The following is a 55212-nucleotide window of genomic DNA, read 5'->3' on the forward strand; positions in this document are numbered from 1 at the left end:
GTACTTCAGCATGTAAATGAATAATTAAAAGGACTTACACAATGCACGGTCAATCAGTTGTGTCATTTTGGGATAAAAAAATACCTGCTCACTTGTATACCATTTTCAGCTGTGTATTTATAGTAATATATATGTACACACACGTGCGCGCACACATATAAAAGACTCTTTGAAAATCAAGATACATTAATAAACAGAAGTAGTAAAAGTAACAATAACTTAAGTAGTAGTTAACATTTGCGTGAAATGACTTTGCAGAGTTTGACCAAATGCACTTAGAACATGCTCTTATTTAAAAAAAAAAAAAAAAAAAAAGAAAACAACAAACAAAAAAGAATGAAAACACCACAAGATTCTGTAGAACCAATGCTATGTCACCACCAGGAGAGCACCAAGCAAGGCACCATTGGAAAGACAACATACTTGAATAAGTCTCTATAAATAAATCAAATGTTAATCTGGTCGAAAAATCGGTGTCTTTGGTAAAAATTCTATAAGGATGACCTGTATAAAAAGAAAACAAATATATCAAATTCAATTGGAAAAGTTTGCCTACAATACCTAACACATCTAAACAAACTGAAATAAGCTACTACATAATTATTCTTTAACATATTTAATTTACTTTATTAGGAAGAATTTATGAAAGAGATAAACGTATTAATTTAAAAAAAAACCAGAAGGCACAATTTATGCAAAGTTAATTTTCAATTACACATGCAATTCCTTTTACTTCAAAATTGTTTCCACTTAATATAGGATTCTAAATCATGTTTATAGTTCAAAACTTGTATAGAAAAGTGTATCAACCTTTGCAAAGTTCCCATATCTAACAGATCTGCAAGTACTTAACAAGTAACTTGGCTAATGCTTTTGCATGATTATTCTTATGGTCCCAATTCAAATTTAAACTATGTGTTTCTGAGCTATGTACATGTGGTAGGGTACGCTCCAGAATACAATCCAAGTATTTATCCTACTTTAAATAGAAAGCTGAAAGAAAATTTTCACTTATGCATTTTCTTTCTTCAGAGAGACAGTTATAATACAGCAGCATGATTGCCTTCATAAACAAATAAATGCATCTGGTAACATAACCAAGGATTTTATTTACTTGTAAGGGGAGCTTGCCTTTCTAAGAAGTTAAAAAAGAATTTCTAAGTGTTTTTGATTGTAAAAGAACACAACTTGGCTGCTTAGAGAGTAAACACTTCTATCTCTGATAGCATACTGAACATCAGAAAAGAAGTACGTCTCTGATTTTATTTATAAGGCAAACACTTTTGAAATAATATCAAAATCAGGTGTATAAGTTTATCTTTAGAGATATTCAGAAGTGACTTATTTTCAGAAGTGATGCAAACTGCTCAAAACCCATTGATCACTGACATGCGTCAACCACTGGATGCTTCAGAGATACCAGGGCTTCTGGTATTCAGGCAAGGCTTCAAAAAGGGAGCAAGAAGTAAAGCTGGAACACTGTGTTTATGCCAAAGGTGTAAGACTACTGTGTCTTTATTTAATTTATTTATTTAATTTAGCATCTACAACAGTGGATTTAGAACCTCAAGTTGGCAAAGCACCAAGTTTTGGGTACAAGAGTCTAATTTAAATAATCCATTTTGAAAAAACTGAGGATGTGTTTATTATTTAAAATTAAATCATGAACACATCATTAAGGACAGTTTAAGAGACTGGCAAATCAGTTCACTGAAAACGAGAAAATGGTACAGAGAAGTTTAGTAAAGGACTTTCTCATTAAATATATCCAGAGATAATATATTAGATGTTTCACAAATTGAAAAATAAAATCTTTGATCTTTATCCTGTGAAACCGTATGCCCATGCTTACATATTATTAATGTAAACAGGTTAACTGATTTTAAATTGAATTTAATAGAATTAATGTTCATCTGTAAATGTTGCTGGGCCATACTATTTACGAAGTAGCACTGTGTGTTTTTTTCAATTGAATCTGCAAAACATTGGATGTGACAATGTTTTCCTGTGGAAAAACAAATTTTTCAGTGAAATAAAAAACCCCTTCATTTAGGTAAAGCTCAAATCTACTTTCTGAAATTTGTTTTATTCCATTTTCAGTCACATCTCATACATCTAAACCAAAAGATTTTGTAGAATACTTCTAAACCAATAGATTTTGTAGAAGTCTACTTATTCAGTGAACTGAATAGAGCCATTCTGTAAAAAACGCATTTTAAAGATCTTATGTTTCAGGCTAGAAATAAGATCTACTGTAGAAACAGGAAAAAAAGGAAGACAAAGATTCTTTTAATATAATTTCCAACTATTTAATCCCTTTTAAAATTTTTATATGCATGATAGCTTTGTTGTTTCAAAGAACAAAGTACCATGTACTGAAAGAGCACAGATAAGTTAGAACTAATACAGTACATATTTCTCAAAGGCTAATCTTTATTTTTAAAAAGGTAACATTTCCTATTGCCAACTTCCTAGAGAATTAAAAGAAATTATGCAAATTCTAATGTTTCTTACATTTTAGCAGCTTAATTTCACCCTATTCTATGTACCTCCAAGATATTTTGAAAATGGAAATAAAAACAGTACCAAAAAAGAGCAAGAAGGTTGCAAGCTAAACAAACTGAAATCCCACATTGGACATCATTAATTTTAAACCTCATATAACTTCTCACTGTATATTTCCAAGAAGGGCCTATGGAGTCTCAGCCAAAGCCTGAAGTTAGTTAAAACTCCAGAGACTGTCTTAAAAATATTTTAGTGACACCAATTGGAGTTAAAGATACTTTCAAGACAGTTGAGGTAAGGGGCAGTTAAAATCTAAAAAGGCTAAAGGTTTCTTAAGCTCCAACAGCTTAGTTGAAAGGTCTTCCATACTTTTAGACTTGATTAGCATTATATAAAAAAGCCATATCTGACTTGCTGCGTAACCAAAGTTGTGGTTATTCTTTATACAGCATCTAAAATTTCACACTCCATCAGCACATGTTCAAGCTATTTTATCTTGGCAATTAATTTATTATTTTTCAGAACACAGTGAAGCCTTGTTTTCAAGTCATTCATAACTTTATAAATCAGTCCTGCACATGAAACCATGCATCTGTGAACCGTAGAAAATCCTTGCGCTCAGGCGATTAAGCTCCTGACACCTTTACTGATTAATAATCATGAAAAGAATAAGATCAGAAGCAAAATAAATGATCATTTAATAGAGAAACTCACAAAACAGCCCTTTAACTTACATATTCCATCATGTTATTCGTTTCACATTTCCTTTTGCTTAGTCTCCAATGCAAGCACAGCTAGACAAGGAGGAAAGAAAAAGAAGAAAAATGAGCTGTATTTTATTGCAGCACACAGACTAGCCCATTTGTCCACCTTTCATATTTTTCGTTCAACAAAAGCATCTGTTTCCATACTGTGCAATTCAAACTCCAACAGTACGAAGCTGCTCCCTGCGGCACTCACCTTGTGGTATAACCTATTGTTTTCCCATTCTAATAACTTCTCAATCGATCTTCGTGTCTGGAAGACAAATGAGAAAGAATTTTACTCTTGACTGGTTTTAGAAAAACTTTGTTTTGCAGCTGCTTTTGTGTGAAAAGGAGAGGTACAGGACAGTGACTGAGTACAGGGTGGTCTGCAGTACTATCAAAATTTCTCTGGTATTAAATAGTAACTAGAACAGAAACAACTTTTTATGACAGCCAAATAACTATCTTCAACCATTTTGGAACAAAAACCATTCATATATATATGCTTTCTGGTTCTTATAGGAGTTATAACTTTAAAACCACAGAAATTTTGAAGTGATCTAAGTATAAAAGCAGGAACACTGCTCCCCCAGTATCAGTGGTCTAAATGCACTGCTTCTAAGAAGGTCAGCATCTAAACTGACAAATGTTGCAAACTATTTTGCAATGCTCTAGGTCAAGTACAAATATGCAATACTCTAAACAAAAGATAATTTTTTGTTACTTTTATATCCAGATTTTAGAGACTGAAAAAATGCAGAAAGTTACAGTAAATTGCACAAATATTACTAAATCTGTAATTTGTATAAACAGCAAACCCAATATTTAGGATTCTAAAGCAAAGTTTTACTGCCTATGTTGTCCACACTTGACACTTCAGATAGAGAATCCTGAAAGCTGTTCTGCACAGCTTTTTAAGATTATGCATGCTAGTATTAAAGGACATTCTGTCCTGTAAAGTTTCACTGCATTTTGAATATAATTATTCAGATATATTTACATTTGAGAAATACATTCTGACATTTATGGTCATTTGACTGCCAGAATATATACTGCTTAGCTCTAAATGGGATTTGCTACTGACTATGAGAGGATAATTCATGGTGCCAGGTGTTAAGATGAGGCCAACAGAGCTGCAGGTGCAAAAGGACGGAGCAATGACAAGGATCAAATACAACTTAGTGCAGCTGCAGCTTCCTTACAAGGCAGAGAGGGGTGAGGGGAAGGGATGAGAAAGCATCTTGCTGTTATTACTACAAAATACAAGTACTGTAAATGAACCTTAACAAATCAAACTAAATGCTGTCATGAGAAACAAGAATGTCTGAGTAAAATAAAAATTAGAAAACAAATTATTAATTTCCCATCAAATATTAACATCTTGGTTTTCAAACATCAGTTTCACTCTAGTTTAATACCGAGGCAGTTGTGGGGAAACACATCTAAGCATGTGCTGTGGTCACATGATTAAAAATTAGATCATTGCTATCTATGAGTAATCATTACACTGAATTTTTATTAAGTTTTATTTTAAATAGCACAAGTCAAGGAATTATCAGAAGGTGGATGTGCCAGTGACTAATTTATCACATCAGTTGGGAATTGAGTATTTTGGGGGTTATTGTTATTATTATGTTTTTAAAGACAGTGCCCTTTAACAATAATCAGTAGACCTCACTTGTTTCTTTGTAAAGATAGCCTTTTAGAGTCTGCTCTCCTTTTAAATGAAAATAGGGCAGCAGTTATGGTCACACTTTTGTTAATTTAGTTGCCAGTCAGCTCCAAATCAAAAGAAAATAAGGCTGCAGAGTGTAATTAACATTCAGTTCAGTCGTTTTGTCCCTTGTCTAGCCCCCAAGCTTTGTTAAAATTGCCATCTGAATGCTGAAGGCTGTAGGGAAATCGATTTGATTCTAATCGCACCATGAAAAGAACATGATCTAACTGCTTTCAGCCCTCCGTAAATCTGTACTAGGTCTTTAGCACAATGCAACTTCCAATTTAAAAAGCACTGAATGTCTCGTCAATGACTTTGTGAAGAAAAAAGAACAAGGAGCAGACATAAAAATTCCAATAGTTGTTTAAGCATTAAAGTTCATTTGCATCACAGCAAACCTGAAAAGGGCTGACCTCTCAAACCGCCTCTCAGGTCTATGAAGTTGTAGCCTTGACAAGCTCACATTGACAGAGCTCATTGACTCTGAAAGGCTACTCTATCAATGGTGAAAAATGGCAATAGGTTCTACTCTGAGCAGGCATCTGCCTGCCCACCCGCTGCTAAACCAATGGCAAAACTGATTCAAAACCTGAGTCTACCTTGTAATCTTCCTTTCCAGGACCTTTTAATAATAGATTAAGATCACTATACAATTTAATTTCATTGTTTGCCCCAAAGAGTGTGAAAAACATCCAAGCTTTTCAAATTCCAATAAAATTACATCTATATTACAATACATACACATAAATAAGAAATTGATAGGTAGTTATGTACAATTAATTGGTTTATTTAAATAAGAAGCCAGTTTAAAGTCATTTGACTAGTGTGAGATAAAAACACATGCAGCCTCAAGACCACAATTATTTATGTTCCCGGAGCCTTAAATACAATCCTTCCTGTAGTATAATTTCGGATAGTCATAGCTCCCAAATCACGCCATATTATCAGTACAGAAATGTTAATGAAAATTAGACTGTAAAATATTTCTACAAACCTCAGAGCTTGGAATAAAAAGAAATGAATTAAACAGCGTCACACAATTCACTATAGTAAGTTTTCTTCCTACTTGACAGGTGAAAAAAAGCACTTGCACGTGCAGCTTAATTAATCACTGCTCTTGACATCTCAATGATTTACAGTGAGGAGCAGGTGAGGATATACAAAACCAGAAAGGAACACTTGATTTGAGTGTAGCATTTCCAGCACACTAGGATGACAAGCTTATATATTCTATCAATGGTGTACAGAAAAACCCATACAGCAAATTATTTGTTAGCCGCAACAAAAGCACAAATTAAGTGGAAGAGAGACTTGCTTATTAGGAAGATTTAATACTATCCAGCTTTTAAAATTTTTTTCTTAAAAACCCAATCCAATATTTGAGCTAGGCTAAAACTGCAATTCAAGTACACTTTTTAGCATACCAATGATAAGAAAGTATGCTTTGTAACATACTCTGTGGAAAAAGCAGATACTCTTTAATGTTATCCACAGAATTTTGTGAAATAGACCTCTTCAATCAACTATCTAGATGCAATGTTTAATGAAACATTCCTGTAAAATAACTGATTCTTTAAAAAATTCATGTTTGACACTGTCTTTTGAAAAATCAGACTACCAAAAAAAGCCCAACTTAGAATACACTTTCACCAATGCTTATTACTCCCAATTAAGTAAAATAAAGTTTTGCCCTTAAAGATGGAAGTAAAAAAAAAAATAGGAAGACTACGTATGAACTTTTCATGCAGAAACAAGGCAGTATTGAATACAAATAGCTTGTTACCTGTATTACCAACTGCAAGACCTTTCTGTTATGTCTTTGCAGTGTCTACTGAAGTTTGCTTATAATTCCGGATGCAGTTATGATCTGGACTGGGAGGCTGCGCAGCCACAGGGCCCCCTCTTGCAGTGCATGACCTAGAACATGCACGCTATGCTAAACCATACCAGTGAATGGGCCAAAGACCCCTCAACTCCTGCTGTAAATCAGTTAATGACTGGTACAATATTAAACAAAAGGATCTTACATGACTCCCAAAACGGTGCTAATCTGAGTACCTCCCTTTGTCTTTATTTAAGTGGGGAAAAAACATTGACAGTAACACCACAATCCTCCACTATCAATTTTATTTGTAGTTGTCTGGGAACAACAGAAGAATCTCCCACTACATGCATTTGATCTTTGATTTCTCATCTGAAAACTCCAAAACATATGTAAATGTAGTGCAACATTAGTCCGATAAGTAGTACGTGGAGATTTTCAAATTCTTTCATATAAAACTTTACCACAATCAAGTATTAATAATTTCGAATATTGCCCTGAAAAAATACACTTTATGCTCAAATTTCAAAATACAAAGAGACCAATTTAAGCAGATTTTTGTTGATTCTCATATGGTCAGAATTTGTATTATACCCCATGGAAGAAAGGTGAAGGATCCTATCAGAGGTCTGAACTATACCATCTCTGCTCACTCAGAGAGAAATGATGGACGCAGGAATTTCTGTGCATTCTCCAAACAAGGATATACCTGACTACAAAATTTATACCCATGTAATTTAGTTATCAGCACAAACAATGAAATATAAAGTTAGAAGATAACCAAGTTACACAACTACATGCTCAACTTTCAACATGCTAGAACATCCCCCAAGTCAATTTTGAGGCCCATACTGGTGCCACAAAAATGTCAAAACTGTACTCGGAACACGCATAACTGAATTACATATATCTTTACCTGTGCTGAGAAAGTCCCCAGTTTGAACACTGTATCACAAATAAACCCTTGGGAATCTTACCAATTTACAGTTTCTAATCTGACTGAGGAATTCTCTATTTGAGAAGGGCAAAGATGACAAAGGTGAAACCTGAGTTGATTTCAGATCCTGACATCCTGGAATACCTGCTTCAGCACATCCAGTAGTTTGAAAGGGTGTCTGTTCAACCACATAGGTGCGTCTTGCATCATCTTCCCTATTAGTAGCTAGGATATTTCTTACTAGAGACTATTGTAAGGGTGCTCATCCTAGAAGCCACTGCAGCATCCATGCAAGAAAGTGAGTGAAACCCATACTACACAGATTGAAGAATATCTGGAAATAAATGTAGTATTCTGGTGCTTTTTGTACAATCTTGAAAACTGCCTTGTCCAACAGGATTACTCTTGTTGCATCTTGTCTTACCTTACAGATGATTCTGGGCAGAAAGTGAGCCCAGACCAAAGCACAGATCAATGCTCCTGATCAGGCAAAGAGAAATATATTCAGCAGAATTCTGGTGCAGGAGAACTGACAACATCAAGTTGACCTCAGGAAAATTCCCATTCTAAAAGATAGCCCTGAGGATATTGTCCCAAATCCTCACACTATCCATAAACTGACCTAATTTGTACAGGTCTCAACCGTGGGTTGGTACACCACAGAGAAATGAATTTAAAGATTAATTAATCAAATCAGATCAACTACTTTCTGGAAAGGTCTCTTCCACCACATTGTCTGCTGATATAAAGAGGAGAGCAACATTATTTGACATTACTGCATGTAACAGTTTTTAATATCTAAGCCAAGACTATTCCTCAGAGACTCTGGTTACCCTGATTCTCAAACTCCTAGACTGTTTAAGAAAGCACTAAAGCCATGAAATATGTGGAGAATCATGAAATATGTACAGAAACATACACCCCATGTTCATTATCCAGGAGTACAATGGAGAACATCTTGTAGCATTATCACCAACGTATTAACTGATAGATACTGGATGAGTACTTTCCTAAGTAATTTTGGTCTGCAGTAGAAACATGTGGCAGAGAGAAATTATCATGGGAAGTTCCTAAAAGTTGATTACAAAACTATTCTATAAATTTCCTCTCAAATATAGACAATCCAAAAGGCTCAAGATGCCAACTTGACATTTTAACCGCTGGATATTTTAGCAGTTCTGTAAGAGCTAAGTCACCAAGTAAGTGTAGCTAGCTACTTTCTGTAATGACTTGACAGCGACTAGAGCCAACCATTGTGGAAACTCCATACTATGGAGAAGCCTTGTAGAAGAAATGGTTTTGACCCTGGCAAAATTAACACACTTCTCTTGAGAAGGCCTAATTGAGCAGTGGAAAAACACATTTCACAGGCAGACAGATGTTGAACTGATCCATGAACCATCAGGATTACAACTAATGTTGTTACTTGAATTTGTAAATAAAGATTTGTAACTCTTTTATTCTAGGATTAAATTCTAGCTCCGATTCTCCGCCATTATAAGGGAACAAAAACCATGAAGCTCCGTTCCCTCCAAACAAATTATTCAAATCTGGCCATGACAATCTAAAGCATCCACCTCCTGCTGAAGGACATTGTCACAGAAAGGGCCACAGAAAATGAACAGTAAGATGGAATTGACCGTAACAGGGATGAAAATAGGATTGAATCTCCACCAAATAACTCATCTGGTGTCATCCTCTGTGGGAAATTATAAACTGAACGTGGATGAAAATTCCACCTCCATCTTCTCTTTTAAGGTTACAGAGATGTTAGTTTGGGTCTCTATCATTTATTTCCAAACTATCCAGTAGTATGCTATGGAACATAGTTCAAGGCCAGCGCAGGTGGAGAAACTAAAGAATCTTGGGTTACATTTCTATTAGGAAATGAAACTGTGCCCAGAAACATTCCCATTCACTTGAAGCCAGCTGGCAGGGAACAGCTTACATCTATATCAGTAAGTTTTCATAACCTCCGAACCACTCGTAGTGCCTGGAGCATTCTAATAATGCCTAGGAATTGTTACACAATACCGACCCAGAGCCTGCCAGGGACCCCTCTAAGAGTACAAATTATAAAGCATCAACTCCTAGGAACACTCCCAGGTTTAATTTATTAGTATGTAGGAAGCCTTTGTCTCTGGCTGTTGGGAGTGTCTAAGGGCAGGGGCCAAGAATGGAAGAGAAGCTACATGGCCAGAAAGACTGAAAGGCAACACAACTTCATAAAATAACTCTAGAAGGCCCAGTAAAATCTAACACTTCACTAGTGTGCATGCTCAAGGGAAATGATCCCTCTGAAAGGGACAGCCTCTACAGTGCCTTGCCCATCTAGGGCTGAACTGGTAAATTACAGAATCCTAAGTAGGTTGACCTTGTGGCTAGTTAACAATTTCAAAAAAATAAATCTGGCTACTTAATAACGTTTTACCCTGGTTTGTTTAATAAAGTGAAAAAGTGAATAAATCCCAGAGCAAGACTACTTTGAAAAAAAGCAAGAGAAGAGGCACAGAAGTGTCACTACCTCACACTTGCCAGCAGCCCATTCTAGTTTTATGTTTGTTTTACAGTAACACAGTCTAATAAATTATTGTTCAGTGAAGGGCTTTCTACTTATTTTAATTTCATCATATAAATTTCAGATAATTTTGCATTCTAATTCTTTCCTCAACGGTGTTTGCATATGCTCCCTATTTGGCATCATCTACAAGTTGCTAAAGACAGAACCCTAAAAGTGACCCTTCCTAACCTGATTTCCAAATCTGACAACTAGCTAGACCATTTTTAGCACAGCCTTCCAAAACACCTCTGTGAATTTCAGCTAGCTCACATTTGTTTTTTCAGAAACATGTCAAATTGGACATGAAAAGCAATACAAAAAGCAATATTAAAACCAAACCACTGCATGATCTATGGCTCCCTCTAGAAACCTTAGCCATCACAATGTAAAAGGCACTATAACATGGAAATGTTAATCCTACATGTATTATTTTGATTAATATTAGAATGTTCAAAGATATCATTCAAATTACAAATGCAATCAAATTTTAAATAGCATTTAGAATGTTCACTATAGAAACCAAAGATATACGCTGCATTTAAAATTAATATAAAACCTATTACTATGTGAAATTACAAATTTAACTTTAGAATACATATTTTTGAAATACTAAACGATTTGCATTTGACCTATAAAGAAACAAACTAATATTTTGTGATTTACTTATATTTGTAAGTATTCTTCATGCCAATCTTATTGCCCTGCCCCCGCCACAGGCAGGTTTGCAAATTAAAAGACATGGCAGAACTATCTGCTCCCACACCTAGTTATGCACCAACTCACGACTCTACCCTTTAGGAAAGCACATGAAAACTTAACAAACCTTTATAGGGTGCTCTGAAGGAAATAAAAATCTGATTTCAGAGATAGAAAAAAATAATAATCACAGAGCTATACACATGACGATTTCTCATTTATAGTGTTCTACAAGCTTTGCCACTTTAAGTTCAGTATGTGGAGGACTTAGTGACTCTTCTGACCAAAATTATAGTGAACAATTTTTAAAGAAAAATATAGCAGGTCTGAATCTTCTGATTCTTTTAAAGTTTTAATTTCATAGCTAATACTAAAAAAAGAGACGATCTTAAAGACCTCTGAATATATTTGAAGAACATGCTCAAGAATGCATATTTGATACAGACAAGCTCTGAAAAAGTTTTAATAAGCTGACTAGAGCCAGTATAGAGATAACGTGTTCTGGTTAGGATAAACATAATAAATACATTACAATTTTAAAGATTCTTCCAAACTGAATTACAATGTAAATTGTCACAACAGAGACTTCAAAAACGAGGCACCTTCCATCTTATGTAATTGCCTTGAGGAACTTCTTGGAAAAGCATTATGGTATTAGAGTATCTCCAGTGCCAAGTCCCTGGCATAGGCAGAGGAGAAAAATATATATTTTCTTCAGTTTTGAAAATAAATATAATGGATTCGTAGCTTCAATAAACTGAGCTAATGTATTTTAACATCAGTATCATCCACTGACAAGCAAGACTACTGTATTTAAGAAAATTCATTCCAGCTCCTCTACCACATATTTAATTTAATCAATACTTTGGAAGTTGTAATTAGCTTATGTTTATACAGCACTCTGAAGATGTAAATGTAAGTGACAACTAATAATGAGGCTTAAGCAGCATTCATCAGCTTTGTGTGAATTCACAAACAAACAAGTAGCTCTTGAAAGTATTAGTACAGATCGCAATTAAATATCTCATTCTATTCAGAGATTGCCCAGGAACCTTCTGAAACATGCAATTTACGTGTACAATACCAGCTTTTAAGAAATCTAGTGGTACTGCAATTCTATCATAGCTTTCATTGTTACCATTTCTGTTTAAATTATTTATCCTATTTACACATCAGGAACTACAGCATTTAGTTAATACTGAAAATGACTGTCAATTCATTTGAAAAAGTGGCTTTAAATGGGCACCTGAGCCTGTAGTGCTTTTTGAATTATAATTCACTATGCCATTCTTTTTATTTAAAGAACAATAACTTAAAGACTTAATGCTCATTTGTACAATCTGGAACTTGTCCCAGAAGGATGGTACAATCTATGAGTAAAACTGCTGAAGATCATCGACGATCTAGATCTGCAAACGAGGGATTGTATTTCCTGTAATTTTCTTGCAGCTTTTATTCATTAAAATCGAATCAAAACCACATAAAATGAGAGAGGCAATACGATATTGAATCAAATTAAACATTTATTCTACTGGTGAAGAGTAGCAGGCTTTTTCTCAAATACCTCAATGCAAAAGAAGAAAGGAAACAATACTGTACAAAGACTTCCAAAACTAGCACTGAACAAAGCACTGAAAAGAGAAATACAGTGAAGTAAAAGCTTTCATTGCATGGAAATGCATTAAAGTGATATAATTAACAATTAAGCTTACAAATGTCTGTGACTTAATAAATTCCTAGTTTGAAGCACCTGATGATTTAAGGAGACAAACCCATAACTTATTTTTCACTGCACAAAAATAAGCATATATTCCCATTATACACAAACTTTCAATAATTGTCTGTAATTTCAAAAATCATATTTACATTTGTGATAACATTCCCACATTAGAATTTTAAAAGTCAATGAAAGGCAGTAAAATACATAATACAGAGAAAGATTAAGAGAATTATTGTAACTTCACAAACTCTGAAGCTGCAGCTTTCATTTTGTCTACATGAACCTTAAAAAAATGTTTCTCTGAAAAAGAGCTGCAAAGTATAACAGCAATTTAAGAGCATGGTAGATTGATTCCACCTCATTAAAACAGGCATTTCTTAATTGGTCATTCTGACAAAAATTACTCTTCTGTATTAAAAGTAAGCAATTGTATAGTTGAAACTGTTGTTTCATTTAATAAAATCCTTAACTTGAAAAACACTCCCACTTGCTAGCTCACTGTATATGCAATTCAACAAAACAAATTTGTTAATCTTCTGTTTCAGTAGGAAAGGGCAAAGATGAAGGCTGGTTTATTTTTATCATGCGATTAAAACACAAATTTCAGTTCCACATGGGAACACTCCCATCCTGCTTTCAGAAACCAAACTCTCCAATTATATGGTCTTGGGAGTCTTTTGTGATCACTGCAGCAAAGGATGTAACACAGGCCAGTTCCAAGTAACTGTCCTTTCACTAGGAATCACTTAGGACAGGGCTGAATTAGCAAAACTGTCTGGGCAACACTTCTCAGACAAGTGCAGGTACTGTAAAATAACTAACCTTTTATTTATTATTCATTTGTTATAATTGTTTTACATTGTGAGTGTCAGTAGGAAAGAATCCATTGTACCTAAAAGTTGAAAGGAAGAAACAGGCACATTTCATCCTAGATTCCCATTTCCTCAAGAAGTGAATCCTGGCTGTTGTGACTACATCTATGCCTGGAGTCTGACCAGTGAAAGGAGATCTGAAGAAGTCAAAGCATGGAAGATCATTTGATCAACACAACCCTCTTCCGAGACACAGTAGCATCACAGATGAGCATTACAAGAGTTCAAGTGGAAGCAATTACTTCACACTGAATACATTAGCCTGCTATGTATCAGCAAAATTACGGCACTTAGCAGCAAACCAAAACAGTCTATGGATTTAAATTTTTTTTTAGTGGAAGAATATGAAGTTGCTTCTTGTCACAGTTCTACTGGAATCTACTGAGCAAATTACAGATTGGAACCTAGATGAACCAGGTTGTATTTACAACTGCTGTCAATTTGTTGAGCAGCTCCAGGTAATTCACATCATGCACTGTCTCTCACTTTCCCCAATTCTAGGAAAATGCATACGATTAGTTTCCTGCACTTGTCATAGCACTTTGACGTAAACTGATGGAAAGTCCTGCATAAAAGAAAAATCTTACAAGCTTGTGGATGCAATTCAGTACTGAGATCTTCAAGGGTACAAAACCTGTAATTCCAGGTAAAAGGGATTTAAAGGATTTAAATAACTTTGTATTTTCCTGATCTGGGTCTACCAAGAAGTAAAGTTGAATCCACCCATACCTATTCAAGCAACTCAAGTGGCAGTAACTTTTCACCGCTCTTCTGTGAATAGTAGCCCCAACTAGGATCTTTACAAATTCTTCTGCTTGTTTCCTATACCAGAATTTGCAAATACGTCCTTGAAGAAAATATTCCACAGCTTTCCTCCTTACCTTCTCTACCAGAAAAAAAGTCTTTCCCAGCCAGGTCCAGGATTAAGAGTTACAGTTTGGGGAAGTATTCTTGTCCCTTTCGGTTTGTCTTTAAGAACACAAGTTAATTAATTCTTCTCTATATTATACTCTCCAGATACCCAATCGACACCAAGTTTTGGGCTCTCTGTCTGACAGGCAACCCTCTAAGCAGGCATCCATTTGCTGAGCTACTGACATGTACAAATGATGTTGTCACAACAGCTGAGGTCTCCAGATTGACTTAAATTATTTTCATTCTGGAGGAATAATCAAACTGCCTAAACACAGGTATTCAGTGCCATCAGTGTCTAGCACCACTGTGCCATCCACAGTGGCACAAGATACTGTGTTTAGGCAGCTGAGTCCTAACGTCCATTTCACTAATGCTGGATATACAAGCTTGAGCCTGAGTCGTGCAATCTTAAGTGCAGGAAAAGGTATGAAGGTCCTTACATGTCTCCTTTAACAGGAAAAATGCAACATTTACTGACAGTCTGGGCCATACCTCCAGGATGACTTCTGGAATTTCAACCCCACATTTCTGTCCTTGCTCCTGCTGTTCATTCTCTTTGAGACTCTTCTGTCCTTATGCAGTCTGTAGAGTACAGCAATTACACCACTAACCTCTTTCCAGCCTCCTCTGAACAGAGTATCCATGGGGAGGGTTTGTTTGTTTGGGGTTTTTTTTCAGATTTATCCTTTTGGAAGGGAGCTTACCTTAACTCCTATCTCACGCAAACTTCAACGGAAGCGCTTCTCTAACTGTTCCTTCACTAAGTTCCCACACAGAACCTCCTTCCTCAGCTTCAAACTCTGTTTTCTGGCCCCAGATGCTACAAGCCCTTGCCTTTTTTCTGACTTTGTTTAACAATGTATAAAAAGTTGATTATTTGTGACTTCTGGTAATGGATTAAGAGGCCCCAGTTTAGAAGATGAGGGCTTGTGGCATCAGACCCTACCATGTTACATCCTGCTATCATTTCCTGCTACAACAGCACATTATGTAAGAAAAACGGGTCAAACTACAGAGCACCAGAAGCTTTCTCCTTTAGAAGCTAAACATGGACAGCAGCAATGCAAGCTTCCCTTGTGTTTGTAACAAACAGAGCTAGGCCTAGAATGGCAGTCTTCTCTGCAAGCTAGTTAAGTCACTAACTTATCTGTTGAAGCAATCAGCAAATCCTAATTTCTTGTAACAGACTTTCAGGATATGGATATACAATCACACTACAGGAGACTTAGTAGTTTGTGACAGCTTAAAGACAGAAAACCTAGAGTTTCATATAATTCACACTGACGCCAACATTTTTTTTTTCCCCTCCACAGAATGCAATGTTACCAGGAAGCTTTTCTACCTTATTTTGTATACAATTAAAACTACCCTTAAGTAATCTCTCAAAGGGACTAAAGCATTAAGATTTTAACACAGAAAGTTAGATAACATAAAAATGCATACAGGTTTTGTTATGATCAGTGTTCATCCTATACATATTTTTTTTAGAATGCCTTGATTTACTGACCCTGTAAAATGAGGACTTTGATAAAGAAAATCATGATGATGTTCAGTGTACTGAATCGTACACAATTTGTAGCATTAAGAGGTACTACACAAGACAGAATATACACAAGCCTTGCCATGAAATAGAAAGATGAACAGTACTAATAGTGAGGAGAGGATGGGGAGGCACAGAGGCTTCTTGCAAAGTAGTGAAATAGGACTAGCCAAAGAATTTTTACACACATGAATACAGAAGAGATGGGAGGGTAGCCTAATTAACTGCAGTGAGGGAAAGGAAGTGAAAGACAGGCACGTCCAGTGAGCTTCTGTTGTGAACGATACATCAAGTGCCAAGTGTACACAGACAAAACATTACTTTCTAGTTCTTAATGTAAAAAAAAAAATCTTATCTACAGCTTGGAAGGAAAATCCAAAAAGAAAAATCAATTATCTTCTTTAAAATTGCCTTTTAAAACAAAAAATGTATGGCTATTTGGATCACAGTGTAATCAGAAGCTCCTCAAAAACTGCCACTCAATCACTGCCAAATTCTGATAATCCCAAACAGTGTACCACAGAGAAGTTGCAGCTATTTAAAAAGTATGTTGGAAGTTACTTCAATAATAATAAGTGTTGTACGGTACATGGTTCTAGCAAAGACATTCAGCTATACTACCACTCATTGAGTTATAAGCTCAACGTTCTGACTGGTGTCTGTTCTGATACCAAAATACTTAAATCAGTTGGATTTCATATAAGTTCTAGCACATAGTTTTTAAAGGTGGGGGAGAAGAAAAAACCAAAAATGAGAACAAACCCAGTACAATTCTAACTATCAAAAATTATATGAATAGTTCAACTTACTCTTTTACTGAGGCAGATAACTGGCCACATACTACAACCTAAAGTGCAGCAGCAGCAAAGGCATCCACATAGTAGCCATCGTACGTTAACTGGAAGGTTCTTCTTAAGACAACTGTTAACTCTACTGATGCTGGCTTTAAATTCTTCGGGTGCAACCTACAAGGGGGAAAAAAAAACAAAAAAACAACAAACTAGTACTACAGCAGTATGATTTACTACTCTTACAGTGGTCTACACCTGGAACTCTTGTAATAAAATCTTAACTCCAATTTCAAATTCCTATTCACAGACACTCACCTTTCCAGTTAAAGATGAAGGAAATTCTGCTTCAAATTTGTTGCTTAGTCCAAACCTGCAAAAACAAAATGAAGGTCATACCAAAATTATAAATAACCCAAATCCATGCCACAAGTTACAAGCACCTCATAATACTCTCAGGGTTCATATCACAACAGCATTATTTTTAATAACAACTATTTTTTCCTGAAATTAATTCCTAGAATTATCCTAACGGACAAAAGTACACCACTGTACACAGTTTGAAATCCATCTTGCCTATAGTCTCTTCTTAAAAGTTCTGTTGATACTGTTGACTCTTCCCCAAACTCAGCAAAATCTTTATAAGCAATAGCAGCAAGGGTGAAAAGTGAAGTACTTAAGGGGAGAGGGGAAGTCAGTTAAGGCCACAGTTTGAATTACCCCCCTCTTCCACCAGTACAGATGTATCTTGAAGAAAAGCTCATCCAGTGCTATTCCACTCAGGCTGTGCTAAGTAACTGTTCTCAGCATAAAAATGGAATCAATACCAGCTTGTTTATTCAGAAAAAAACCACACTAATAACTTTCAAAGCACAAAATACTACCTAACAAAACATGATTTAAATGATAACTAATCTGAAAGAAACACATCAACTATGAATGTAAAGCTATGAAGCAGTTTGAGATGAGCTGGAGTTACTGACTATTCTGGGTTTCAAAACATCTAAAGATTAGAAGAGTTTCACCTTGTCTATAAATAAAATTGTTTTCTCTCTTACAGTTGGCTGGTTGGGTTCATGAATGGACATACCTCAAAGAAAATTTGAATATTTTCTGGCATCTAGTCTGGGCAATAACTTCTAACAGGGAGTATACAGTCTAACAAAGTCATTAATAAAACTGTATGACTGGCTACTAATTTCGTAAACAGCAATCAGTGTAAAATTTAAGTTGTAATTAATAACCTTTTGCATATAAACCAAAGCAGTCTTACTATCAAATACTAAAAACAACAGAAATCAGAAATTAAAATGCTCAAGACTTGAATATTGGCAGCACAACCTATCACACATTGCTCAGTTGTATGCAGAAAAGCTTACCTGAGCCTTGATAGTTGAAGAATTTAAAGACATCATTTGCTTTGACAATATGTTTATTGAGCAGCTAGGTATTTCTCAGGGTTTGGGGGTTTTTTGGCTTTTTTTTTTTTTTCCCTTATTGAACTGAATGATCTACATGTCAATGGAGAATTTTGTCCAAGTAATCAAATGGGCAGTTAAGTACTGTACCAATGGTGAGCTACTGTGGAAGGGCCTCACAAAGCCCAGTGGACAAAAGGTGACAGGTGAGCTTCTGCGTAGATAAATAAAAGGTGGTGAATCTTGGGAAAGCTAAACTATGCTTATGTGACACTCAACTAAAGTTTAGCAGCTACAGTTCATGAGAGAGATCTTTTATCACTGCTCATGACTCTCTTAAACATCAGCTCAATGCAAGCAGCAGCCACCAGAAATAGCAATAAAATACTGGGTACCACTAGGAAGGTGATCAAGAACAACAACAGAGGGCATCATTTTGACTCTCCATAAAACCCTCGTATACCCACATATTCAGTACTGGGTATGGTTCTGGCATCCACATTTCATGGAGGACTTGGTGGAGTCAAGAGAAAGCAGAGAAGGAAGACTAGCATAATTAAGTGAATAAAGCAGCTGCCCTGGGAGACTAACAAGGCTGACACTAACTTGGAAAAGAGAAAGCTGAGGGGGGTATTTGATCAAAGTGCAAAGATGCAGAAGGCAGTAGATAAGGTGAATAATTAACTGTTAATCACAAAATCCTACAACAGAGGGCACTCACTGAAACTAGATGGAGATTGGTTTAAAACAGATAAAAGGAAGTACTACTTTAAGCTGCAAGTAGCAAACTCCTGGGTTTGTTTCCACTTAAGATTAGTGACACAGACTGTGCCAAGAGATTTGAAGAGAGATTACACAAGTTCCCTTACAAACAAACACTAAAGGAAAGATGATGTTGAAGTATACATCACCTCACACAACTGTGGATGCCAGAGAGTACAAGGAGAATGGACACCAGGAACAGCTAGACTTGCATGCAACCCATAAGTAGCAATGCCTGTTGCCACAGTTTGCAACAGCACGCTGGGCTAGATAGTTTATGAATTTGACGCTGTAGGTGATTTTTATATATGGTCTTAAGGAAAAGTAAACAAGTCATCTCCCTGTCATTGACTGCAGGCAGTAGAATCATAGAAACATAGAATGATTTGGGTTGGAAGGGACCGTCAAAGATCATCTAGTCCAACCCCCTGTCACTAGACCAGGTTGCTCAAAGCCCCATCCAGCTGGACCTTGAACACTTCCAATAATGGGGCATCCACAACTTCTCTGGGCAACCTGTTCCAGTGTCTCACCACCCTTATCGTAAAAAATGTCTTCCTTATATCCAACCTAAATCTACACTCTTTCTGTTTAAAACCATTGCCCCTTGTCCTGTCACTACAGGCCCTGGTAAAAAGTCTGTCTCCACCTTTCTTATAAGCCTCCTTTATATATTGAAAGGCCACAATAAGGCCTCCCCGCAGACCTTACTTACACATAAGTTACCTAGCATATTTGAGTATTTCCAATTAGAATAGTAGCTCTGCAACTCCCACAAATCCCTCAAAACTGGTGAAGTAACAAATGAAAACTGTTACCAGAGAAATATATGGCAAGTTTACCACTTCGACACAGAACAAAGAAAACCCATACTTACTGGAAACATACCTCTACCATTGAAAATCCTGTTGAGTACTCCATGACAGGAGGACCATCCACCCTCTCCCCAAAATCCCGAGTGAAACCAAGTGCTGAGGTAAATGTCAGAAAGAAGTGTCATGCCCTATCAGTTAAGCTATTTAAAATTGCCAGTAGGTTGAAGTGGAAACCAAAGCCTGAAAAAATCCCTTGGATCCGTATACACTTCATAAGCAGCGAAGCCTGGAAAAGGACTCCAAGCTCAAGATACACAGCTGCCATGAGAATTCTCAAAACTAAAAGGTAACACCACTTTACTATATAATTAATTCATCAAATCAGACAGATGTCTAAAGAGATGTCTCTTCAAAGAACGATCTTCATGTACTTGATGCTTCAACATCCAGAAGAGATTTACTATGAATAATGGAATTAAATATAAATTTAAGCAATAAGGGAGTGGCCAACTACAAGGATAATTCAGTCCAAAGCAGCTCTTGTTGCAAGAACTAAAACGAAGCTGAGCCCCTGACCAAGAGATGAGACAGGATTTCAGCTGTCCCTCTACCCAGAATACTAAGGAAAGCTTTACTCTGAAGCATGAGCAGGTAAGTCTAAGGTACAAGGAAGTCTCCCTGCTTTCAGTTAAGCCACAAAAAGATGTAATTGCAGGGAAAGCCCTGCTCAGTCTCATGCTGAAGATTGGCTGGGAAATCAGCAGGACAAAAACAAGACTTTTCTTGTGAATGCATGATCCAGAAGTATTCAAATGTTGACAGCTTCAAACACAAGCAAATATTCATGGAGATCACAAAAGCCGTGCCTGACAAAGACAACCCTACTGGAAAAGCTCTAGAGGTATCTGAATTTAGAAACACGCTGAGGCAGAGTGAGGCACAGAAACTTCTGACCAATACAGTTACACTTTGGTGAAGTTATAAGCAAATGAGACTGAGACTTCATACTCGAGGCTTGTGACAATGTTTAATACATGGTGGGGTAGTGAAACTGAAACATCAAAGCTAACTCAACCAGCTACCAACATCATGCTGAGCTTTCCATATTACAGTTTTGTCACCATACGCAGGTAGTAAAAAAGGCTGAGTCCATACATTAAAAGCTTTGGTAAATAATTATGTGATCTCAGTATTATCACTCTTGACTGCATGTTGCAATTTGGAAATTAAAATATTAGAAACTCCAGAGAATGCTACTACATGTTCACTGTAAAGACATAACAGCTCGGACAAAAAAGCAGCAAAAAGTGTCTTAAAAATCAAACATTAGAAATCAATATTTTGGAGATGCATTTCCTCAGACAGCTGTCCTGATATAGCACTAGATTCCTCTTGTACAGTACTCCATCTTCAGTGACACGTACTCTTCTCTGCTTGCTCCATGCCTTTCCCATTCTACATCATGTCTTCAACAGATCCATGCTCACCTCATGCACGAGTACTTTCTTTAACCCTCCTGGAACCTGAAAAAGTGTTTCTTGAACACGACTCTGTTTGAAAGGTTTAGCTGAGTTCCTGCCTTTGTGTACAGTGGAGAAAGAAATGGTGAGAGGTGGAAACTTCAAAGTACAGAAGTTTACGGTACAGGACACAGCCAACCTGCAACCTTTTCTGAGCTTGCAGCTCAGATCTTCCTAACACATAAAACAGACACACGCTATCCTCTTCCTCTTTGTCCTCTCTTATGGGGACACTAAACCATTTTTTCATTGCTCTCAACCATACTCTTTAGTTCCACATGTTCACAACCCTTACAGATACATATTCCACAAATCTTAACACTCTCCATCCATAATTATCACAAAGCCCTGTTTCACTCATATGGCCTTGACACAGAGTAAGGTTCAGAAATATATAAGCGGACTTAAGTTTAATATTAAAGAAACTGACTTGGGAGAGAATATATTTTGTGAGGTTTTTCCCCCCTCCAAACAGTTATCTTGCATCAACACAAAAACAGCAGACAAAAAGGCATTTTTGTCATAAGATGACAAAGAGCACAGAAAGGTATTCACCAGCACATCACAACGGCTCTCCATCATTCCATCACTGCAAAAGACTAATAAATCCAATATTACTAGCTAATACAGTCTGGTATATATAAGGCACATGTGTCTCAACTGGTTGAGGAACAGCAAAACACAGGAAAGCAGTCACTGAAAAACACAATCGGACACCTATCACAAATATTCTCTTCACGATTTCAAACTCATCATGTACCTCTCTTTCCACCCTAATACGATTTTAAAAACAAGTATGAAATACCTTGGACTTTCAATTCAGTTGTAAGTAAAGTTCTTTATTTTCTCAGCTTTCAAGTTTCTTGCCATTAGAAGAGATCACCTCAAGTTATCGGAAAGCAGGTCAAACATTACTCCTGACTACCGAGCCATCTAAACTCTGCTGGTATGAAAGCAGTTTAACTGAATATTTAAAAAACAATGTTAAAAGGAAAAAAAAGGAGTTTTAGAATCGCGTGCAACATGCTCCAAACAGTGAGTTTAAGAAGAAAACTCTTGGTTTTAGTGTTAACCAAAAGCCCCACACCCTCGAAAGGCAAGGCCTTTGTATGTTTTATTTGGATAATATTTACCTGCTTTCCTTTAATTGCTTTTAACTACTCAGCTTAGAAAGGACTCTCACACACTTCCATTGTCTGTTGGATGAAATCAAGTAATAGTAAATGTCTTTCTGACATTAATCTGTAGTCATGGAAATGACATATTTCAAATTCAACATTATGACTCCAATGTAAGATCAGAGAGGATATGACAATAGACTATGAAAAAGAGCTTCTGTTTAAATACACACATGGCAGAAGCAGTCAGCAACTCTTTAAACTGCAGAGCCAGGGACAGATCAATCCAATATTTGCTTAACTGCTGATAATTTTTGTCAGACCTTCAAAATGCATACATGCTTTTTTATACCACGCAAGACATTCATTATATACATAGGACTTGACCTATTCCTTAAATCCGCCAAGTGAATGTCCTGACAGTGATCCAACTTTTAATAATAAGCTTCTCAATCAATGACAAAAAAAGTTATAGGCTGTACAAAGGTAAAAGTGGCTGATGCTATTCACTGAACTGTTCACACCTGGCGTGATAAAGAAAGTAGATGAAGATCAATTGCCTAATCTTGGAGGTACATGTTCGTATTTCATTCCTCATCCAAAACCTAAAGAACAAATACTTTAAGAGCTTAAAGTAATAATGAGCTAGTGCCCATTAATGAACAATTAATGAGGCAACCATCCTTCTTAACCACAACGCCCTTACTAGTCACAGACACCCTACGCAAGCTTCCTCACGATTCCACTAACGGGCTTTGATCTTGTCTCGCACAACTTACCTTCCAGCATTGGAGAAAACAGTGTTTGCCTCCATTTCAGTTCTTTACACTTTTGCATTTGCTAATATGAAAACTAATTGTGGTTTTGCTCTGTTTACTAGAAACAGGCTAAGGCTAGCAGCTTATTTTCAGGGAAGTAACTGGACACTAACAACTTTTGTTCACAATAGAGTCTCATACACTGAACACTTCAGCTACATGCTTCTGTTCCTTTACAGGGCCTCCTCAGCCTCCTGCCCATCCACATCCTTCTAACCCTCCAAACCTCTCTGTCTATCATGTCTTACTTCCTGTTTTTAACCAGACAGCAAGCTGCACTGCCTGGCTGTTAGTATTACTTAACATCAACCAAATATTACAGCAGTAATGTACCAAAGTGCCACAAAACTACTCTAAATCTAACCCTGGATTTCTGGACAGGTCAGTATCTGAAAATTAGTAGAGTTCATGGGACTCGGAGCAGTAGACCACAATATCTTCAACTTTTATGCTACTATTGCAAACCTAGTCCTGCTGAACAGTGAGTACTAAAAGCAAGTTTGCACTGCTGCATTTTGTCTCCAGGCTGATATTTCAGCCTCTGAAACTGTACATCATAACTGACAGCAACTACACTTCAGTAGGGTGAGACTGACAGAACTGACTGAAGGAAAGATGCCCTCGTCTGTTACATTATTGAGAAGTACTCCACTAACTCATGGTCACTTGCTGCTAGATCGTCAGAGATACCAAACATTCACAAAACAAAACTCCCAGTCACTCCCATGTTAAACGCAGTGAAACAACACGTATCCAGTCACAACTTAACATGACTTTACATGTACCTATCTGGCTCACGGACGGCTTTTCTTTCTTAAAAGTCCTCAGAGCTGCATTAGCGGCCATATGTTAGATGGGAGTGGGTAACAGACACATAAACAACCCTAAGCCATAGCCCAGCCGCTCAGGTGCTGGCACATACCTGTTATACGCAGGAACTCAGGCACCAGGCACCACACTTCCTGACAGCTCATCACTTTGGACAAATACTTCACATTCCTCTGCCAGTCACAGCCCAAGCCAGCCTTGTTTCCTCAGCGCCTCGTTAGAGGTTTGCACCCGCTTGCGAGTCCCAGGCGGCACCCAGCTGCCCGGCGGGGCCGAGGAGAGCCCTCTCGCAGTCCCACGGACGCCGGGGCAAGGCGGGGAGGGAAGCAGTACCGGCCCGGTGCCCCCCCGGCCACCTCCCCGACTCGCCCCAAGTTGTAATCGCCGGCTCGGCGCCACCGGCCGCAGCCGCCCCCAGGCCCGGCACGCAGCCGCCCCCGTCCCGCCGCCCGGGCCTCCACCGCCCGCCCCGGCCGCACAGGCCCCGGCGCGGCCCTTACACGGTGACATGGCCGGAGCCGCGCACCACCACCGGGTCGGGGGAGTACTTGAGGAGCTGCTCCTCCAGCGCCCGCTCCTCGTCCTCCTCCTCCTCGTAGATCTCGTCAAAGTCCGCCATGGCCGGGCCCGGGCGTCCGCTGAGAGAGAGGAGCCGGGGCGACGCGACGGGGCCGGCCGCGGAGGCCAGCGGGAGGTGGCCGGCGGGGACGCCCCGGTGCCGGAGCTGGCAGCTGAGGCGGCGGCGGCGGCTCCGGGCGAGGAAGCGCCCGTCACCCTCCGCGGGGGGAGGGGGCGAGGGGCGGGGCAGGAACAACAACAACAACATCCGGCCGCGGGGCCCGCCCCGCCCACCCGCCGCGCGGGGCGGGGGCGGGGCGCGCGGGCGCCTCAGCGGGAGGCGGGAGGCGGTTGTGTGGCGGTCGGGTGGCGGGGGGAGCGTTGCCTTTTTCGGGGCTCTGCCGCGCTGTGACCCTTAGCGGTGCTTTGCGTGGGGTTTGTTTGGTTCGTCTGAGCCGGGTGTTTTCTTTCCCCTCGTTTTGGCCCCTTTTTGGGCATCCATGGAAACAGCCAAGTGGTTTGGGGGCCTGCTGTTAGCTGAGGGGTTGCCCCTTGGGCCCTCTGGCTTAGCTCAGGGGGGTGTGCGGGAAGCAGCCCCGAACCAAGGCCGGCCTGTTCAGATGAAGGCTGGTGCCAAATGTTCACGTATCCCTTAGTGCTGTTGGTGTCTGGGTCTGCCATCCCTTCGGTAGCCTTTCAGCCCTCCATGGAAAGCACCGCGCCAAGACTGTTGTTTGCATGGATTGCAGAGCAGACAAACAATGAAACTGCAGAGGAACGGCCCCTTTTAGGACTATATATATGAAAGCTAACCAGAAAACCCTAAAAATGAATGGGACTCTTGTTCTCTCTCTGCAGTTTTGATATTTGTCATAACCAAAACCTGAAGCAAAGGATGGAAAATGCCAGTGGGAGCATAACGGCCTTAGCAACAGGTAGGCCGTTGGCTGTTGTGACAACAGGGGAAGGCAGTGCTGACATGGGATTTAGCAGTAGCAGGGTGACATTTTAAAAAGGGAGAGCAGATCTTTTTTATTTCACAGAGTGGACTAGTGGATCATGTGCTTGCAGCAGTATTTGATGTATAGATAATGTCAGTCATGGGGTTCACAGCCCCAAGCAGTCAAGAAACTGGGGCTGAATCTGCTTTTCATGAGCGTGAAGAGAATTCTACATTCCCCTTTTCTTTCCTAGTACCTTACTCCGTATATCTTAATTACAATAGCCCTTTTCTCATATTAGATCGTTTTTCCTCAGAGACCTGCAGTTCTTTTTTCCTGTCTTGTTACGGTATATATACTGATCGGGTTATTTTCTGAAAGACTGCATTGCCGCTTAATCTCCATTACTCATAAAGATGCTCGTGGTGTATTTCTCAGGAATAAAGTGTATACAAAAGTGTGATGGTGCTTACTGCTCTGTGTAAAACCAGGGTAGAAGCAGTGTGGTTGTGAGATAGTCCATGACACTGTCTTTGCCGTAAAGGAAAAAAGCAGCATCTTTTACTGTCACACTGGAAAAGTATGACAGTGTTTCTGTCATGAGCTACTTGTAACAGGTTTCATTTCCCAAATAACAGAATTCTGCAGAATAACACAGAATTCCCCTGAGTAATAGTTTGCTTTCATAGTAGTATGCTTATGCATGTTTTTTTTACCTAGTTACTGTTCTTGTGTATGTGTCTCACACATAGACATTGGATTTAGCAGGACTGATGACTCACTGCTTCTGCCTAACAGTCCTGAAATTGAGAAAATGGACCCAATTTAATACTGGCAAAAGCAAGAGAAAACCCACCAGTTTCGGTGAAGCTACGTCTACTTGTCCTAGCTCGCTCTACAGATTAATTTGGTAACCTGTTTGTTTTCAGGTGACTGACTCACAGTAGCAGCCAGGTAATCAGAGTTAATGCTGTGCAGCACCATGCTGGAAAACTTGGAAATGACGTTGAAGGAGTGGGCTTACCTACATCACACTTGAGCCCTTGTAGCAGTGCTGCAGGGGCCAGCTACCCTGTTTGAGGTCCGAGATCCCTGTGCTGCACGGCGTGACAAGCTTGGTTAGCTCGCTTGGTGGGCTTAAGACAAAGAGAAAGGAAGTCCCAGGACCCTCAGTTAGTTCATTGCATTAGGTATATGTTACTTGCCTGACAAATACCCGTTCCATGGTCTCTTTGCAGCTGTTCAGTATGTGGTAGCCTTTAACAGATGAAGAGCTGTGGCAGTTGTTACGCGGAAGTGCTGAGTTTCTAGGTTGAGACGTCCGTGACGTTTCAGCAGGTGTTCTGTAGCACCTCGTGTGCTCAAAGCGCTGCGACTGACTGCAGTGGTGAGTGCAAGGTACTTCAGCGTATCGGACTTCTGGGACAGGCACTAAAACTGAAGTACACACAGCCAGCAGCCACCTATGAAAAATTCAGTTTAAGTAACATTTTCATCATCCACATGGGCACTGTTAGAATCTTGTTTTTCAGGCAGAAATTAACTGCCTTAATCTCGAGATTGCTGTGTCTCTCTGTCCCATTGGCGCCGACACCTTCAGTACTGGTCTCAGCAGTACTTGACCACCCTTAGAGGCAGTAAGTAGACTGTGGAAAACTGTTTTGTGCAGCTGGCATCCTACCACACGCTGAAGAAGGTCTTACTATGGGCCTCTCCTCTGTTTCAAAGAGTATCGCACGAGTAGTCACTGCTTCTCCGCTGCTGTCACCTCACAGTCGTGCACCAGACCTGCCACCAGCCACGCACTCCCAAGTCCATGCCTTCACATCACAGCTTTTGCTTGTGACTGTGTTGGTGTGTACTCTGACCCGAAATGGTGGGACACCTCTCCTGTTCACAGCGCATTGTCCTTTCTCTGGGAACAGTGAGAGTAATGCCAGGCTCATACTGATTGTATTTTTAAGCCACTTACTCTCTTTTTATCTAAATAAAAGAGGGCAGGCCTAAAGCCCAGCTTGAAGACCACTGTGCTGTTGTTCCAGCTAGGAGTGCCCTCCCCAGTGAATTTGTTTATTGCACCTAGCAGTTCGGTGGGGGAGAACTGGTGCCACGCACAACTCTCTTTGACCGAGGTACTCGCTGTCCTCAGAGTTGCTCTGTAACGACTGTGTATGGTAATCTAAAGTGGACTTTAAATCATTGTCACATTTCTTTTTCTGTAGCTCTTTATTCCAGTTCCCTCTCATTCTCTTTTGCCGCCTGCTTTATTTATTTTGCTCTCCTTTATCATTTGTCCCTCTCCTTTTTGTGCGTTTCTCTCCCAGTTCCCCCTTTGTCATTGCTTCTTCCCTCTGCTTCCCTCTAACATCTTCTCCACTGTCACTCACCCCGTTCCTCCCAGTCTTTGGCTTGTTTCTCCCTGTCTTTTCCTTCGTTAATTAGTACATTGTTGGAGTTCTGAAGGAAACAGGTTCACGCAACTGTGCATCAAAGAACAAGCAGCAGATGCAGGAGTAACCTTGTTCTTTGAACTCCTACCACCACTCTCAACAGCAAAGCAAAGCTGGCAGGAACAGCTTCTCTTTTTCTGTCCTGATTAATTAAGAGAAGAAAAGTAAGAAGAAGGAAAACAAGAGTGGGTGGTGACAGCAAGGGAAGAGGGCAAGCAGGGGAGGATAGGAGGGTACAGAAGCCAGAGAGAGGAAGATAGAAATAATAGACTATATCACACATTCATGGACACCACAGAGGGAGTTTAGCAAACCTCCAGTACTGTAGCAAACCTCCAAGGATACTCACAGCAGGCTGTGCTTTGATTTTTCTGCCCCAAGACCTCCTCTCACATCAGTTCCTTCCTGTGACACAGAGCCTCTCATCTCTGGGTTGCCTCCTCTGTCCTGCTTAAATGTCCCATTGCTCTCGACAAGCCTGGCTAAAGTGCTACTGATATTGTAAACATTCCTGCTAGTGGCATCAGTCACCACCACCCCTTGAGTTTCAACAAAATAAAGCAAAACAAAACAAAACCTAAAAATGAGGTTTTAGTTACAATATTGCAGAAACATGGAAAGGTGAAGTCAGGAATGGGTAGGTAGCTACAAATAACACAGCAGAACTTCCTGTTAGAGCCACACAGTTGCATTTGTTTCTCTGACCAGTTTTGTTGCATTGTTTCTTGCCGATTAACTGATTATTTTGCAAAATCTCTGTAAAACCACAGGTAAACTAACCAAGGTTTTGTGTGCAAAAAGCAAAGGGAAGTCTTGATACCAAACCATTACAAGAAGTCAGAGTTGTGTTGCTGACTTTATGATGCAGAACTGAGTGAGCTCTTAGGTAAAAAGATATGTTTAATAGCTCCAATTTCCTTTATTTTTTATTAGCCTTTTTTCCTCCTGTCAAGCAATTTATTTTGTTTTCCTTTTGGTCCAGCTTCCTATATTGCATATATGAGGTTAATGAGGAGAGTTCAAAAGATACCTCTATATAGAAAATAGTATTTCTGAAAGAGACTCTTTATAAGTCATAAATAAAGTACAGAAGGCATAGATCTCATGTAAAGAGAAAAGCAGGTACTTCCTTTTCAGAATTTCCTTAACATATAGCAAAATGAAGAATAGAGTCCTTGTAATTTCAAGTCTGTTAAAACTGTGGATGGCTGCAGTTGGATACTCCTGCTCTTTCAAGGACCACGTGACAACACGTTACTGAAGGCAGAATCTCCTAATCCAAAAAGAATTTGTGATATGCTCGACTGAAAGACCTACTTGTGTTCCACGTAACCTACAGGCAAGATAAACTTTTGGCTGTTTTTAGGCATGACTTTGGGGTTTTTTTCTTGTAGGACTCACCGACGTGGAAAATATGTATGGTCACTTTTTTCTTCCCTTCCCATCAATACGAGAATCTAATATAGCAGAATCCTTGCTGCTTTTTTTTTTTTTCTATATTCACATCAATTAAACAGAAACACACAGAAAGTCTCTGTTTTTCATTTTATGTGAGACAGATGAAGCATTGAAATTGATGGGGTTTTTCAATGCTGCAAGTACAAAAGCACAAGTCTGCTAAAACCAAACATAAACAAAGTCATGTAAACATACAAATGGAACAGCAAGTTCTAGGGTTTTAAGACATTCTTAAAATGGCAAATGTACAATATCAAACCTTTCTTCAGAAGATCACCTTTAAGAACAATATCTGTTGGAAGTGCTGAAAACAAGTATGAAGGATTACTGTGGGCTGAATCCTCTGCTGTATCTGTTGGAGGTACAGATGCTGTGAGCTGGGTAAAGCTGTGGTCAACTTCTATCCTAAAAAAAAAAGTACAAAACAAACAAAAAAGCCAAAGACAAATGTGGGGCTCTTCTAGCTGCTTTTGGAGTGAACAATCATACCCCCCTGAACATCAGCAGGGATTTTAATTTAATGTCTTTATTTTTCCTTGTTTCTTTGTTTTTCCATGCTTTGATGCCTCATCTCATAGTTTATATTTATCTTGAGGACAGTTATTTTTCTCTTGGTAAATGTGACTGGTAAATAAGTTGTTTACTCACCATTTTAATGAAACAGCAGGTGACTACTTAACTACTGCAACTGAACTGCAAATCTCAAAGTCACTATAAAAAGAAGTAGCTTTTATATGAAGAAAGTGTTAAAATGAGATTTACTAATCTGTTGTTAAGATAAAATGCCTTCAGGTAACACATTTTAGAGAGTTAGACGATGCCTCTGTCCATTTTTGCTTGAGAATAGAAAGTGACAAAGTTTTTATCCTGCTTAAAGGCAAATACCCTCTGCTATGCCACCCACATGCACCCAATCTGTTGGAAAACTAGAACTATGTATTCCTTTAGGATTGAGAACATAATTCTTTGCCTGTCAGATTATTCTGACAAATTACATTATAATTACTTCCTCATTAATTACTGTGACAAATGTTGATCTAAAGAGAACAGGGAAGGATGTCTTTCATTTAAAATCATCAAAACATGAACAACTGAGATTTCCTCTGAACCCTTTAACGTTCATTAATATTTGGGCATGCTAATACCTTAATTCCTATTGCTTATAAGCAAAGAGAGATTTCTAACACCTGTCTTTTTCAGATATGACAATTTTATTTCCTTTCGAACATCTTTAAAATAACATCTTTTCTGCTTCCAAGTAGATATTTTTCTCTCTGTTAGTATGAGGCATGATCCACAAAACATGAAAAAAATAGATGCTCTTGTTCTGAGAAGTTGTTTAAAGTGTCACAAAAGCACTTATAGTGGAATATATTACATTCCTAGAGCATGAGGTCCTCAAGGAAGGTAAAGAACAAATAACAATTCCAACCTCTCTGGCAAAGCATGAGAGGGGAATAATCTGCAACCTGCAAATAAACTTACTTTCAAAGCAAGAGAGATATCAGAAAGGAATTGCCTTTCTTCAGGATCTTTGAGTTCATTTTTGGCTGCTAGCAGTCTCGCCCTAAGCGTCGGGCCTGATGTAGCAGAGTGAAAATCTGCGCTTTGTCCCATCACCATATGAATGCTACAGTTTCTTGATGCAAGTGCAAAGCAGCAGCAGAGGAAAGAATTGCACACATGATTCAAAGGGACTTTGTGACCAGATTTGGAAATCTCATTGCAGCTTGGTTAAGACATTGGAGTAGAGTTGTCTTCTCTCCTCGAAGAAACTAGAGTAACAATTCCGACTTGCGGCAGAGAATTAAATCAGTGAAGTCTGGGTAACTGATCTATGTGTACACAATGGACAACTTGTACCAGAATGTCCCTGCGAGCAGGAGAATAACCTGTATAAACTCTTACCCACAGAGGAATGAGGAAGCTGCGTTAGGCTTCCTTTGCCCAAGGAGCTATTAAAGTGCAGTCAGATTCAGCAGACTCTTTGCAATTCTGCATGATCCCTTATGAAGCACTTATTTACTGCAAGATGCTGAAAGGTAGGAGACTTTGGGTCAAATCCCAGTTCCGCAACTGTCTTGCTCTGGGACCTTGGACAAATTTGATTGTTTGAATCTTTACACCTTTCCCATAGCGGGTGAATTACTGGCAGGAGTCTCGTTGATTGGGAAGCTCCCAGGGTCTTTCCCCCTGGGTGACACCTTAACATACAAGTGTTGTTTCTATGTGTGCATCTAGGAAGTGTGATCATGGCTTTTATTTTTATTTCTTTGGTACCCTTGAAAGACCTTTTGTAGCTCTGGAGAATGAGCTGACCTTTTTTGTTCTCCTAGCCTGAAAAAGGTCATATTTTGTTTAACTAACCTTTGAAAACACCAGGCCAAATTCTACTCCCACTGCACCATTCAGAATAGCTGCAGAGTAACTCCGTCTTACGACTCTCTAACTGAGAGTAGTATTTTCCCCAAACGTTTCCATCTTCTGACTCGTAACAAGTCTGTCTCAGTATGTCTGAGAGTGCATACAGTCATACCTCTTATGCACTGTAGTGTTAACTGTATTCTAGATGTATAGGTGTTTTAATAGGAACATTAGTTCTTTGCCTAAGCTGCAGTGTGAGAGAGAGAACCCGGACTGCTAAAGTGGAGATACTTGAATCTGAGCTGCTCTTCAAGCATTGGACTCTTTTTGGCTGATGTTTTTTCATCTGGTCAATGTGTAATAGTAATTATATTTTGTTTGCACTTTAAAATTGTGACTTATACCTTCCTGGTTACATCTTCTGGTGGTTTAGGTTCCAATACTTCTTCCTTCTTCAGAAGCTTCATACTGTTTGGGGTTTTTTTTCCATTTTAATGTCTTTCCTTTTCACTAGAATAGTGCTCTGAACCTTACAAACTAATTTTCAGGACTTCTTTCATTCTTTTTCCATTAGATTTTGGCATAGTCTCAACACTATAGCAGACTAAATAAGCTTCGAACTATATACTTACACAGGATTGTAAAATATGATTTTTCAAAGAGAAAGCTTCAAATACAAGCTTGGACAATGTCTTCATTATAAATAAGAAGAGGCAGGCTATGCAAAACTTTTTGATTTTGTTTTAATAAAAATCTTCATTCTGGTTCCATTCTGACATGCTCATATTGTGTGCTTCTTTAATACGTTACTTTATTCCTAGCAAAGCAAGAGGTAGGGCACCTGTAGCCTGTACTTCACTGAGACTCTGCTTCCTGAAACTTTTGGGCTTGTTCCTTTATTTTAAATTGAGGATACAAATACATGTAAAAGGATGAAACTGAAAAAGGACTGCTTCCAGCCACAGGCATTAGAGATTTGTTTTCACATAACAGCTGCTTGGACAAAGCTAAGACTATGTTCTGAAAAGGGAGCTGAAGAAATGAGATGGTAGGTTTATTTCTTGTAGAGGTTTCCAGATCGCATCAAAATCAGACCAATGTTTGTTCTAACATCTGAAAAAAAACACCATTTTGGCACACATGGCTTTTGTCTTCCATTATCTTAACAGCAAATGAAAAAAGGAAATAAACACAACCCAGTTCCTATTGGAGCAGAGGTGATACCCAGAACACTAACCAGGCAATGAACACGGATGGTACAGGGTAGAGGACAGGGAAAATGCCGTAGAGTGCTGCTTCCAGCCATGCTCTAGCTGCTCTGTGGACCTTAGCTTCTAGGAATACCAATCCGGAATCTTCCTTAGAAAATACATTCCCTCAAGTAATCAACAACTTAATTTTAAGTCAGTACTATGTTAAAATGGATATTAAGCAGGCTTGGTGTGTGTCTTCAGAAAAAAATCCTGTAACTTCAGGAACTGTTATATAACAGTCAGAAAAGTGTCAAGTTTTCTCTTAAAACTACTTCCATTTCATATTCCCATTGGTAAATCCCACAGTAAGTTTCAGAACTTCATTTCTCTCAGAAGCTTTTTTTTTTATTTCCAGGCTAAATTTCTACATAGCCAGAGTATATCCATCTGTTCTTGTGGTGATACTCTTCTTTAGATGGAATAGCTCTTCTTGCTTGTGGATATTTACCTCACTGGTATAAGCAACAGTCATGTCTCCTCTCTTTGAGTCTTCTCATGAGGGTCCATGTTGCTCTAATACTATAGTCCTAAAGCTGTTCTCTGGACCTGCTCTGATTTAGTCTTTTCTGAGATGGACATGGAAAACTGTCTGCTATCCCAGACAAGGTTTCCCATGCATGGTGGCTTTAGTATTTCCATTTCCTTAGTGGAATGGCCTTGCCTGTGATGCTCTGTGATACCTGTCACCTGACCATGCCACAGTGATGCTTTGTAAACATGGATTAATGTGCCCAGGTGCCTCAGTCACAATGTCATGTTCAGCCATGGAGCTCCTAGCTTATATTGGCTTTGTCATTGCACTTCTATTACTCCTCTTCTCAGAGAATCCTCTTCTTCCAGTATGGCACTCCAGTCTCCGCAGATACTGACTTCACCTCTCCCCTATGAATAGTGAAGTCCTATTGGCTGTGCCAAGAAAACAAATTAAACTAATTCATTCAACTACTTCTGAGACTTATTCTTGAGGAACTCCATCATTAACTGTATTCCCCTCTGCTTCCTGAGTCTGCAGGAGTAGTACCATCTCTCCTTTAGGTAGTTCCTTCATCACTCTACAGTTCTTGAACTATGCCACATCTGTACTTTCATTACAGGAAAAAGGAAAGAAATTATAACCATTTTATTTGTTTAGGCTGGATGAAGTGAACTCAAAATTCGTACAGTTTTCAGACTGTGAAACAGGTAGCTCCTATAATATGATTATATGTTTGATGACCTCTTCATTTTTCTCACAAGCAGCGTTTAATGTCCATTCCTGTTAATCTGGCTAAAAAAAAGCAGCATTTCCTCCGACAGCAAATTCAAAAGACTGCTTTTTGGTCACTGTGAAGCAGAATGCTTCAACCTAAGCATGGCCTCTAAGGATAGAAATGCATGAGGGTTGAATTTCAAGGGTAGAAATGGAATAGGATGTTTAGAATTACACAGAATCTGATGTTCTTTGCTGGATTGGGGCCTGTATTACTACAATGTGTCACTCTCATATTGATTTGTGATACATCAATGTAAAAACAAAACTGGTCACGGTTGGCGTGTTCCAGGGTCCACAGCAGCATTTTGCATCCTTGTTCTGACTCACACGAGCTTGGGGTTTGAGCTCCATCTCCCACCATAAACCTCCACTGAGGCTGTTGCAGGGGTTTAGCTTTCTTGCCTTTAGAGATCCACCATCACAGCTTTCGCTCATACAGGTCATCTGTAGCAGCTAACAATTTTGGCTGCTAGAGCTCTAAACAAAAGTTGTTAATGAAACCAGGGCCCAGACTGCCTGGAGTGTCTGTCCTGATGTTGCCCCATAGCTGAAGAGTACTAGGAACATGGCAAAGCCAGGCTCAGAGAAATACCAGACAAGACTGCAGACAACAATAATCTCACTGGGCATTTCCTCCTCCGGCTCCTCCACATGATCTCTTGTAGGAGGACAGTGCAGAAACACCATTTGTAGACTTCACCATGGTGGGAAGGCGCAAACAAGAAGCTTCCTTTGCATCCAGACACTGAAGGGAACCCACAACGAGCTAACACTCTTTTTAAGAGGGTTGAAGAGGAAGAGAATTAAGGCTTAGCCCCCCGTGTTTAAGTACAGACCTGATTCACTTAGGAAGAACCTTGCAAAGTGAATAATGAAAGCTCCCACTCCAAATAAAAAACGATATCAGAATAAGAAGGCCTGCTGGTTGGTCATTACATTAAAGACAGCTATCATGGTAGACCTGCAGGTGAAAGTAGAAGACGCGGAGTCAGGCTGTGAAGGAAGAACGGGCTGAAGGCTGCTGCTGGGGCTTTTTTGAAGCACTCGCTCAAACGCCAGCCATCCCAGCCGCCTTGAGGGGCTCGCGTAGAAATTTGCTTCTAATCGGGTGGAAAAGAGCTTCGTGAAAAGCACCGACAACGTGAGGCGGGAGCAGCGTCATCTCTCCGAGGGCTGCGGGGGGCTGAGGGAGGGGGCAGGTTTCTCCCCAGCCAGAAGCGGCCGCTCAGGCTCCGGCGGGACCCGGCGTTGCCGCGCCGGAGCTCCACGCCCGGTGACAGGCGCGGCGGGGGGCGGGCGGGCGCTGGGGCAAGAGGGGCTCGGCGGTCCCGGGGAAGGGGAGCCCGGGGCCTGTCCTTCCTCCGTGCGGGGGGGCCCCGCAGGTCTCTCAGTCACCCCCCCCCCCATTTCCTCGGAAACGGCCCGATTTCCCGGGGGGGCTGCCGTGCCGAGTCGAGGTGGGGTAATTTATGACCGGGGATGGGGGCAAAGGAAATCTCCCACGGAAGGGAAGGGCACCGGGGAGCTGCGTCTGCGGGGAAGGGGGAGAAGCAGGCTCCCCCTCCTCAGCCCGGTGAGCCCGGTAGCCGCTGCCGGGCTGCGACCAGGTCTCCGGGGAGAGGCTCCGCGCCTCTGCCCGCCGGCGCCGAGGAGGGAAATGCGGGTGCCCGGAGGTGGGCAGGGTTTGAGGGGTGGTGGGGTCTCGGCCTCGGCTTTGCCCCGTCCCCCCGGGCAGCGAGGAGCTGGGCAGGCGGCACTGCGCACTCCCAGCCCCAGGGCACGGCTCCCATCCCCGGCGTGGCGGTCGCCGGCCCCTGCCCTTAATGAGATTCTTTGAAATCCAAAAAAGCGAGTTTTAATGTTACATCCTTATCTTTGGAGGAGCGCGGTTTTCTTGCCGCGGCGACGTCGCTTGTTAAACAATCAGCGGCTGAGCCCCTGAAAAGAGAGGCATTGCACCCTTCTTGCTGAATGCGCTTCTCAGTGCATATAACGCCAGGGCCTTTTGAAGTCTCACAATGCGTGTTACGCCCAAAGATTGTCTCTTTGGACAGATCTACAACGCTTGGCTTCATGTTTGGAAGTTAAATGGACAGCGAGGTTGTTGAAACTCCCACGCTTTACGCTAGCACAGACACTCGGTACGTTCGCCCGTTACTTTCCGTGAGTGAAAGAGGCAGGGGTGGAGGGAAGGGGCTGCCGGTTTAATCCATGCCCCGAGCAAAAGGGGGGGGAAGCGACCCAGCCCAAACTTTTCCTCTCTTTTCTTTTCTTTGCTTTATTCTTTGGCAGCCTTAAAATAAGAGCTATGTGCAAAGCGTGCGCCCTGCGTAGGTAGCTTCTGTCTCGAAGTCGCTGGCAATGTTGCTGCTCCATGAAATCAAAATTTATGATTATTCAAATGTTGGGGACTGTGAAAAGAGAGGAAGAAAGAGAGAAAATTAATATTGCAGCTGTTCTTCTGATTAATGAGAGATAATTGCTCATGAAAAGTCACCCCTGTGGCATTTTGTTGTCTCCTGGATCTTTGTTCTTTTCCACTATTATTGAGGACTTTCTTGAAGACTAAGCGGTTCTTTTCAATTTTTGGTATTCAGAAAGTGTTGCTTGGTTACAGATAATGGAGAAATCTCGGGCTATATTGGGTAAGATGTGCCACAGACAGCAATATCACAATGCCACTTTCAGAAAAGGATGGATACAAGTTAACGATGCGCTTTCAATAAAACATTAATAGACTTGTTCACGCTTTTATAATGACCTCCTTAATGGGAGCTGGGGGCAAGTCCTGTCTTTTGCTTGCGTTCGCTTCACAAAACCCGGCTCCGAGATCGCCGATCGCTTTGGGAACTAATAGGAAATCAATGTCAGATTAGCGAACAAACGCGGTGGTAGCGCAGGACCCGCGGCCCCTCGCTTGCCCACGCGCGGCTTTACTTCGAGCGGGGTTTCCCGCCTGGGAACCGACCCAGCCCGGGGCGCGTCCTGCCCAGCGCCACGCGTGTCACCCCGGCGTGACGCTTGCGGCCACGGCCGCTCTGCAGAGCCTGTTTCGGGTTTGGTTTTTTTTTTGCTGGTGGCAACGCGTCCCCGGGCTGCGGCGCTTCCACGGAGGCGGCTCCTCCCGTGAACTCGGCGGAGATGCGCGCCTGAAAGCCGCGCGTTCTGCGGGCGGGCATGGCTTATCCTTCTGCCGAGAGCTGCGGGGTTGGGGGAGGGAAGGGAAAGAGTCGCTTTTGTCATTTAAGCCGTGAATCTCTTCTACATAAAGGTGTTAGAGACATCTGGAAGAAAAGAGGGACCAGCACCCAGTCCTGCGCTCGGCGGACCAGGGGAGCGGCTCTGATGTTCTTTTTGAACTGCTCCACTTTCAAAAGGGGGCAATTTCGTTACATTCTCATTTGTTACACTGTCTTGAACTAAAGGCAGACAAAGCTATACTCTGTCACCCCGAGCAGAATGAAGGGAATCAAAGGATTTTCCCTTAAAAGGACTAATTTTCTCCTTGAATTATGAAAGTAATGGCTAGGTAACAGCCTGTGCTCTGTACCCAACTGCTTAATACCTTCTAAATCCTTCCACGTGGCTCTCCCAGTCGTAGCAATTAGAGCTCATTATAGGCTCATAAGAGCTCTCATTTCGGGGATTACTTAATGGACAATGAAATTTTATCGGACAGAATTATTGAAAAATAAAATTGTAACGAGGCCGATGTGATGTGGGCGCACGCCTTACATCATTCCGCCTGGTTTGGGATATCTTTGCTTTCAAATGACTTCTTTTCTTGCTCTGGCTTTCAGGGGTAGGTTTTTCTTTGTGGTTTTTTTTTTTTCCCCCTCCTCTCTTTTATCACTGCACTTGGTTTATTATAACAATTACAAGTTGCAATTTTGATCCGACTCTTGCTCTGTCTGCCTTCCCTTACGACAGCCCCCTCCCCAGATCCACTCTATCACTGCAGACAGTTTTTTCCACTGAGGTCGAGGGTTTTTTTTTAATTATTCTTTTCCAGAAAAGCCTCTCATAAAGGAAAAAGAAAGAAAACGCAGGGATCCGTTCCAATCTCCGCCAGATGAACTGTGTTTTAAACGGGGAGAGCCGGGCAAAACCCCATGCCTGTGCAGGGTGGCCGTGCTTAACATCTTCTCCCCGGAGCTCCAGAGGCAGAGCCCCGGGGAGGGGCACCCGCCGCATCCCGGGGGCCGCGGTCCCCAGCGCCTCGGCGGCCGGAGGCCTCGGCGGCGGCGCGGGCAGCGGTCCCGGACCGGGCCGCGCCGCTGCCCGGGGCTCCGGGGCCTGGCGGCTCCGGGGCCTCGGCTGAGCCCTCGGCAGCACTTTGGGGAAAAGTAGGTGAGGTCGGAGCCGACCCGCCTAAACCCCGCGAGTCCCTAATTGTTGTCACAAGACGCGGGATTAGCGCATTGCTGGAATAGCTGCCTGTTTACACTCCGGAGCCCCGCCGGCCGGTAAACACTTTCTAATTGAATTCTAATCACATTCAAATAGCTCCATAACCAGCCTCAGCTGCAATTCATAAAACTTTAATTGCCATCCATAAATCCTCAGATCGCCGAGTGCGGAGTGTCCCTAAAAACACCGTTGCATCACGCCCGCTCCGGGCCGTCGGGGAGGAGGGCGACCGGGCCTGGGGTCCAGCCGGCCCTTGCTCGGGGCGGGGGGGGCTGCACGGCGGCACTGCCCGCGGCGGGTTGGGACGAGGCCGGCACAGCTGGGCCAGACCTGGCCCCTCTCTTGACAAGGCTCGAGTTGCACCGCTGCGCCTCGCTGGTCCCAGGGGCGAGGAAACGCCGTCTCCACCAGAAGGCGGGCAACAGTTCTGTCTTGCTGGGTTTTAACAGCAGGAGAGCGGGTGTGCGGGAGGGCTTGTAGGATGCCCGCGTCCCGGTCCGGCCCTTGTGCACGATAACCGCCTCTAAACGCGTTAGGGCTGTTGATTCACTGCCTAGCCTCTGCTCAGCCTCTGGTAATCAGGCGTAGTCTGTGTTTTCTGCTTTAGAGCACAGTTGTCACTTCCCTTTCCCGAGTCCAGGGGGATGGGATCCGTGGTCGGTTTTAAACGCCGCTTCGCATCTGCCAAACAAGAACGCGATCGCCCTTCCATTAACGATAAGTCTCTTCTTAAACTCCCATAAAACAGGTCATTGGAAAATCGTGTAATATGCTGTGAATACCTTGGCTTTTTAATGCAATCTGAAATGCTCCGGAGCCACCGACCGTATTTAGCTGTTTATCCAATTTTACTTTGAATGATTGCTTCAGCAAACTTGGTGGAGATCAAAGGATCCCCCCCCGACATGGTCGCCTTTCATTAGCGCTGCCGCATGCAGTCCTGAAGCGGTCGGGGAAGTTCACTTGGAAGTTTTCCGTTTTGACACCGTTTGGCTGAGAAGTGTCCAGATATTTCAAGCCTTTGTCCGTTGGAGCAATTGCCAATTTGGCAAGATTCACTGGGGGTGAAAAGGGCGAGAAAAAAAAAACCACCAACCCACCCGACACGCATACGCATGCACAGATACACGCACACGCGAGATCCCCGACTTTATATCTATGTCTGTGTCTGTGACCCCGGCTCCTCTGGTGCGGAAAGGGCCTCCTGGAGGAGTCCGGCCGCAGGGAGCGGACCGGGCCGGGACAGGTGTTGGCCCCACTCCTCCGTGGGAGTCACGGCCCCTCGGATGACACTTTACGCGGGGGGGATCGGCGCTGACCCGCTTGTTTCAGCGCATCACCTGCTCCCCTCTCTCCTTCCCTTCCTGCGGGGAAAAGAGCGTGCTCCTCGGGGAAAACCCCCGAGCAGAACCTCCCTCCGACTGATTTTACCCCCCGGGTGTGTTGACAGGGGGATGTGGCTGCGACGTGTGACGGGGCCGCGGCGCAGCCCGGGGCGGCCGCCCCCTCCCCGGCTTCCCCGCTCCTATAATTTATCTGGGGCGGAGGCGGAGGACTGAAGTCATCGGGCAGCGAGGGAGCACGCACGCTTTGGGGCCCCCCCGCTTTGCCTCCCCCCCCCCCCCGGCAGCCTCTCCTGCCGGCCTGGGAAGCCGGGGAGATTTAGATCTGCGAGGCTTTCAGCCATCACGTGTTTAAATAGTTGATATAAAACCCCGGCGCAGGGGATCCAGGCGGGGGGACTTTAAGACCAGCCCTCTCCAGGGACCCTTTTGTTCAGCTCTCGAACATAAGCACCTTCTCGCCTCGCCAGGACTTCAGTGGCAACTTGGCCGAGCAGGAAAAAACCCGACTTTGGGAGAGCCGCCCCCGGCTTCGGCAGCCCTCCGAAATGTCCCGCTCTTTCTACGTCGACTCCTTGATCATCAAGGACTCCTCGAGGCCGGCTCCGTCCCTGCCCGAGCACCACCACGGCCAGGACTTCTTCATCCCTCTCAGCATGCCTTCCCCCCTCGTCATGTCGGTGTCGGGCCCGGGCTGCCCGTCCCGCAAGAGCGGCGCCTTCTGCGTCTGCCCGCTCTGCGTCACCTCGCACCTGCACTCCTCCCGCGGCGGCGGCGGCGGCGGCGGCGGCGGCGGCGGCGGCGGGGCCATCCCCCTGCTCAAGAGCCAGTTCCCCGCCGCCGCCGGCGAGGCCCAGTGCTGCCCGCGGGCCGGCCACGCTCACCACCCGCCGCAGCACCCGCCGCCCGCCGCCTCCGTGCCCGCCGCCGCCGCCGCCGCCGCCGCCGCCGCCCTGGGGCACCCGGCGCATCACCCACCTGCCTGCGCCGCCGCCACCTACAGCGTCAGCGACCCCCGGAGGTTCCACTGCCTCGGCATGGGTAGGAGCCCTGCGGCCGCCGGGGAGGGGGGCAGCGGGACAAGGGGGTCTCCCCCGAGGGTGCCCCGGGGCGGAAAGCCGCGGGAGAAGGTCTTTTCTCTCTCTCGGTTTTTTTTCTTTCTTCTTCCCTTTCCCCCGCCCCACTGAAGTTCTCGCTTCTCTCCCGTCCAGGAGGGTCCGACTCCAGCCAAATTCAAAACGGGAAGAGGATGAGGACAGCTTTCACCAGCACCCAGCTCTTGGAGCTGGAGAGGGAATTCTCCTCCAACATGTACCTGTCCCGGCTGCGGAGGATCGAGATAGCCACCTACCTGAACCTGTCCGAGAAGCAAGTGAAAATCTGGTTCCAAAACAGGAGGGTGAAGCACAAGAAAGAAGGCAAAGGCACCCAGCGAAACTCGCACGGGGGCTGCAAGTGCAGCACCAGCCAGGGGCATTACCCCAGGTCGGAGGACGAAGAGTCTCTATCCCCCTCGTCGGCTACCGAGGATAAAGAGATCTCCCCGTTATGAGCCCGGCCCGGAGCTCCGCTCCCGCCGCCGGCTCCCAGCCCGGAGCGGGGCGGCGGCACGGCGGCTCACCTGGCACCGCTGCCCCGCGGACAGCAGCCCGCCGAACTGGAGCGGGCTGGCCCTCGCCGGCCGGCAGGTTCATTTTCACCCCTTCGCAGTAATAGAGAGAGAGAGAGAAATATATTTTTGGAATGTAAATGTTTTAGTCGTGAGAGTTCCACTAAAACGTTATTTATGTAACCCCAGGAGCGGGCACCTGCTCTTCCTAACCTGTGACACGGGACTGGGCTCGCACGGCCCAGGGGCCTCCCCCCGCCTTCTCCCCAGGCAGTTTAAAGAAAAAAAACCCCATATTTGGAACCGAAAGACGACACATTAAAGAACTGAAACGCAAACAAAAACCTGTAGGGCTGAGAACCTCCTGGACGGACTTCTTAACAAAAATAAGGAAAGAAATAAAGATGGGTCGTTTGGGTTTGGGACGGCGGTTTGTTTGTGAATAGTTTTATATAAATGTTCTATTTATATTTATTTAAATAAATGAGACCAGACGAGAATTTAATTTTTTTTTCTTCTACCCCCCCCGCAAGTGCCAGCCTGGTCCAGGCAGCGAAGGTGGGCCGGCTGGGGCAGGGTGCGTTTCTTGGCAGTCCTTTGTACGGTGAAAGCGTCGGTGTACATGTGTCAGACCTCCGTAAAGACTAGAAATAAATGCCATCGCCTACTAACCCGAGTACGTTCTCTGTTCCCCTGTGACTCGGGCCGGCTGGGGGGCGGAGGAGGGTGGGGGACCCCGCTCCGGCCGAGCGGAATGCAAATGAAGCCGCTTTTCTGAGCCGAGCAGCTTTGTGCTCCTTTACAGCCGGAGCCAGCGCACTCCCTCGCCGCGGCTGACAGCTTTCTCCCTCCCGCTCGCCCGGCGGCACCGCGCCGGGGACGCCCGGCTGCCGCTGGCCCGGGGCCGCCGCTCCCGGCAGCGGGGCCGGGGCGAGGGGCTGCGCGTCCGGACACCCCCCGCCGGGGCGATGCTGCCCGGCCCGGCTGCCCCGGCTGGCACCCCCCGGCTCCTCCCCCCGAGGGGGCTGCCTGCGCCCATCAGCCCCTCGCCAGGCTGAAACTCCCCTTAGGTTACCCCGGGAGGATGTTAATCAGAAATCAGGGAATGTTTTATTGTAGTTTTTTTCCTCAGGCGCCGGGACAGTACCCAGTCTTTCCGGCGTTGGTCTCATTCGGGCGCCTCGGCCGGGCTCAGGGAGCAGATCCGAGAGCAACCCTACTCGTGGGGCCAGGCCGAGATGGGGCTGAAGTGCTCTGCAGTCTGCGCTGGGCAGCGCCCGGCCACGGGCCCATCCTGCCTCTGCCTGGGGCGAGCCGTCCTCAGCTCCTTGCAGGGGCTGATGCAGAGTGGCATGGAGCTGGAGCTGGTCAGTCCCGAACGAGCCTCTTCACAACTTTTTTCCTGGTTCCTGCAGTCCTGGCAGGCAGCATATGAGCAGATCAGAAGTGCCTTTTGCACACTATGTTATTCCCCACTCGCACCTTTTCCTTGGGTGGGTTTCCCCCTAACCCAACCTACACTTTTTGACGTCAGCCTCCGAAACTATCGCAAGACCTTTTTGGTAAATAATTCCCGGAACAATCCCTACATTTCTCGTGTTTGATCCCTAACCTCGGAGCTTTGGCTCAGAGGTACGTCTCCAACTGCACTTGCCTGCTCTGCTTCTAATCGGAAAACAAGTAATAAGCCTGCTTGGGGTTTCTGTTGCAATCTGAATAACCCAAGCACCCTGGATGCTGGAGAGAGATGCAGCCCCAGCACAGTGACACTCTCACTGCTTGCTCATCTTGGAGGAGAGGTCAGGTGCATGGGCAGGTCTGGGGTAGGGTGGAGAGGGCCTGGGTGGTGTGGGCACTGCCCCACAGCCTGGACCAGCTGCAGCGCTTGGGGCAGAGGCAGTGCCCAGCACACACGCAGTGTAGCAGGAGGGGAAAGGAAAGGCAGGACCTGGACTTGTAAAACAAATACAAAATCTCACTCTTCCGCATCACAACCGTTTCGCCACCTCGGCTGAGGGCCTTTACAGAGGCCAGCAGCCCACATCCCAGCTGAGCGGGTAGGGGTGTTGTTTACCCCAGTGGCAGTCCCCTCACTTGCCAGGCTGGGGAGACCAGAGGGCCAAAGGCTTGTGGGCCTTGTGACTTCCTCCCAGGGGACCTCATGGAGGGCCTGGCTGAGGGGGCTGCCTCTTCTTACCCTAAAATCTGCTGAGGTGGGCTCTGGAAACTGTTGTTCCCCTGCTTCACTTTACCCATGTCTAGCTTGCTCCTATAATCCCATCGGGTCTTTTCCAACCTAGAAGCTCTGGGAGGAGGCGTTAGCACCACAGAAAGTCCTGCCCACCCTCCCGGCAGTGTCATCCCCTCCTGTAACAGGGGGGAGTCAACAGGCCTGCAGCAGCCTGGGAAGGCAAAGCTTTGCTGGGGGAGAAAAAGCATCACGCTCTTTGAAATCTAAGACTGGGTGATACTGCAAAACTCAAAGATATTTTAAAACTGTAAAGGTATTTTTTGGTAGAGTGTATCTGTTCTCGGTGTAACTCTGTGGCAATATGCACCTCAGTGAATAAATGGGTATTTCCCTCTGCTTCTAGAAGATACACGAAAAGGGGGACTTTTCATTGCAGTATTTAACAGTTTCTTAAGAGTAAAAGGAAAATGAAATTAGTTGCTATTTCTTGTAGTAACGAATGTTTGCATGTATCTTTCAAGGGTTGAAAGGAAATAGTGGGGTATTGTTATTGCATACAAGCTATACCGTTGAGACAGTTGCTGTCATCACCAGATTTTTTTTTATTTCAAAGTAAAAGTTTCATGTTAAAAATGTTGGAAAAGACAAATGATGCAATGGTTTTCCCTGACGCATCTCAGAAGGCTGGTACAACCAGCTCGACCTGAACCTGGCACTGGGGAGTCCAAGCCAGTGTGACAGGAGCACTGCTGGAAGTTGTACGTACCCTAACTTCTAGTAAACATATGTAGGGTTTCAAAGTCCAGCATTCAACAGTTAGAAATTTAGGCAAATTGACATTATAATGTGTGAGGGATTTATCTTCCTTTTTTTCCTTCTTCTTCCTATTCTTTTTTTCCTCCCACAAAGTGCAAAGTGCAGGTTTTTTCCCCGACTCGTTCACTGCCCAAGACAGGCAGTGTTCAGCTCCCTATTTAATATTCCTCTTATCATTAGTTTTCTAAGGAAATAAGGACTGTGCGTCGCTCTGCTTACCTGTCTGCCACTTATCCTCATTCCCTCATAACTCTTAAACCCTGTGATCAATACCAACCAGTGGGCTGACATGATAGCTCTGCATGGGTCTCCAAGATACCGAGTTCCTATGAGTTCTGCAGAGCTCAGAAGCAGGCTGGGGGGGACAGATCCGAGAGAGACCTCAGCTGCCACCCACCCAGTCTGGCAGGAATCGGGTAACCCGCATCTGGGGGCAGCTGCAGTGCGGATGTCTTTTGCCCAACAGCCTGCTGGAAGAGGATGTCTACAGGGGGAAGAAGATGGTATCACGGAGGCAGACCTTGAGGCAGACGGTATGGTCAGCAACAGGGCTGAGAACAGAAGTGATAGAGGAGGCTGGGGGGCCTGGGGGACATGGGGCAGCACCCAGGTAACAGCTTTTTCCTTCTACCATTCAGTGTGATCCCAGGCCTTATTTGTTGAAAGTGCAGTGAATAAAAAACAAATGCTACCCTCTTGTTTTTCTTTGGTACTTGTCACAACGATGTTTGAGAGCACTGGAAACACGACGGCATTTATCTTTATGGTTCCTGTGGGAGCAATAAATTCGCTTCACTTCAGAGGTCGAGAACGAAACCTCGGGGAGGTTCAGACCGCCGCTGCGGCACTGCCCTCACATCGTGAGGCTCCATGCGACTTCCCAGCCTTATTCCTGTTCTTAGCACCGGATATGACCCAGGCGCAGTCCCGACATACTCCAGCTGCAGTTACTGCACTTAACTGCGCGTTATCCGCCAGCTATGCCCCACTCCGGGCAGTCAGGAAAAGAGGAGCATGCGGCGGCTAGCTGCGAGCACTGCTGCTGGAGCCGCTCGTCTTGGCATAACTCGATGGCGGAGGAGCTGCCGGCTCCCCAGGCTGGCGGTTGCAGGCGGCGGTGTGTGTCCCGGCTGGCTTTCGGGTACGGGACGGCCCCGAAGGCGAGGCCCCGGCCGCCCCCGCCCGCAGGCGGGGAGCCGCAAGGGAAGGGCGCGCCATTGAACCCGGCATTGCACCGGGGATGCGAGTTATGTTTGTGCGAGCGACCCCGCTACCGACCTACTGTAACCTTTCGGGGCTTCAGTGAGCAAACACAGCCTTCCTCCAACGAAACTTCCCTCCGTAGATATTTATTTGCTTCCTTTAATTCGCTTTAACTCTTTCCAATTAAAAAACTCGGAGGAGGAAAACATCCGTCTTGAAGAGTCTGCGCGGCCGAGATCAGATCCACGGCACGGACCTCTCCCGTTGTGAATCCCCTATGCGGGACCTGCCACCATGCTTGGGTCGGACCTGTTTGCCCACGGGCAGCGCGGGCCGCGGGCTGCCGGCACTTCGCACTACTGAAGACACGGCGCTCTCCCGGCTGCTCCCTCCAGCCCTGCCCTGGAGTCCCCCCGGGCGCTTGCGAAACCTTTCCCCGCTGTCGGAGCTCTTGCCGCGACGCCCATCACCGGCGCCTCGCACCTCCGCCCCGGCCCTGGGGGAGCGCAGCCCTTGGTGGTAGCTCCCTGCTCCCACCCGCGGTGTGGCCGGGGCACCGTGGCAGGACGCGTCCTGAGCCCGTACCTCGGGGACAGGGACGCCCAGACCGAAGGGCTCAGCGGTCCCGACCGGTTGCGGATCCGCCCTGGGGTGGACGGAGCGGGCTCGGCCCCGTCAGCCAGGACCTGAGAGCTCAGGGAGCGGGGGGCTCACAGCGCAGGGACCCTGATATCCAGGCCAGGGGACTGCGGGAAACGGTCCTTCCTCAGTAGCTCCTTTTTTGGAGCTGGGAAAGAGAGGGGACCATCTATCTAATCCCCCGCATTCATCTCTAGTTTGTCCTAATTTCCTACTCCCGCCCCTCCCGCTGACCCGACCCCTCTGGGACATGGACCCGGGAGCGGCTCCTGGTGCCTGGCGCTGCCCCTGCGGGCACGGACGGCCCAAGCGGCGGCAGCGCTGCCCGGGACTGGGCTGCTGCTGCCGGGGCTGGGCTGCTCCTGCCCGGGGCTCGGCTGCTGCTGCCGGGGCTGGGCTGCTCCTGCCCGGGGCTGGGCTGCTCCGCGGGCAGCGATCGGCTCTCTCCCCCTCTCGCACGGTTCAGCCCAACGGTTCAGCCGCAGGACGAGGGCCACGGCCGCAAGGATCAGGCCCACTCGGGGGTTTCTGTCGTGCCCACAGGGGTAAGACGGCCAGGAAGGGGCGAGTCCGGTTGCCACCGCCCCGGGAACCCGGCGAGCATCCTGCCACCAGCCCGGAGGCGGCGGGCAGGGCGGGGAGCGCTCCCCTCCTGGATACGGGGCCTGAAGATGACCGCACGCAGTCCTTCGGGAAAGAAACCCGGCCAAAAAAACCCAGGAGTATTATTATTATTTACTTTCCTAAGTTCTCGTGGCTGCTCGGAAAGGATCCGGGGTCATCGTGAAGATTTTAAGTACGAGCGCGGGAACCGCACCGGCAGCCTCCGCGCACCTCCGTCGGCAGAACTTCGGTCTGCGGGAGAAACCCCGGGGCGGGTTTGCAGCCCGGGCCCGGGGGTGCCCGGCGGGACCCCGGCCCTGGGAAGGCGCCCTCGCCCCGCCGGGCCCCCGCGGGTGACAGGGCCGCTCCGCGGGGCGGAAAGCCGTGCGCCGGGGAAAGCCGTGCGCCGGGGAAAGCCGTGCGCCGGGCAGCTGCCGGGGAGTCCCGCATGGCAGCGGAATAACAAACAGCCTGAAGCCACTGTGCCACTCGGGAGACCGCGGGGCGTGTGTCCGCGCTGCAGCGCGCTCAGCCCTCGCCGTGAAAGCGCCGATTTCACGCGGGATCTGCTCCGCGCCCCTCTCCGCCCCCCTGCGCGCCTTCCAGCCGGCCCCGCTCCGGGCGATGCGCCGGCCCCTCCGCGCCCCCCCCCCGCCCCGACCCCGGCCGGCGTGTCCGGGGGGATTTAAGCTGTTGGAAGCGAACCCAAAGAGATCGGAAGCGTGTGCTGTGTGCTCTGGAAAAATAACTAGTTTCAGATTAATGAAGGAGTGACAATTTCAAGGCTAGCGTTGGCACTGCCCAAGCCAGAGCGTGGGGAGCTCGCCAGGCTTTGCTTTATATTGTCTACTCTTCTGAAGAGCAGACAAAGATGGATAGAGAGACATTGAAAAGCAGGAGGCGTATTTCAAACAGTTCAATAAAGAGGGTTGTCACTTAAAGACAAGAACCATAGTGCTTTGATGACTTTGTATTAGCCTCACCGTTTCAAATAAGTGACTCCACTCTCTTTGCGGAATTCACCCGGTTTTAGTAGATGACACTTCAGTGAAGCCGCTTTAGACAGGAACAAGGGCTTGTAACTGCGGGGCAAAACTCCTCTTCGGGCGGGTTTTGCAAAGCAGGTTTCCGACCCGGGGCTGGATTTTCTTTCCGCCCTCAAACTAGGGAACCTCGGTAAAATCAGGGTTTACAATTTGCGTGGAACTGCTCTGAAAAAGGGAGGAAACACTTCGGCACCGTATGAATGCAAAGAAAGCGGCGGGGAGACCTCGAACGCCGCGGGTAACGCTGCCTGCCGGCAGAGCCGGCAGGGCAGGGGCGGTCCTCTCCGAGTCGCTTTCTACGCCCTCGCAGAGAGCATCGACACGGGCTGTTGAAAGATGCAGTTGCGTGTGACCCCCCCGGCAGCTCACGCGTGTTCTCACCCGCGGGGGGCGGCGGTCCCGCCTGTGCCCGCAGCCTCTCCCCGCCTCGGCCCCGCGGGTTCCCGGCTCTCCCCGGCCCGCGGGTGCCTTGCTGCGGGTGGGAGGACACCTTCCCGCTGCCCGGGGGCAGCCGGGGGGCCGCAGCCCGGGGTGCCTGCGGCGGGGAGGGAAGGAGGGCGCAGCCCTGCCGGGGGAGAGCTTTCTGCCAAAACCGAGGATTTTATTTTATTTTATTTTATTTTATTTTATTTTATTTTAATTTTTTTTTTTTTAAGATGGGGACCCCCGACCGCTGCAGCCCCCCGGGCTTTGAAGGCACAGCGAAAGGGCTTCACTGTGGGTTTGAGCGAACCATTTAGTCACTGTTTCATTAGGCACTGTTTGAACCTTGCAACATGTGGTAATTTCTGGGGCAAGCTGAAAAGGGGGGATTATGTAGGAGGGACACAAGGAAATTACCTAACGGTTAATTTAACTCGTTTTCTGGTAGAATTTTCGATACATTCCTAATTGACTGAGGAGGCAGGTGAAGTCTTCAGTTCCAGGCAGACTCATTCACGGTGAGAATAAATGGCTCTTTTTCAACTCACACTGCTCACAATATATCATCAGGGAAAAGACATGCAATGAATATGTTGATTTTTTTTTTATTATTAATGGAATTACACCCTGCTACGCAGGTGTGAGGGTAAAAACCTATACTGCGATGAAATCAGATTAACAATGAAATGAGAATTTTATTAGCTTTCTATGTCACATAGACCTGGATTTAAACTGTCAAAACAAGAAACAAGAGGGGGAAAAAAGATACTCTGAAGGCAACAGTGCCAATCAACGGGCAGAAGCAGTGGCTCGGTATCCAAATAATAATTAGCTGTAATTCACGGTGAATATCCACACCCCACACTCTACGCTATTTATATCATATAGAGAATGTATGATTAGCCTGTAATGGCAAATGTCTTTTGAGTCCGGGGTTTGCCAATTAACCCTAATCACCCCGATTTGCTACGAAACAGGAACATTTGCTCATAAGGTCCGAGTTTTAATAAAACATTAGGTCGTGTCGGAAGTAAACTCTGGCTGAGACTCTTGCCGCGTTGGCAAGGGAAAGGGGCCCAGCCAGACCGGAGTGTCCCGGGGGCGTTTGGGAGCAGCCGGGGAGCAGCGGGACAGGAGCCGTGACCCGGCACCGGGCAGCTCCGGGGGGAGGCGGCGGGGACGACCCTGCACCGGGCACCGGGGAAGCGGCATGTGGGAAGGGACCCTGCACCGGGCACCGGCGGGTTGGAGCTGGCCCTGCACCCGGCACCGGCGGGTTGGAGGTGACCCTGCACCAGGCACCGGGAGCGGCGGGTTGGAGCTGGCCCTGCACCGGGCTCCGGCGGGTCGGAGGTGACCCTGCACCGGGCACCGGGCACCGGTGGGTTGGAGCTGGCCCTGCACCGGGCACCGGCGGGTTGGAGGTGACCCTGCACCAGGCACCGGGAGCGGCGGGTTGGAGCTGGCCCTGCACCGGGCTCCGGCGGGTCGGAGGTGACCCTGCACCGGGCACCGGGCACCGTCGGGTTGGAGCTGGCCCTGCACCGGGCACCGGCGGGTCGGAGGTGACCCTGCACCGGGCACCGGGCACCGGCGGGTCGGAGGTGACCCTGCACCGGGCACCAGGAGCGGCGGGTTGGAGCTGGCCCTGCACCGGGCACCGGGGGCGGCGGGTTGAAGCTGGCCCTGCACCTGGCACCGGGAGCGGCGGCGCTACCTGCGCGGCGTGCGGAGAGGTGATGGGCGCAGCCGGGCAGGGCCCGCGGCCAGGGGAGCCCGCCACGTCTGCCAAGGGCCCCTTTGTAACCTGCTATACAAAATGGAGGTATTCTGCATGACAAAGCCCAATTAAGCTCGCTATTCAGGACCTCTGCAGCTGGTAGCCCATTGGGAGAGTGGGAGGAAACGCGAATATATTAATTATGCGAAGGGGCGGTGAAAAAATACCAACAACCGCGGTTCTGGGTTGGGTGTTGGGTCTGTTTGTTTGTTTTTTTATGTGTCAGTCCCGTTATTTATTTATGTATGTATTTGGTGGCAGGGGCGGTGGGAGGAGGAGGGGCGGGGTGGGGCACAAGCTGCCGGCCGCGGAGCCCCCAAGGAGCATCCCCCGCCGGCCTCGGGCTGTTTGCAAAGAGGAGCAAGGGAGGCTGCCTGCCAGGCTGCAGGAGAGGGCTACAGGCTCTGCTACAACTGTGGTTTAATATACTAGCAACTTTGTCCTTTTTCTCTAAGGATTCTCTCTCTCTGTTTTTTACTTGTCACTCAACAGGGGGCAACTGTAAGCCGGCCAACGGGCTTTCCCAGGCTGAGGGGCACCAAACCCTAGGACAGACTGAAGGCCAGCCAAAGAAGAGAAAATACTGGAGACCTAAGGTTAAGATTGACCCAGGCAGTCCGTTTGATTTTCAGTTTTACCTTTCCAAGCCAATGGGCCATAATATATGCATGGCTATAATCGGTATGTAAAACACAATTTCAGACTCCAAAATCCAAAGTGTCTGAGAAATATCTTGCATGACATAGTCATCTTACTCTAAATAATTCAAATCTTGTAACACCAGATGAGTTTGAGTTCAGAACTATGTGCCACTGCACATAGAACTGTGCTTGGGATCACGCAGTTTTCAACCCTGGCCACAAATGCATGAACATGATCACAGATCTTTCCCTTTTCTGCTGCAGAAGGATACAAAGACAGAGAAAATTCAAGCCAGTTTTACGCTACGAGTGCTCCCAGTCTTCTCAAAATAGAATGAAGCTTAGGCCAGAATGTGGTCAGCCATATATGCAGAAGTGCAAATAGTAATGAGCCAAGAAGTATACTTGGCATAAGACACGTGCAATGCATTTGAATAAAAATTTGGTATTCTAATTTTTCTTCAGTAGACTTAGATTTTAACTAACCTACGACCATTACCCCATTCTTCTAGAACAGCTGTCAGAGCGGTCATGGCTCCATATTCTCAGTGTTGCTACAGAAAAGCAAGTAGACAACCCCAGTTTAGGTACCATGAAGGAGGGGTACATTGTTTTTGCTTCAGTTTCCCTGAAAGACCAGTCCTGGCTTTTGATGCATATTCTGGAATGGATAGACAGGGATCCTGTGCTGACTTTCATTAAACTAGTAATAGTAAAGACACCACAAAGTCTTTAGACACATGAGTGACTTAACTGAATACAGGAGAACTGTGTTGCTGAGTCAATCTGCTTGTGTAAAAACTGCAATACCTCCGAGGGGGAGCTGGGATAGTAGCAGCAAAAATTGCTACTTGATGCCAACAGCATCAATTTTCATGTTGCTATCATAATTTTCACTTGCTCCCATAGTTTTGTTTTGAGATTGCTTTTTTTTTTAATTCAGTCAAACGAAAGATGGATTTTAATGAGTTAATGAACAGCCATCAGCCTTTTTTTTTTAGCAGGACCTGCCAATTTTTCACAGGCAAAAGATACCAGCTCTGAAATAATTCTACTAAAATGTTGCTGCCATTAAGAAAAGATCGCAAGACAGAAGTTTTGGGTTTTTTGGTATTGCCTGTTTTCCCTTGATAAAAACATTTTTCACGATCTGATTTGTCTTTTATAATTAATGCAAGACTGAGTGGGCTTAGGCAATGTTCAGTTTAATAGATTGTGGCAGTTCAGTCCGCTGGGTTTTCAGCAAAAGTTGTCAAATTGCAGTAAAATTGTCAACGTTTTTTTCTCTTTCTCAATTGCTATTAAATGTGAGCAAGTGATGGCATGCACAGAAAGTAGCTCTGAACTTTTTGTTTTTCCTTAGGCAAAGAAAAAATTCAGTGAGTTCCAAATGCAACTCCATGTAGGCTAGGCTGCCTCAGCAACGGATTGCCTCTCAGAGCAATCTCCCACTTTGTGATAAAATGAGCAGATCTTTTTATCTTCAGAACTAACTTTCAGCATGAGTTTAAGTTAGAAATTTGTTTTAGGGAAACAACTCAGATGTTGCGGGATAGCTGACATAGGTGATGCCTATCACCTATGACATAGGTGATAGGTGAGCATGAGAAGAAAGAAAACCCCAGTTAGTTGAAGACCTTCTACAAAACAGGCACCGAGTCCTTCAAACACATTGATTTATGACTTGATGCTTTTGGAAATATTTGGGAGCAAGACTGAGATAATCACCTTGATACTTGGAGGGCATCTGTATTGCCTATACTATCAGTATAGGTAATAAGGGCAGCAGATGCATGTCTCCATGGGGTAGGAGGGCATGCGTCCCCTGCCAGGGTGCTGAGCTCTGTGACTGCACTGATGCTGCTGCGGTTGGAGCATCAGTGCTGGAGCTCACCATCCTGAGGGCACTGGCCATTGTGCCTATCAGAAAAGCAAAGGTGATGATGCTACTTTTTATGTTGAGGGAAATCCTGTGCAAGTAAATGAAAGTGAATCCTGAGAAGCACAGGCTGCCAGGACAATGCGTATCAGCCTTGTTTATGCTGGAGTCTCATGAAAGAAGCCAGTGTTGTTGCTGGAAAAGATGGCCTTTGCCTCCTGTCATTCCCTGCCTCTTGTTCTCTGGGCTGTCTTGTCCTTTGCACTTGTTTCTTTCCTATGGAAACTTCTGCCCTTGCCTTCATCCCGTTTCTTGAGAAGTACACAAAACCAGGGGATGGGATCAGGTCATTCTGTTTACAGCCCTGCACCTACATGGGAGGAGAGAGCATCGGTACATCTTTACGACTTCTACTCCTCTCTAATTGACATTGGCTAATAGATCCCAAAATTACAGGGGAGCTGAGTGACAGACAGCTTGAGAGACAGACAGAGGGAGGGACAGGCAGATTGCTCTCATAAATCTAATCTCTTTAGAAAATGAGGTTTACAGTATCTGCTGCTGGCAGAAACTTCACTCCCATAGTTGCTAGGTCAGAGTTGAGATAATTTAAAAAATCTTCAGTGTAAATGCAGCCTTTGAAAGAAGGTTTTCTGGAGGAAGACTTCTACCGTGCTTGAGGTACAGGAATATCAGCAGGAACATGCTGTGCCTGAAGCCATAAAGCTGACATACTTTGGGGGTCCTTTGCCCCTAAGAACTCGGGGGTTCTGACCTGCAAAGAAAAGACTTGCATAAAACTGCAGGATGAGGAGCAAGTGAACATAGTGCATGTTTAGGGCAAAGGACAGCACAGAACTGTTGTTTTCATAACTGTTTTTTCCCTTGTTAGTCTTGTGTTTAGTTCTTCCCATAACTCTAAAGGGAAGTGGAAGAGATCTACTGTTTTTTTCCTTATGTTAGTGTTTCCCCCCCCGAGGCAAGCTCAAGGGCATCTGAAGAAATTTGACATTTGAAATTAAAGAGTAATTTCTGTTTAAAAAGTAAACAGGAGATACAAATGCTTGAAAGCTATTTCTGTTTTACGTTAATTTAGAACCGCCAGCTTCAGCTTCCCCAGGCTCTGAAGCAAGCTGCAGTCCTTGGCCAGCATGTCCCCCTCTAACTTCACCTTGGCCTTCCCATTTCACCTTATTCAGGCTTCAGCTTATCTTGAGGGAACCTGGGAATCTCCTAGGTCATATTTTGCAGAAATAAGGGGGTTTTTTGTTTTTTGGTTTTGTTTTTTTTTTAAATAGGAAAGCAGGGTGTATTATACTCCAGTCTTTCTACTCTATAACACTATCTTTCACAGACCTAACAACAGAGAAACAACTTGTTTTGCTGGATTTGTGTTATTCCCTTTTTCTGTTTTGGGGGTCATTTAGGAATGACATAAGGGAGAACTTGCTTTCCTTTCACCTTCTAACATCTTTACCCCTTGGAAGCAAGCAGAATAACAGTGGACACCGGTTTATAGTTCATTTGTTGGTTTTATACACATGCTTTCTATTAAACATATAAGCACATGCACAGCTCTTTCTACACACTGAAAGGAGCTATAGAAACTCATAGGAAATTGTGTGTTTTAAAAGATTATTTACATATAAAAATGGTATACATTTGCAAACGGCATGCTTTTGGCAGGGGACGCTGGCAAGCCCACAGATTAACAACTCTGGGGATAGGCGACGTCCAGGCCTGAGACAAGGAGTGAAAGAAGACATGGTCCAGCCAACTCCAGGAGGGACTTCGGTGGGGAGCACAGTCCTTGGAGCAATTTGCTCCAAGAGGGAATTTGAACTAATGCCACCTAATGGAGAGTGGGAACCACTACAGCAGAAGAGAGGATTGAAGTTTGGGGTCAGTTTGGGGGAGCTGGGTGGTGGTTCCCCCCGGGTCCTCTTTGGAAGGTATGGTGAAGGCAAAAGGTGAGAGTTGGAAAGAGAAAGTGGAGAACAAAAGTTTTCCCTACGAAAAGGAGTATTTTGATTCATTGGTGGTTTTACTGTTCAAGCTGCCAGACTGTATAAAAGGGGGAACTGGAATGACCATCAAATCAAAGAGAGGACGGGGATTTGAAAACTTCATTCTTATTGTAGCCAGAAGAGAAAATGGCACAACATGAATCCATTCTAGGGGCAATGATTGTAAATGAGAATGGGAATGACACAAAGGTAACCTGTTCCAGTCCTAACAAGGTACACTTGTGTGGTC

At 44.6% G+C, this 55212-nt stretch overlaps 2 protein-coding genes across 2 annotated transcripts; one reads left to right on the top strand and one right to left on the bottom strand.

Moving 5' to 3' along the window:
* Window positions 1-297: 297 nt before the first annotated feature.
* CHIC2 (cysteine rich hydrophobic domain 2) lies at window positions 298-24912 on the bottom strand. Its single transcript, XM_072861354.1, has 6 exons — window positions 24598-24912; window positions 17137-17191; window positions 16840-16995; window positions 3466-3522; window positions 3240-3299; window positions 298-504 (listed from the first exon to the last, which is right to left on the bottom strand). The coding sequence occupies exons 1-6, from the start codon at window positions 24714-24716 to the stop codon at window positions 454-456; spliced, it is 498 nt and encodes a 165-aa protein (XP_072717455.1). The 5' UTR covers window positions 24717-24912; the 3' UTR covers window positions 298-453.
* A 15762-nt stretch (window positions 24913-40674) lies between these two features.
* GSX2 (GS homeobox 2) lies at window positions 40675-41678 on the top strand. Its single transcript, XM_072862824.1, has 2 exons — window positions 40675-41167; window positions 41338-41678. The coding sequence occupies exons 1-2, from the start codon at window positions 40675-40677 to the stop codon at window positions 41676-41678; spliced, it is 834 nt and encodes a 277-aa protein (XP_072718925.1).
* The last annotated feature ends 13534 nt before the right edge of the window (window positions 41679-55212 follow it).

Source organism: Ciconia boyciana, chromosome 5, assembly GCF_034638445.1.
Source record: "Ciconia boyciana chromosome 5, ASM3463844v1, whole genome shotgun sequence".
NCBI classification, from domain to species: Eukaryota; Metazoa; Chordata; class Aves; order Ciconiiformes; family Ciconiidae; genus Ciconia; species Ciconia boyciana.

Excerpts from the sequence above, each read along its gene's own strand:
- CHIC2 (XM_072861354.1), bottom strand. The coding sequence starts at position 24,716 with ATGGCGGACTTTGACGAGATCTACGAGGAGGAGGAGGACGAGGAGCGG. Across the intron at positions 3,523-16,839 it reads TTATCTGCCTCAGTAAAAGA|ACACGAAGATCGATTGAGAA; the intron begins GTAAGTTGAACT and ends TTTGTCTTCCAG. Across the intron at positions 505-3,239 it reads CGAATAACATGATGGAATAT|GTCATCCTTATAGAATTTTT; the intron begins GTAAGTTAAAGG and ends CTTTTTATACAG.
- GSX2 (XM_072862824.1), top strand. The coding sequence starts at position 40,675 with ATGTCCCGCTCTTTCTACGTCGACTCCTTGATCATCAAGGACTCCTCG. Across the intron at positions 41,168-41,337 it reads GTTCCACTGCCTCGGCATGG|GAGGGTCCGACTCCAGCCAA; the intron begins GTAGGAGCCCTG and ends TCTCCCGTCCAG.